This window comes from Tasmannia lanceolata, unplaced genomic scaffold, assembly GCF_043159265.1.
Source record: "Tasmannia lanceolata isolate RefF3 unplaced genomic scaffold, GAP_Taslan_0.1 ptg000003l, whole genome shotgun sequence".
In the NCBI taxonomy this organism is placed as follows: domain Eukaryota; kingdom Viridiplantae; phylum Streptophyta; class Magnoliopsida; order Canellales; family Winteraceae; genus Tasmannia; species Tasmannia lanceolata.
The window spans coordinates 42,967,619-43,039,707 of NW_027518680.1; the positions used below are offsets into that span (position 1 = coordinate 42,967,619).

At 41.3% G+C, this 72,089-nt stretch overlaps 4 protein-coding genes across 4 annotated transcripts; 3 read left to right on the forward strand and 1 right to left on the reverse strand.

Annotated features, from left to right (window-relative positions):
- Nucleotides 1-14,825: 14,825 nt before the first annotated feature.
- LOC143869792 (uncharacterized) lies at nucleotides 14,826-16,128 on the forward strand. The gene is made up of 2 exons (XM_077376348.1): nucleotides 14,826-15,333; nucleotides 15,488-16,128. The coding sequence occupies exons 1-2, from the start codon at nucleotides 14,826-14,828 to the stop codon at nucleotides 16,126-16,128; spliced, it is 1,149 nt and encodes a 382-aa protein (XP_077232463.1).
- A 21,214-nt stretch (nucleotides 16,129-37,342) lies between these two features.
- LOC143869793 (uncharacterized) lies at nucleotides 37,343-38,410 on the forward strand. The gene has a single exon (XM_077376350.1). It carries the CDS (start codon nucleotides 37,343-37,345, stop codon nucleotides 38,408-38,410), a length of 1,068 nt encoding a protein of 355 aa, XP_077232465.1.
- A 1,361-nt stretch (nucleotides 38,411-39,771) lies between these two features.
- Nucleotides 39,772-40,785, forward strand: LOC143869794 (uncharacterized). The gene has a single exon (XM_077376351.1). It carries the CDS (start codon nucleotides 39,772-39,774, stop codon nucleotides 40,783-40,785), a length of 1,014 nt encoding a protein of 337 aa, XP_077232466.1.
- Nucleotides 40,786-51,863: 11,078 nt separating this feature from the next.
- LOC143854762 (glucan endo-1,3-beta-glucosidase 12-like) lies at nucleotides 51,864-54,293 on the reverse strand. Its single transcript, XM_077364867.1, has 3 exons — nucleotides 54,137-54,293; nucleotides 52,730-54,031; nucleotides 51,864-51,958 (listed from the first exon to the last, which is right to left on the reverse strand). Exons 1-3 carry the CDS (start codon nucleotides 54,198-54,200, stop codon nucleotides 51,924-51,926), a joined length of 1,401 nt encoding a protein of 466 aa, XP_077220982.1. The 5' UTR covers nucleotides 54,201-54,293; the 3' UTR covers nucleotides 51,864-51,923.
- Nucleotides 54,294-72,089: the final 17,796 nt, after the last annotated feature.

The following is a 72,089-nucleotide window of genomic DNA, read 5'->3' on the forward strand; positions in this document are numbered from 1 at the left end:
AAATTTTAAAGACCCAATTCTCCCCCCTCTCTTGGGTTGCCATTCCCCACTTTGGGATTTCAGATCCGTTGGACTCCTTGTGGTGAGAGGGTTCCTTCAAATCCAATCTGGCTACCGAAAACCCTTCGAACGACGATTGGTAGGGAAATTAGGGTTTAGGGCGATACATCATTGTATCTCCTTCCTTGGGCATTACAAACGATCCAACTCAGATTCTATGGAGAGTCTTTGTAATAATATGACCTAAAAACGCGGTTTGTGGGATTAAGTACAACCCAGAAAAGAAGATACAATGAGTTTCAAACATTAAACGGAAGAAATTATCGGTTTTCATAGCTCCAAGAGCATATTCTCAAAGTCTATGAGAATTTCTTACCTTGATCATGATCTCCAGCTTCAAAATACGATTCTCCTAAGCCTGCACACGAATTTTCTCTAATCACCCAGCCTTCTCTCTTAGGTTTAGGGTTTTTTCTGCCCGATTTACCCAAAACTTAGTATTTATACATGTTTAAGCAAGCCCTAATCACATAATTAAGGTAGGAACAGAAATACCCTCCTCACTAGAGAGGGGGCGAATTTGCACCAAGGGGTAGTTTGGGATATTTCATTCTTCCCTCTCAAAGGAATTCCATCCTTGAAATTCAAACTCCTTATGCCTTCTCTCTCGGGAACACTACCCTGCTGAGTCTTGACACATGAACAATATAATTTCCGAGACTAGATCGTTAAGGCTCATGTATCTCTACTCTAGATATTAAAACCTTCTTCCCTTGTTCCTCAGTGGGTTAACTATTCTTAATGTGCTTAAGAAATTTTACTTTTTTATAAAAAATAAATTACATCCTCATAGAGACCCTTGCCACACTGTAGACACCCAATTTTGTCAAGGTGGTACTAATGATAGGTTGTCGTGAGGATGAGTCCCATGACGAGTGTCACGACCCACGCCACAGGACCTGAAAATCCCATGGCATGGTGCCATTCAAAATTCTTTCCATGCAATGGTTCCGAGTGCTATATTTTTTTTCTTTCATGAATTCCAATGAACATACGATCAAAGATTACTAGGATTACTTCCATTCATCTATTCAGCAGTTACATATATCTCAAAAAGGAAAATTACATATTTTTGTCTCTCTCCCAAACCAAAACAGGGCCACATATTCACATTACACATCTCTTCCTTCCAAACTAAAACTTTGATCACATATTTATATTATACACATATTATCTGCTAACACAGGTGCAACAAAAACAAATCTTCTACAAAGCTACTTCATGATCCTCACTGCTCCCTATTCGATCCTGGAGTCTCAACCTCTAAAAGGAGTTAAATAACTATAATGAGCAAAACAGCTCAGCAAGCAACTAAGTTATGCCCTATGTGAACATAAATGTCCAACTCATGATACAGAGGGACTTATAACATGTTAACATTCAACTATTCATATATCAAAGTAACAATATTTAACAAAGTATAATGCATTTCATTTCTAAACATTTCATATTCCAAATCATATAGGTTCATGGTCAAGAAATTCTCAGTAGAATTGATTATCATAAAAACAGTAATTCATAAGTGAATTCCCTCTCCGGGAAAACATATATAAAATAAAACTTCAAGAGTTATCAAATAACTTGTACAAATAACCATATTCGAAATAAGTTACGTATCATATATATTAGCTAGTTGACTTTAATCACATTATCATATGATTTTCCCCAAAGAAGTCATGTGTAGCACATGGAAAATCAGATGCATATATACAGAAAATCTCATCAAATTCATTCACATAAAGAATCAATCATTAATATTCAAAAATCATATCATACACATCACCACATCTGGATGTGTCCAAAAATAATAATGGAGGACTAGCGCAAGCCACGATCCCCAATGCCCTTATGGCGAGAATAATCAGATGACACCTTACTGGAGGACCCAGCCAAGGCGACCAATAATCCGATGACACCTTACTGGCGGACCCAGCGAAGGCGACCAATAATCAGATGACACCTTACCGGAGGACCCAGTCAAGGCGACCAACAATCAGATGACACCTTACTAGAGAATCTAGTCAAGGTGATCAATAATCAAATCCTTGACAATATTCCACATTGCATTACAAGAAATGGATTCTCAATATAATCAATAATAGAATTTCTAACTGTCATTGAATCATGTAATGTCTAAGTACTTGTAATATGCTATTTGCAACATGCATCACAGAAGAAAGCATCATAGAAGTCTATTTGGATTTACGAATGTAAATAGATATGCTTCACTATTTTAATTACATCTCTCAAATTACTACAAATTTATGAGTACTGTTAGTTTCATTCAATAGTAGACTTCAAGAGTTTTGAATAGTTGTAAATTTCACTAAATTCATACTTATACTGACAAAGTTATGGTCATTTGAAGTTAGACCAAATTTTAAGTAGACATGCTTCATTGTTTTTGCTATAACTCTCAAAATACTAGAAAATTTTCAATTCCATTTCTTCTGTTGGAAAATATACTTCAAATCCTTCGATTTGCATTTAAATTTCACTAATTTTGGTTTCAAAATGGATGGTCAAATTAGGTTCAAAGTCAAGTCAGAAATCTGCTCGGATTTCCCACCATAAACAGACATGTCTCACCGTTTTTGTCATAACCTTCAAAATGCTTGGAATTTTTCAATTCTGTTTCTTCAGTTGGAAAGTAGACTTCGAATCCTTCGATTTTCATATAAAATTCACTAATTTTGGTTTCAAAATGGCTGGTAAAATTAGGTTCAAAGTCAAGTCAGAAATCTGCTCGGATTTCCTGTCATAAACAGACATGTCTCATCGTTTTCCTCATAACTTTCAAAATACTTGGAATTTTTCAATTCTGTTGGAAAGTAGACTTCGAATCCTTCGATTTGAGTATAAATTTGATTAATTTTTATTTCATAATGGTTGATCAAATTAAGTTCAAAGTTAGGTCAGAAATCTGCTCAGATTTCAATAATTATAGTCATACAAAAACAAGTATAATTTTATGAATTCATAAAGTTATTGGGCAAGACTTGTTTCATAAGAGAGAGTACATATAATCCAAAGTAATAAGTGAAAATAGTTGATCTAAATTACTTACCTATAACATTTATGAACCGATAAAACATGATCAAGTCACTTACCTTCTTAACTTTTCTTCAATACAAGACACAATCTCCTTGGATTTTCTTCTCTTAGTTTTATCCTTTATTTTCTTTTGTTCTTCTTATCTCTACACAAGCAGCTCTCTGTCTTTCCAAAGTGTTCAAGATGTTTCTTATATTTGATAGATGGGACTCATTAAGCTAATTCTTTTAATTAGTAACACTAATAAAGTTGTAACTTTATCTTAATTAAGTTTCTACATAGTTCTAAGAATCTCTACAACCTTATGGTCTACACAAGTAAGACCAAGTGTACTTTAGACCTTTCCACACATATCAAGTTTCTACATAGTTCTAAGAATCTCTACAAGCTTATGGTCTACAAAAGTAACACCAAGTGTGCTCTAGATTTTTTCACACATATGGACCTTCCTACATTGGCCACCTTACATGGGCTTTTCTACATGGACTTCCTTATATGAGCTTAGAGTTCACGGGTCAACTTATTAGCTTAAGGTCAAATGCTAAAAGCAACCCATAGACTTTTCTAATAAATTTTTCGTTCTAGATTCAAATATCATGTTAATAATTCTACAAGATTACTTTAGCATTAAGTTTGACTCAATATTATCAGTTATAATTCTTTTACATTTAAAATTTCGATGAAAGCCCAATAATTAAAATTATTACTTAAACACACAATCAAACTATTAAAAATGCATAATAATAGACCTAATTATCCAAACTAGTTTCAAGTCGTTACTGTTTTCCGCTCCTTACAATAATTTTGTCCTCTAAATTCACTTACTGATTCTGTTAAAGAGTTGAGGGTACTTTTCTCGGATTGCATCTTCTCTTTCTCTCTCTCATGTTGCCTTCTCGATGTCATGATATTACCACAATACTTTTACCAAATGAATACTTTTTGTTCTAAGGAGTTGATCTTTCCTAGCCAAGATTCGAACCGGTTGCTCAATATAAGTGAGATCTTCCCTAATCGGTATCGGCTCATAATTAAGAACATGAGAAGAATCAGGTTCATATCTCTTTAGCAACGACACATAAAACACATTGTGAACTTCTGCTAATTCTGGAGGTAAAGCAACCCGATAAGCTATATTGCCATTCCCTTCTTAAACTTTGAATGGACCTATATATCGAGGCTCAATTTTCCTTTCATCCCAAATCGCATAACGACCTTTATTGGAGATATTTTCAAGAACACATGATCTCTTACTTGAAATTCCAATTCTTTTCTTCTATTATTAGCATAACTTTTCTGACGGCTCTGAGCAACTCTTAATCTTTCTCGAATTAACTTTATTTTATCAGTTGCTTCTTGCACTAATTCTGGTCCTAAGAGTTTTCTTTCTCCAATCTCTTCCCAGCAAATTAGTGATCTACATTTTCTTCCATATAATGCTTCATATGGAGTCATTTGGATACTTGACTGATAACTAGTATTATATGCAAATTCTATCAACGGTACATTGTCATCCCAATTTCCTTTCATGTCTGCAATACAAGCTCGCAACATGTCTTCTAGAATCTGAATTGCACTTTCTAACTGCCCATCAGTCTGTGGATGGAAGGATGTACTAAAATTCAACCTTGTACCCAATGTAGTATGCAAAATTCTCCAAAACTTTGATTTAAAGCGAGGGTCTCGACCAGAAAAAATACTAACCAGAATGCCATGCAATTTCACTATCTCATTGATATCTATATCCTTGCCAATTTGTCTAAGGAATATGTCATGAGAATAGGTAGGAAATGAGCTAACTTCGTCAATCTATCTACAACAACCCATACAGCATCATGTCCCATTCTTGTCTTCGGTAATCCTAAAACAAAATTTATGGTAATTCGCTCCCACTTCCATTCTGGTATTGGTAAAGGCTGTAGTAATCTAGTTGGTCGTTGGTGCTCTACCTTCACCTGCTGGCAAGTCAAACATTTTGAAACAAACTGAGCTATGTCTTTATTCATATTAGACCACCAATAGTTCTTCTTAAAATCTTGACGTGCCTCTTCTAAAATTAATTTCCTCAAGTTTGAATCATTAGGAACACAAGTCCGCCCCTTAAACTTTAAGAGTCCATCATCATTGACCACACAATCAAGCTTCTTCCCTTGTGAAACTTCCTTCATAATTGATACTAACTGAGAATCCTTGTGTTGAGCCTCTTAGAGTTGTTGATTTAATTGTAGTTGTAATTTCATATTTTCAAAACAAATTCTCACTTTTCTAGTATCAATTTTCAGATTCCACTCTCTGACATCTTCTAACATTTTCCGTTCTGTAGTCATCAAATAAGAGACAGTAACTGCTGATTTTCTGCTTAAAGCATATGCTACCACATTGGCTTTACCGGGATGATACTGAATCGTTTATAGTCATCTAATAAATCCATCCATCGGCGCTGCCTCATGTTCAACTCTTTATGAGAAAATAAGTACATCAAGCTTTTGTGATCTATGAATATTTCAAATTTAGCTCCATACAAATAATTCCTCCAAATCTTTAAGGCAAAAATTATCGCTGCTAGTTCCAAATCATGTAGTGGGTATTTAAGCTCATATGGCATCAATTGGCGTGATGCATAAGCTATAACCTTGCCCTGCTGAATAAGAACACATCCCAAGCCTTTGAAAGAAGCATCACTATATAAAACAAAATCTCCATTCCCATCTGATAAGGTTAACACTGGCGTTGATGTCAACTTTTTCTTCAAATCTTAGAAACTACGCTCGCAATCACTAGCCCAAATAAATTTCACATTCTTCTGTGTCAAATGTGTTAAAGGGATAGCTATCTTTGAGAATCCTTCCACAAATCTCCAATAGTATTCAGCAGGACCCAAGAAACTATGAACTTCTGTCACGTTAGTAGGCCTTTCCCAGGCAACTACAACTTCAATTTTGGTAGGATCTACTGAAATTCCATCCTTGGAAATTACATGACCCAAAAAGGTCACTCTCTCAAGCCAAAATTCACATTTACTCAATTTTTCAACAATTACTTCTCTCGCAATACTTGAAGCACCATATGTAAATGTTGACAATGCTCTTCATGACTTCGAGGGAGTCCTTGAAATTGGAACAATACCCGGAACTAAGTCAATAAAGAACTCCACTTCTCGCTAAGGTGGCATAGAGGAAAATTATTCGGGGAAAATATCTTGGTACTCTCGCACCACTAGTATTTCTTCTATTTTCAACTTCTCCTTTTTATTTTCCCTCTGCTCGGATTTCCCGTCATAAACAGACACGTCTCACCGTTTTCGTCATAATATTCAAAATTCTTCGAATTTTTCAATTCTGTTTCTTTCGTTGAAAAGTAGACTTCGAATCCTTCGATTTGGATATAAATTTCACTAATTTTGGTTTCAAAATGACTGGTAAAATTAGGTTCGAAGTCAAGTAAGAAATCTGCTCGGATTTCCCGTCATAAACAGACACATCTCACCGTTTCCATCATAACTTTCAAAATACTTGGAATTTTTCAATTCCGTTTCTTTCGTTGGAAAGTTGACATTGAATCCTTCAATTTGAGTATAATTTTCACTAATTTTGGTTTTAGAATGGCTAATCAAATCAAGTTCAAATTTAGGTCATTGTCCAGAATTAAATAATTATAGTCATACAAAAAACAAGCATAATTTTCTTAATTCACAGAAAGATTGGGCAAGACTTTTTTCATAAGAAAGAGTACATATAATCCAAGTCATTAAGTGAAAATACTTGATCTAAATTACTTACCTATAACATTTATGTACTGATAAAACATAACTAAGTCACTTGCCTTCTTAACTTTTCTTCAATCAAAGACACAATCTCCTTGGATTTTTTTCCCTTAGTTTTCTCCTTTATTTTCTTTGGTTCTTCTTATCTCTACACAAGCAGCTCTGTCTCTTTCTAAAGTGTTCAAGATGATTCTTATATCTGATAGATGGGACTCATTTAAGCTAATTCTTTTAATTAGTAACAATAATAAAGTTGTAACTTTATCTTAATCAAGTTTCTACATAGTTCTAAGAATCTCTACAAGCTTATGGTCTACACAAGTAACACCAAGTGTACTCTAGGCCTTTCCACACATATCAAGTTTCTAAACAGTTCTAAGAATCTCTACAAGCTTATGGTCTACACAAGTAACATCAAGTGTGCTCTAGACTTTTCCACAGATATGGACCTTCCTACATGGGCTTTTCTACATGGGCTTCTTTATATGGGCTTAGAGTTCATGGTTCAACTTATTAGCTTAAGGTCAAATGCTAAAAGCAACCCATAGACTTTTCTAATAAATTTTTCGTTCTAGATTCAAATATCATGTTAAAAATTCTACAAGATTACTTTAGCATTAAGTTTGACTCAATATTTTCACGAAACAGGAAACAGTCCTAAAAAATGAATTTGTTCCAAAGTTAAAACCCAAAAGCCCGGTTTCACATGTCACCCGCCTTTTACAGCACAACCAAAAAGCCCATTTTCATATGGCACTCCCCCAAATTTAACTTCAAAACGTACAAAAATTGTGTATACCATTTTAAGGCACGAAATTAGGTGCATTAGATTCTCCTTGCCGCCAAAAAACACACATATCAGTTTTGGACTCCTTCAAGGAGCTAGCGAATGCAATGAAAAGCTGAAAAATGCTACTAAATTGAAAGAAATATAAAAGGAAGAAGGCCCCATTTTGTGTCCCATCACATCCTTTCTTTAAGGCCCCATTTAGGTGTCATTTAATTAAGGCCCTTTTTATATCTTACTTAAGTTCTTTGTAGAAGGGCACCTAAAAAGCATTCTTTATCAAATTTCTGAGGTGTAGTTTCTATTATGTCTCATCATATAAGTTTTTTCACACTTTAACTTTAAAGGAGTAACTTGATTCTTTTATCCTGTTTTAGTTTCATTAGTTGTGGGGCCAATTTTCACCTCAAAACTTCTGTCTAACTGTTGAGCTTCTCCTTTTATTTCAACTTGGTTTTATTGGCATGAAATGAGCACTTGGAAAACACCTTTAGTGAAGGCTTTTTGGTGAAATTGTTGTGGTTTCTCTATTTTCGTGGCTCATTGCAGTCCTCTCCATACGAGAACATGGAACAAAATGTTTAATCAAGGTTTTTGAGCACCACTTTCATATTTCTAAATGTTTTAAGAGCTCACTGGATTCCTTTGCATATGGGCTAGTGGAAAGCATCTCTTATCAAGATTTTCAGCGTAAACTTTGGGTTTCTCTCCTTTTTATAGCTTACTTAAGTTCTTTGTATAAGAGTATCTAGAAAGCATTCTTAATCAAATTACTTGACTAAGCAGTTTTTTTTAATGCCTTTGTGGAAACTGTGTCCTAATAAGGCATAAATACGGCAGACCGATGGATCTCACCACGTGTCACCCATGCGGCAAAAGAATCTAATCACGATTAAAAGAGACATTAATACACGGTAAGGCCACGTGATCCTGCCACGTGTCACCTCCCCGCCTCCAAAAAACTTCATCATCGCGATTATGGGCAAGATTACACAACAAAGCCATGCGCGCCATCAAACTAGAGGGGCAACCCAATCCAGCAAAAGAAGGTTTTCTCTCAGAAATGATAAAAACGTCCACGTGGCGCCCCATGAAGAGGATTTGCATGCAAGATCAAAGTATAAATACACCATTAAGTCCCTAAAAAAAGAGGACCAGATCCAGCCGGGGAAAACCAACGACTCCGAAAAAAGTAAAGCCATTAGAGGAAGTTCTATATCTCCAGTAGGGCTTGTGAAACCCGATCCCGTGAGAGGGGAATGACGCGAGGCATCACGCTCTCTCTTGGTCTCTCGTACTCACGCGAATGGCGTGTGCTTTTTATTATTGATTTTAATTACCCAACTAAGCAGGCAGCAACCAAGCCATAGAGTGCAAACAAACGTGCAACCCAGTACCCATAAGGGCAGGGGTAAGCCGCTGAGCCTAGCAAGGTGTGATTTAATTCGTCTTTTCTGTGAACTTGGGATCACTAAGGCAATCTGAATTTCACACAAAAGAGAGTGACAGAGTCGCTACTTAGATGAGGGATCTAGGACCCATAATTGACCAGAAATCTAGACTTGTTACCTGGTTACGAGAATGGAAGGTATGGGGAGTTACCACCACATGCACCATTCTTGCCCTATAATCAGTCTTCAATTCCAAAAGTTAACTCTTTTGAATTTATTTTAAATGGCTCATTTAACTCTATATTAATGTGCGAATTACATGACATGCATTCTAAGATCTAATTTCAGTGTAATTCCTAAATGTGTATCTTGATTTTCTTAATTTGTTTGAATTCAATCTAAGTGAAAGTTCTCCTAAAATTCTAATTTCATGGAAAGTCCTAAGTGATTTAATTACTTTTAATTTAAGGATTAATGTACAAAACCCCACCACTTATATGTGGAGCCGACTCGGGCTTAGTATGCCACTCAAGTACCCAAGTTGCCTACGTATCCCAGCCTCACTGGAATCAGAGTCGATCGTAGTTCGGTGCACCTGAACTAAGCTACTTATGCCTAACTCATCTAGGACACCGATCTAGACTGGATTTAATGTTTTAACAGTTTAAGAGAAATTATTTAGTTCAAGTTGAAGATTTTATTATCCTAGGACTTCATCTAAGATGCTATATAGTCCTATCTAAGTGCAAGACGTCCCTTAGACTAATGCAGGTTAACCTACATCCTAGGTAACTAGGTTTGTCCTAGGAGAAAAGTGGGGTAACTAGATCTATGTCTCAATTGCTAATAATAGCAATTGGTCGTGATGAGGCTGAACTCCCTAACTCTAAGATACCCTAAAACCTAGAATACAACATGACACAAGTGTTCCTAAATGGGGCTCTAATGGTTCCTACGATGGGAAGCCGTAATCCAACGGTTCCAAAGACACGAAGTGAGTTAGTTCACTTTGTTGAACTTGATGATTTTCGATTTCAGGGATTTTTTATTCCTAAACATCTAAGGAATACCAAAGGCTCTATGGTTCGCAAGTTTCGGCCTTCAATCGCAACCATGGAAGGGAATCGTGCTCTCAACCCTCGTATAATTTAGCACGTAAGTTATAGTATATTATTGCCTGGCATATTTCTCAGGATTTTCGTGGACAGTGGACCTCGGAGCCAATAACATACTATAATTTACGCACTCCAATTATGCTAGATCAATCGCAATTAGTATACGATAATGCTTACGATCTCGGCATCTAAATTATCCTAACATATTATTTTACAAAGGAAATCTATTACTCCTAAGATTTCTGTTTCAGATAGCTTAGTGATTGAATACATTATGAAAAGTTAGAGTTCTCTAAAAATTTTCAAGGTGCTTTGAATTAATTTGGATTTTTAAATGAATTTATCACAATTGGATCAGATTAATGTTTTACAAAGAAGACTATAGCTAATTAAGTTATCTGTTCCAGAAATTTTAGGATATGATGTATTCTTAAAAAATATATTTTGTTTTAATTGTTCATGATTTTAAAGATTGAAATTCGATTTTTAATTGATTTTTCATTTTCAGGTCAGATTGATGACATTACACTAACAAATACAGCAAAATAATTCCAAATCCAACCAAACTTTTACTAGACTATTCTCGGAAAAATAGAAAATTATGAGAAAACATTCAGACATTATTTCGATAATTATCTATTTTTAACGGATATATTCAAATTCTGGTCAGAGCAATTCACAATATGATTATGAATGGTCAGTTAATCTTCTTACCAAATTTCAGCTTTTAAGGAGTTCGTTTGATGATATGTCCTTCACATACATGGAAATCAGTGATTTTATCAAAACAATTCCAGTAGAAATAATAAATCAACTCCAAATCTTTTGAAAATTTTTATATGATATTTAAACATCAAAACTCTACTGACGACCAAATTTCAATTAGTTTCGAATTATTTTTTTATACGAACGATTTTTAGAACCATCAAAATCCTATTTCCGGATATTTTTTAAACGAATTTTTTGAGCCATCAAAACAAATGAAATCTACCTGAATTTTTAAATCTTTGGTGTTCTTTTAACCTCATTAAGACCCAGAAAACATATCTTCGTGAAAAATCCTCGTTTTTAAAACACTCACTTTGTAAAACTATTCTAAAGTCACTAGATATCCCATTCGGTTAAACACCCAATTTTCTCATAAAACGATTCTTTTTGTTTACCAAAATTGATAATCAAATAAACTGACCTAACAAAATCATATTAGATCATGCATGATAACTTTTACGAAAATCATGAAGAAAACAAAGAAGAAACGGCCCTAAGCATGCTTTTCTACTTTCGATATTATAAAAATGGAGGAACCTACCGTTGATCGCGCTCCTTGTCTCTAGGGTGGGTAAATCCGAGGTATACGCTTTGTCGCACCCTTTTATACGCTATAGAAAATCCGAATCGCCGGAAGAGATAAACCGGTTTGGTGACGATCCGATCCGCGTCCAAGAGAATTTGCCAACACAAAGATAACCGCGAGAGAAGAGGATTAGAGCTCGAGTTCGTCAATGGAAGAGAGAGAGAGAGAGATGAAATTGTTAGTCACTAAGAGATTGGAAAAGAGGGCTGCCAAAAAAATGGGATGTTGGGAGTAGAGAAAGAGCGATGGAAGAGAGATGGAACCGGTCTCCTCTAATTCTCCAAGGATCCTCCCTCAAATGTCCATTCTCCTGTTCAACGTATATATTAGAGAGAGAGAGTAAGAGAATCTGTGATTTGGAGGAAGATCAAGAAAAAATGTAAGTTGATGCCCTGAGAAGAGCAAAAGAGCTTAAAAAAAATCCCAATCCCCCCTTCTCTGCTTGCAATCACTTTTTAAGAATTCTTTCTTGCTATTTTAATTTCCTCCTTGCCTCTTTTAGAAAGCAACACTTGGCTCATTTGGCAACCTCCATATTTTCTTTCTTATTGTCATTTTTATCTCTTTCCCTCCCAAACGTGAGCTGCTTGCCATCTGTTTTTTTTTCCAAAGAGAGTGCTGCACAGAACGGCAACATGCCATCATAAAGCTGAATAGAATAGAAATTGTCCACGTGAATATACTTCCATTATTTAATTATATGTTGTCCCAAATCAATGAAGAAATAGCAAAGGCATCCTGCTTGTATGGTGGCTCTCCAAAACTGAAATTAAACTCTCTGATACAAGATACATATCAGCCACTTGATTACTTTTCTTAAGAAAATATAGACTCCTAACGTCCAAACAGCCACCTCAGCACACTTAAGCACACGATAGGGTCATTCCAATATCCCAAGGAATTGCAAAATGTTAACAACTTTTAGAAACAATCCTTTGCTTTCTATTACAGCAACCCATGTTTCCATCTTTTACAACATATAAAAGAGATACTTGTACTCTTGTTAAAAAAAAAAAAAAACCTTGACATTATGGCAACTTCACACGTGCACATACTTCCTAAATGGTTTTATATGCCTATTTCTTTTACAACAATGGGACTTGCTAAACATGGGTCACATTGGCTTGGAAGAACCTAGACTTTCTTTTAATCATCAAATTTCGAAATTGAGCCACAGACACACTAAAATGACAACTCCTGGAAATTTTATCACTTGTAGGTCCCACCAAACGTGACCAAATGAGAATCCTCTTAAAATTGAATTTTTTTTGTTACTAGTGGGCGCACTTACTAACTTGACTGAGCATGCATTTTCCTTGTGACCGAGACATGTGGTTGGGCCCATGTTCACATTAAGTAGATGGTTCGAAATCATTTGGTGGGCCTCAATGTGAAATGGGTGTGTACTCAAATTATTTCCATAGGGTGATCAAGAATTGTCCATTTGATGTACCATAGTGTAAATTTGACATGCTTCCAAATTACTTCAATTGGATGTGCATCTCGGGCCATAAGATTATCCACACCGTCTATCTCATGAACTACTTTGCGGAATGTTGTGACCTAAAATAATTTTCATTTGATGATCCTGACCATCCCTTTGATGAGATACGAAAATATGAAGACAGCACCCAAAGATCATTTTCACTGAGTGATCGAACCCTTCTAGAATAATTTTCAGGATTTATTGTTGGTGGGCCCAAACAAGACCAAAACTCCATTGAAATTTGAGCTTTTTTCCAATCGAAAATTATATTGGCTCAGTTGTTCAACCCAAATCACAATTGTAGGACCACAAAATTCGCACAAACTCCTCTCACTAGGAACTTCATGAACACTCTTTCTCAATACTTGCTGGAAAAGATGGAAAACACGGTGGAAATGATCGAAAAGATCGAGATAATGTAAGAAACGGACATGGAAATAGAAAACACTAGAAAACCGATAGAGAAACATTAACTTCTTTGTTGATTAAAGCGGAGCAAAATGGGGGTGTCTACAGGGCTTCCCCAACTTTAATCAAGAAGGGGAGGAGGCGCTGGATGCCCTATCCCTCCCTCGACCCCCAACTCGCCCACCCAGATAACAGAGAAAGAGCCGGCACATCGGCCCTGGTAAACTTGATTGTACCTCCACCATTTCTTGTTGTTCTTTATATCGTTGGTCTAGAATTTGACTTGGGTGTCGAAGTGGTCGTCCGGGACCCACCCCGGACCTCCCTAACCCCTTTGTTTGTGATTGCAGACCCCCGCGGAGGCTCTTTACCCACGGCGCTATCGCGAACCCGGATTCTGGCGCCATCATATTTGCGCCATCCGTGGGACTCGTCTAAGCCTGAACACTTTGTGACGGTGAGAAACCACGCCCAACAGCAAGAAATATGAGTAATGACCAGAAGCCAAGCCCAACATGCACAAGCCCAAGTCTCCAATTCTTGGGACCAGAACTCGCAAGCCTCGAACCAGCATAGGCCCGCTTCCAGCACACCACAAATGGTCCCTACTATGCAAATGTTCAATGAGCTTTGCCAGGAGCTCTTCCTACGATTGCCTCCGCAATCGAAGCCTCCAGTTCCGAAAATGCCTCCGGTAACAGATGGTCGGACTGAAGCCTACGAAGAGGACGGCAGAGATTCTCCCGAGGAATGTCACCTTCGGCGGAGGCGCGCACCTGTCCGAGCTGCCTGCCTTTCGACAAATAGCCCTTTACCTCCCCTAGCTGGGGAGTATGAACCAGACGTCGGGAAACAAGCTACCCAAAGCCACGCCCTCCCTACCCGGATGACTCGGTTCCAAGAGTTACCTCCGGTACGGGTGGAGGAGGTGGCTACCTCGGCGCAACTGCTAGGGCTAGACCAGCTGGCTGATCTGCAGAGACAGATCCGAAAGTTAAGCGAGAGATGAAAAAACCCTATGCCCACGACATTCTGGACGAGTGGGAAAGAGAGACGGCGTCCCCATTCACCGCGGAGATCCTAAAAACTCCTGTGGAGATGGGGATAGATCTCTCCTTATTCGGTTGTTACGATGGAAGTACAGATCCCCTAGAGTTCCTCCAAACTTTCAGGAGGGTAATGGAGCTCTGGGGAGCGTCGGATGGATTTATGTGCAAGGCCTTTGCCTCCTTGTTGAGAAAAATCGCTAATGATTGGTACCTGCGTCTGGAGTCGGACTCCATCGCATCCTTCCATGAATTCGGAAGGAAGTTCAGCGCAAGGCTCGCCAAAAATTGCCTCTGCCACGACCTGGCGGACGTCCTCTTGGCCCTCTGACAGGGAAAGAACGAGACCCTGAGAGACTTCATGCTAAAATTCAATTTCGGGTTGGCTCAGCTTTTCAACATCGACGTCCAGATAGCGACTGCAGCTCTAAAGAACACCACCACCGACCAAAACCTCAAACTACACCTCACCCTCAAGCCACCGCGGGACCTACAAGAACTTGAATCCAAAACTAATAACTTCATACGAGCTGAAGAAGCTTGCGTACGGGAATGGAGACGGGGCCGGCCACGAGGAAAAAAGAAAGAAGATGGCAGGGGGGCTGAGAAACTGCAGGCCGAAGAAAGACCAGCGAATTGGAACCCCATTCCCGTCTTTGAAAGGTTAGGAAATGCTCCCCTAAAGGTTCCCCTCTCCCATGTTCTGTTCGCCATCAGGGATCAGGGTCTCCTAACCCCTCCCAAGAAATTGAGCACTGACCCAAGGAAGCGCTCCTCCGGAAGGTTTTCCGAGTTCCATAGGGACCACGGCCACGAAACCGACCATTGCTTCCATCTTAGGCTTCAGTTAGAAAAACTGGCCGAGGAAGGTAATTTAGATCAGCACCTTAGGAGCCCCATGCGAATAGAGCGCTCCCACTACCTGAGTGAAACGCACCGCTCTTTCCTTGCCAGCAGGTCGAGGGGCCGGCGCCGGTCCCCCAGTAGACACCGATCTCGCAGCATAAATCGCTCTCGAGGCAGTCGCCACCGCTCGCGGAACCATCGGTCCCCCAAAAGAGAAGAGCCTCCCCGCCAGGCGCCAGCCCCCGAGCAGTCGCCCACTGCTGTTGGAAAAATCAACATCATCGCGGGAGGGCCTCCAGCAGGGGGGAACAACAGCTGGTCGGCGAGCGTACGCAGAGCAAGTATACTCCCTGAAAATATCTTCTAAAAAGGCCTGGACGGATCCTCTCCAAGAAAGCCAGGTCATCTCCTTCTCCACCGAGAACTACAACGGACTACAAGTCCCGCACGATGACGCGCTAGTCATCAGATTGATCATCGCCAACTTCGATGTAGGAAAGATCTTGGTAGATATCGGGAGCTCCGTCAACGTGCTACACCTCGAAACCTTCGAAGAAATGAAATTGGGCAAGGGAAGGTTGGGGCCTGCGGAGTATTCCATATACGGGTTTTCCGGTGCGTCCGTACGGGTCAGCGGCAGAATTGACTTACTCGTCACCTTCAGGACGCACCCCCTCCAAAAAATTGGCATGACCACCTTTTTGGTCGTGGATATACCATTCACTTACAGCGCCATCATAGGACGCCCCGTCCAGAGGGACCTGAGAGCGGTAGTTTCCACCCCACCACAGTTGATAGCTGTAGACACCCCATTTTGACCGTACCCTAAACTTCCCGTATTTGTGCGAAACCCCATCAAATCAGCTAGGTAAGATCCCAAACTTCACCCTAAGCTGGTTTAGGGTCCTATCAAGGTCCTTGCAAAATTTCGTCGAAATCCGAGCACGTTTGCCTAGCAAACGAGCCAAATAGGAACCGTAGTATAAACCAGAAAGGGGAGTGAATTTATCTGGTTAGGGGGGCTAATTTATCCTCCAATGGACATGCATTGGCCGAATAGGACGCGATTTTGCGGCGCGTTTCATCAAATTTTTGCGCAACCGCGCGCCAATCAAAAATGGTAGTGCCAATATCGTCACTCCAAATTTTCTATAAATGCGAATTTAAGTCTTTTTCTAAAAAAAAATAAAAAATTTCGTTGGAGAGAGAGAGAGAGAGAGGGAGAGAGAAAGTAGATCTGGTTTTGTCAAACCCTAACTTCGGCCATTTTTCCGATCGTTCTCCGGCCGTTTTCGAGTCAACCTCCGGTCATTTCTTTTGCTTCTTCACTTTCATCTCATCCTTTTCCTCTCATTCTTTGTTGTTCTATTTTGAAATTTCAAAATCTAAACCCATTTTCTGATCCGAACTCTAGTCTCTCCTCTTTCTCCGGTCTTCTTCTTCAAGAGTTACATGTCGGAATCCGGCAATAAGGTTTAGCGTTCTTGTTCAGATCATTTTGCCTTTGTTTTCTTTTATGTCACTTTGTTAGAAACTTAACCTCAAGATCTGTTTTGGAAACCCTAACCTTGAGCTTCAAAATTCAGATATGATCTTTATATTCTAGATCTTTACTTCTAAATAGTTGATTCTAGCTTTAGATCTAGAGATTTGGAGTTTCGTTTGTGAGATCTGTTGGTTTGATTGAAAATTAATGAGTAAGAGGAATAAGTGTCAATTTCGAGTAGACTTTGGGCATATGTTCCTTCATTGAAAGAGATTTACATCAAAATCCCGAAGATCAGTCGCAAAATAAGAAGAAAACGCAAGAGGCAATCTTCCAGGTAGGCGAACTAATTATTGAAAATAATCTTATATGTTTTTTTTTATGTGATTATCATGACTTATTTTCATGAATTTCTGTTTTTTATTTGACTTTATTATGTCATTTCTGCATGATCTCTTATAATAAATTATTAGATTTTTTTATGAGAATCAGTTATTTTAGTGAGTTTCATGTCCTTAAGTTCCTTAAGTGATTCATCTAAGTCAGGTTCATAGAAAAATGGTTGGAGCTTTGGGATACTAGTTAGTATATTGTGTATATTTATTAAAAGGTATGCATTTCAGATACCTAGATCTTCTCTATCAGGTTGTTCATTCTATTCCTTTCGTTAAATTCAAAGATAATTTGTTGTTATCATAGATAATTTCTGTTTTAATCCATTTTTTGCTGAATTTTTATTTTATATTTGCCTTAGTTTTCCTAAAGATGATTTGATATTTTATTTTTTTACTTATACATATAATAAGCTTAAATATTAGTATACAGAAATCTATTATATATTTTATTTTTTTTAAGGATTGATCCTCTAATCTCAGCTCATTTTTGCCTGTTCTATTTCGTATGCCTTACTTCCAATAATGATTCCTTGCTTATGGTGCTGCTGTTTGCATGTTATATTAATGAGAAATGATTATAGTAGCCCTGTTCTTGTTGATGAGTTATGGTAATTTGGTTTTCAATTAATCTGAGATTATAAAATTAGAGCAGATTTAGGAGAGATGTGGTGTGAAAAGTTAGTGGCTTAACATGATCCTACCTCTATTTTTTTTAACACCTATAACTTGTAACTTCTTATCTCTTCGTGTCATTGGACCTTTGTTTTGATCACAAGATTAAGATGGTTCTATCTCATTTCAGTGAAGGTATTCCCATACAGTTTCTTACTTTCAAGCTCATATCAATTTTTTTTTAAGTTAGCTGCAATGGTCTGCTCATGGAACATGTCTACGCCATAAAATTTTCTGCTTGTATTGTTGCCTGCTGGTTTGATCTATTGACTCTTTATATATAAAAAAAAAGTGAAAGTCAAGATGAATGCTCTGTTTTGAGAATTTTTAGTTGTGAAAATCATTTTTTTTACTCAGTTTTATTTTTAATTAACTCTATCATATCATGTCTAGCTATATGATCTCATATTATCTTCCTTCTTTATCTGGTCTGCAATGGAATATGAAGGTTTTAGTTTCAAAGATCCAATTTTCTTTTAATAATAGATCATACGGTTTCTTATTCATTTTTTTAGTGGTTACAGAGCTTGATAGTTGTTCCAAGGAATGTCTAATTGAGGAAATTTGATACATTTGGACTGCTTAAAAAAAAATGTGTAAACTCAAGACCATTGTTATTAAGAAATCTATTTCAAGGAAAATTTGTTTTCATATTTAAATTCAATTTTTTTTAAGAGGTTTCATTTTAGTAACATGTGATCACGAATTGTTTTATAGAGATGCAGAGTTTTTGAGAGGTTAAAATTTCTAAAATCAAGGATTAAGTGTAAAGGTCTATTATATACTATATTTCAACTGGTTTGACTAGTTCATTTTGGAGTGAAACATGCATTGTCATGAATAGTCTTGGAGGTTCTCCTGTTTGATCAATTAATTGATGAGTTTCTTAAAGTCTTTATAGGTGTTAGTAGTACGTATTATAATGGATATAGGATGAATACCCAATGAAATGTAGATTACATTTGTAGCCTAATTATTCAATAATCTTACATATTTTCCTATCAAGGTCATTCAGTGATCTGTTTCTTTCCATTTTTCCATCCTTGTAATAGGTTAGTTCATTCACTCACATTTAAGTCCATGATTCACGAATTTTTGGTTTTGTACAAATGTCCTTAATAAAATCACTTGAGAAAATTGATTTCATTTGGTTTAAATCAAACATACAAACAATTATTATTATTATTTTTTTAATTGAAGAAATTTCCAGTGTATTGAAACAATTGATATTTGTGCTCTCTTGTTGAACATGTATATTTATTTTGTTAAGGATACGAATAAGGTAGAGTGAAGCAGTAGTCATCTGAATATAAATTTTCTTGAAAGGTTAAGGCTGAACTGGATATGATAGGATTGGATAATAATAGGGCTGGCATGGATCTTCAAACATAATATGATTTATAGTCACTTGTACAGATTATCAAGCTGAATTTGAGCATGAGAATTGGGAAATCTTGGCCTTTGAAATTGCACATATAGGATTCCTCTTTGAATGAATCGTTCCCTGTTTTGTATCAAATCATTTTCTATTTTGCATTAAATCAGCCCCTGCTTTGACAAAATTCAATTCATGTTCTAACTAATCCAGTCCATAGTTTGGTCCCTGTGTTGCATTATTAGTCCGTATTTTCTTCAATGCAGTTATCAAGGCCTTAGAAATTGGTTGAATGGATATTATAATTTAAGCTGGAATTTCCCTTTTAGCAGAGGAATTATCGTAAAAACAGAAAAGGTGATTTCCAGATGAAGTGCTGTTGCATTCATTATCTATCAAACACATTCATAGATATGAGTGTTGCCATGTTTAGTTATCACTTAAATTACTTGTAACTATATTAAATGTTGTGTTTATCTACTTGAGTAATTTGGATGTGCCTATTTAACTTCATAATCTTTGAACCCATACAGATATTTTGAGCCAAGTGGGACGATGAATGAAGTGGCATGATTAAATGTTGTCATGTAAAAAAAAAAAAAAATCAGTTAGAGTAATCTAGTGAACGTTGTCTTATAATCAGGTTCACTATGTAATTCCATTTTTTTTTTTTAGCTGTTGGGTTCACTTTGTGAAACAACTATCTTGAGCTGCATATCCACTTTGTTATGTCGTGGAATTTCATCCCATTCTAGCCCATTGATGTTGTTTCTTCCAATTTTTTTTTATAAAAAAAGGACCCTTTACCCCTACTAATTTTATAAATCTTATATGGAATGTAAAGGTTTTCTCATATTATCGATGGGGGCTTATAAGGCTGTCTAAGCTGGAGTAAGTTGGGAGTTAATTATAGAGCTTATTCAAACCTGCCTGCTTTAATAGTATAGTATAATTATTCTCTTCATATCATATACATTGTATTGGTTTGTCACTGTTCATTCATTTCAAAGTGATATTAATTCCAACGTGACTGGGTTTATGGAGATCATCTTTGACAAGCTGTGATATTATTTAGGAGATTTATTTCTCTGTAAATCATGGTTTGAATGAGAATTTGGCTTATTATGATAGTATTGAACCTATGATTAGTTGATTTGCTACAGCAGTTTGGAAAGAGAATTCATAACAGGACCTGTTTGTTCGAATTGTCCTTATTTTCGGATGGTTGTAAGTTAGTTAGTATTGAAAGTCATGGACATTAATAACCATAGTAAAAGAATATGGAAAATTTGTGGGAATTTTAATGAGCAACAGTGCTAAGAGGGTTGAGAATTAACACATTCATATGGGGGAAGATATAGTGTATATGTGTTATATTTTTTCAAGATGGTAAGTTGTTTAATTTTGACCACCTTATACTTTAATAAAACTTTTCCATAGATAAGATAAGCTAATTATTTCTGGATTCCAACAGCATATTCGGTTTTTTTTGTTTTTCTTGATAATAGTAGGCTGATTTATGTGTTGTTGCGTTTTATAAGGATGATTGAATATTCTTCTCCAGTGTATAGTCTTTTCATTATTCATATGATGATGTATTGTTCATAAGTGATTTCCTTTTCATTAGTCATGTTTTTACCTCATCAGTGAATAGATTTAAGGATGAACAGGTCATGTTATAAATGGTACTAAGCGATCTAGTTGGGCATATCTGCTTGAGTTCATTAAGCTATGCAAGTTCATTTACAGGATTTGTATATTCCTTTTAGCATTGTCTTTATATCCTTTTGGTCTTATGCTATGATAACAGTTAACACAATATTTGTATTACCATAAGTTTATGATATGCCTCTATTACTTTGCATTTTTCTAAATCAGTTTCACTTTCTTTTGACAATGGTTTCAAATGCAATATATTTCCGATTAAGTTGATATTTGAACTGATTAAGATGTAGCAAGACAAGTGTGATGTTGCTGTGAGAATACTATAGTGTAAGTATCTGTAACTCCTCTTGGTGATTCACATTATTTCTTTTATTTTGCAAGTATTCTTTACCTTTGAAATTGTAAATTTTGTTTGGGTGAGGGCGATGAAGGCGCTAGCCCAAGCCCATCCTTAGGGGACTTGCTCAGTCCAAATAGCATTCCCCTCTTTGTATATTAGACTTGCTTAGTCTTTTAGACGCCTCGTAGATATTTGTAAACCCTCTTTAGTGCCGTTAGGTTTAGAGGTTTATCCTTAAAGACTAGCTTAGTCTTATCTGAGTTTGATTTGTTAAAAATTTTATCCTTTCTCTTTTACTTTGGATTTTAGTCACTTGTTTGTGGTTTAGTTCAAGTGTCTTTGACACTAGTTTGCTTGTTCGGGGTTTCCCCGTAGCTTTAGGGTTTTTTCCCTAGTTTGTTGTTTTGTGTGTTCTCTTTGGGTCTTTGACCAAAAGGGTGAAAACGTTTTAAAAAAAAAAAACTTGAATACTTTGAAATTTAAAACAAAAACATTTGAAATATTTTAAAATTCAAAGACATTTGAAAATATCTTAAAATTAAAAAACATATGAAAACTTTAAAAAATATCAAAAGCTTTAAATCATTTGGAATGTTAAGCTTTTTTTAGTGGTAATTAGGAGAGTTCGTTTCGAACTACGTTGGCTTGATCCCTTCCACAGGGTACGTAGTGCAGCTTGGGATCCACATCCCAAGTCCAGCCAAACCTTTAAAAATAAACATTTCAAATCTTCCAAAATTACAAAAATTCTTCAAAACCTTTTAAAAAGATCTTCCCCTAGAGTTAGGAGACTGTCCTAATTATTTTGGGTGTTTTAGAGTTAGGGGGCTATCGTGATTTGTTTGATATGGTGTGTCCTGTCGTGTGAGTGTCCCTAGAGTTAGGAGGCCTCGAGTCGATCGGTTAGACATTTAGTCGAACCGGTGGCTAGACTAGGAAGCATATAGTCAGCCTATGATTTTTATTAGGTTGCACAGCCTAGATACACATAGGATGTAGGGCCCACCTGCATTAGCTTAAGGCTAACCAACTTGCATTAGTTAGGGCATATAGAGTCCTAAAAATTACAATTCACATGAACTTAAGCAATTGTGTAAAAAGCTTTAAAAATCAGTCGAGTCTAGTGGATTGAGTCTAGGATAGCGGTTCTAGATGGTTAGGCATCGTAGTTTAGAATAGGTCATCGAACTACGTTGACTCCGATTCTTCCCGAGGCCGGGATACGTAGAGTAGCTGAGATGGACGGCCATCTTGGTCCGAGTCAAGTCGCATTAGAGTTAGGATTTGTCTTGTCCTGTCATATATAGGATTGATTTGTGTTTTATGTTTTGATGTGTTTTCTTACTTTCTTGTACTGATACTATACCTTTAGCTGTAGCTTGCATGTGTATGTCCACCAGAACTTAGACACCCATTAGGCATGTCACTCATAACCTAGCTTTGCTTAGGTGACACATTTTTTTCATTTCATTTTGTGTATGCTTATTTCTTTATCTTCAGGAAATGCATGCTTAGGTAGACGATTCCTGAGAATTGTTCCTATTTCATATGATTTTCACCAAAAACTCTTCGAAGTTAATAATAAATGGCATAAGAGACCAAGTGCTTGCACTCGGACGAATTGGGGGTGCTCTCAGACCTTCTCCATTCGTAATCAGGCACGAACCCATATATATTTCTGGTTATCCATGGTATACGGAGCATATTATCTCTTTTATATCGCCACTCGTGCTATGCTATGAGGGTGGCAACCGTTTCGAAAGTTCCTTGGTAGAGCTCTCCTTTCACGTAGATGATCCAAGAGGCCGCTGGGGGCTCGTACCCCACCTCTCTCCCGGATCGGGGTCCACAATAGCACGCCAGTGCTATGCAGCAAGCTTGAAAGGAAGCAACGCCCCCGCCGAAAACTTCGCAATCAGAAGCGAAGACCCCCGAGAGCGAGCCCACACGATTAAAGGGGAGCCAATTGAGGAGCTAGACTCCATCCCTATATCCGAGGACAAGCCAGAGAGAGGTTCGGATTGGCTCCCTTTTAAGAGGCACCTTACGGGAGCAAATGATAAGTTTCCTTAGAGCCAACAAAGATAAGTATTCGCGCGGTCTGGTTCGAACATGCCCAGCATACCCGCGGAGATCGCGGTTTACCGGTTGAATGTAAATCTGACCCTCAAGCCCGTCTGACAAAAGAAGAGAAACTTCACGGCAGAATGACTAACTCACATCAAAGCTGAAATGGAAAAACTGCTACAAGCCGGATTCGTTAAGGAAATCCAGTAGCCCGAGTGGCTATTCAACATGGTCATGGTCAAGAAGGCACGGAGGTTGGCGGGCATGTAAAGACTTTACTGATCTGAACCGAGCCTGCCCGAAAGACCCCTATCCACTGCCACGCATAGACCAGCTCATCGATGCCACTTCCGGGCACGAGCTCCTCACCTTCCTAGACACCTTCTCCGGTTGCAACCAGATAAAGATGCACGAGCTGGATATTCCAAAAACAGCGTTCATCACCGACCGGGGCATCTACTGTTATACTGTCATGCCCTTCGGGTTGAAAAACACGGGGGACATATACCAACAGCTCGTCAATAAGCTGTTCCAGAAGCAGATAGGCAGAAACGTGAAAGTATATGTGGATGACATGTTGGTAAAAAGTCTGGAAGCCCATGAGCACATCTCCGACCTCAAAGAAACCTTCAACACTCTGCGGCGAGCCCGGATGAAACTCAACCTGGCAAAGTGTGCCTTTGGGGTGACCTCTGGAAAATTCTTAGGATTCATGGTTAGTCAAAGAGGCATCGAGGCCAACCCCGAAAAGATCCAAGCCATCCTAAGCATGGAACCTCTGGCAACGGAAGTAGAGGTGCAGCGGCTCGTAGGACGGGTCGCCGCCCTCGGTCGCCTCATGTCCAGATCTGCCAAAAAATGCCAGCCATTCTTTAAGCAGCTAAAGAACATACGGGAGTTCGAATGCACCCTGGCATGCTAAGAAGCTTTTGACGCCTTAAAGCAGTACCTCCAAACACCACCAGTACTGACCAAACCCGAGCCCCGGGAAGAGCTCTGCCTATATTTGGCTGTCAGTCCTACGGCGGTAAGCGCAGTACTGGTCCAGCAAAAGGACAAGCGGGAACATCCGGTGTACTATGTGAGCAGGATCCTCCATAGTGCGGAGGTCCGGTACCTGGACATAGAGAAGTTCGCCTTAGCCGTCGTCACCGCTCCCCGGAAGCTCTGCCCCTACTTCCAGGCCCACCCCATAATACTCTTGACAGACCAACCGTTGAGAAAAATCCTACAGAAGCCTGAGACCTTGGGAAGAATGGTAAGCTGGGCCGCCGAGTTGGGAGAATTTAACATACAAGTCTGATCAAGGCCGGCCATCAAATCCCAGGTCCTCGCTGATTTTATAGTGGAATTCACTGCCCCCGCCACGGAACCAGCGCTGGTAGATGCAACAAGTGCCCCTGCTGAAGAGCCGGCCCGTGGAAACGAGCTCGATGGCAAAAAATAGTTTCTCCGTTGTTTGAAAGATTGGGCGAAAAGTAGTTTCACCTTTGATTGGAAGATTGGACGAAAAGTAGTTTTTCCGTTGATTGAAAGATTGGGTGAAAAGTAGTTTCCCCTTTAATTGTAAGATTGGGTGAAAAGTAGTTTCCCCTTTGATTGTAAGATTGGGCGAAAAGTAGTTTCCCCTTTTAATTGGAAGTTCGGGTGAAAAGTAGTTTACCCATTGATTGGAAGATTGGGCGAAAAGTAGTTTCCCCTTGGATTGGAAGGAGTTTTTGGAGAAAAGTAGTTTCTCAATGTTATGAAGATTTTGAAAGAGAAAAGTAGTTTCTCAAGGATGGAGTTGTTAGAGAGAAAAGTAGTTTCTCAGAGATGGTTTTTAGAGAAAAGTAGTTTCTCATGATATGAAGATTTTGGAAGAGAAAAGTAGTTTCTCAATGTTATTAAGATTTTGAAAGAGAAAAGTAGTTTCTCATAGATAATTTTGGGAAGAGAAAAGTAGTTTCTCAGAGATAGAGTTTTTGGAAGAAAAGTAGTTTCTCAGATATAGAGTTTTTGGAAGAAAAGTAGTTTCTCATGGATAGAGATTTTGCAGAAAAAGTAGTTTTTATGAAATTTGTGAGAAAAGTAGTTTCTCATAATTATGATGTTTGTCGAAAAAGTAGTTTCCTTTTCGTTTTGATTGGTTGTGTGAAAAGTAGTTTCACCAATATAGTTTGTTTTGCCAAGTTCAGAGTTTAAAGAGAAGCCATCTCATTGATATGCCATGATATGTTTTCTTGAGTTAAGAGTTAGAGAGAGTCTATCTCACCCATGCTTGTAGATTTTAAGCTTTGTGGCAAGGTCATTTGTTGTTTTACCCTTGTGAATATCATTTTAGAGTCAAAACCCAAAAACTTGTTTTACTTTGTTTTCGGGCTGGCCAAAATGTGTTGTCTGTTTAGCTTTGCCATTTGTGTGACAAGCACACTCTGCCAAAGAGGGGCATCTGTAGACACCACATTTTGACCGTGCCCTGTACCTCCATGTTTTGTGCTTAACTTTTTCAAATCAATGTGTTAGGACCCTAAATTACACCTTAGGCTAGCTTAGGGTCCCAGCAAGGTCCCTGTAAAATTTCGTCAAGATCCGAGCACGTTTGCCTAGCGAACGAGCTAAGGCAGTGTCGTGGTGCAAGTTCAGAAGGGGGGGTGAAATATGTCATTTCCCATCTAAAAGAGGGCATTCTTGGCAATTTTATGTTGCTTCCTTCACAAGCAATCTTTGGTGGCCATTGGATCAGATCAGTGAGCTGAGATCATATATAGGAAAGAGAATCTTCACCCTACTTTTCACTTGGACAACCCCCTGTTGGTATAAAAAGAATAGTCAAATACACTAGAGTGGGCTGTCCATTAGAAAAGAGGGGGGGGGGGCGAATTTACCATTTTACCTTGGTTAAATGCCCATCGACTAGGGTTTTGGGGAGGAGGATTCTCGATCAAAATAGAGAACGAGAGAGGGATTGCAGAGAAGGGGGAGAAAAGGGAGCCGCGGCCATCGTCTCCTCCAACTGATCATCTTCCTTGGCCTCTCCCTTGCCGCCAATCATCTCCACCATCGAGCTCCACCTATCACCGCCACCTTCAACTTCAAGACCCACCTCCACCATCATCTTATTCTCTAAACCCCATTACCCGAACCCATCTCATCATCTCCCTATCTCCACCCAAATCGGCCATCCTTACTTCTACCTCCGACCACCATCCCCATCTCCGGCCAGCCGCCCCTATCAAAACCCTAATCCGACTCTCATCTCTTCTTACCACAACCATCTTCATATCCACCATCCTCCTCCCCCTCTGCAACCCACTTCCATCTACCCATCTTCTCCGGTGGGTTCTTCACCGGAATCCGGCCGATCTTCAACCACCTCCAACTCCTCCCTTCAATCTCCACCTCCATTAAAACCCTTGAATCACCCCCATTTTTACAAAACCCCATTTTCTTCCCCAATCACCATCACCTACCACCGAGCCACCAATCGACACAACCATCTTTTTCTCCTACTTCTTCATTTATTTTATTTTCTTCTCTAAGACCCATTCCGAAACCCACTTCGTTTTTACCTTTGCAAACCTACATCAAAACCCTCTTCCATCTCCAAGCCGATCATCTTCCCATTTTTCCCACCAAACCCCTTTTTTGACCAATCAACAAACCCATCTCCATGGATTCGATCAACCCCATTTAACCCAAACCCATCTCAGCCACTTCTCATTTCACTTCCCAAAACCCATTTCATCATCCACCACTGCCATAATCTCCACCCGGAATCCGGCCGGCCATCGACCCCATCTTATCTCCGAATCTACCCACCAATGCCTTTACTCTTATGCATAGGAGATGCAACCCATAAATATTTGAGGGGTGGCATGGAATTTTGAGGAGGGGATGGTAACACTTCGTTTTTGTCTAGAAAATTTGATGTAGGAGATCAATTAGATTTTATAGGTCTGGAATTGCTCTCCCATGAGTTCATTATTTTATTCTCTATTCATTTACTCATGTAACGTGCCATTATCTCCGGTCAGTTTTTGTCCTCTGGCAGTAGCAGATTGCTTTGTTTCATTCAACTCTGTTAGATGAGAAGGTAACGATTGTTAGACTTTTGCTTCCTTGATTTCCTATTTATGATTATTAATCTGGTTTTTAGGTGATTTTTAACATGAGTAGTGTAACCTGTTTTGTGTATCTGAAAATGAAATTAGTCTATCCCTGTTTTGAACAAGTATATTAATGTTGTTATATGAGGGGAAATAGGTTTTATTTAGACATTATTCCAGTAGAGTAATAATATAGAGCATAGCAGAATACCTTTTCAGTGCACAATAAAATTTGATTGTGAGTAATGATGGATGGGCATAACAATGTGTCTGCATATAATTTTTCTTAGAAATATGAGCAAAACAGATTCATCTATATTATCCTGTGTCCTATTGATTTTCCCTTGTCTGGGTGTGGTAATGGCCTTTCATGACTCCCTTAAGTTTGGCTGTTATAATGAGAAGACAAGTTAAACTTGATGCGCATTTTTTTTGTCGAACTGACATGGAATTTTTTGTCGAACTGACATGGAAGTAATTCCAATTTTGGATAACAGTAGATACTTGTTGGTTGGAGAATGTCTAATGGGGATTCTTTAAAAGCCATATGTAGTATTGAAGATGCATGTTGTGGTGTTAAATGTGTGGAATATGCAATCCTGACACAGAGATACAGAGCTGCCATGGTTATACAGAAGGAGATATAATGCAGGAACACTAGGAATCTTTTTTTTTTAATGTTCGCAATGTCTCAATATTGATACAATGTGTTATTCGGGGCTGGCTTGTCCGAAGGTGTTCAGGAGATGTAGGTTTGCTGAATGCAACAAGAGAGCTTGGTGGTGTAAAGGTGCTTGATTACGATCAGGTGTTTGTGAAGCCACCAGTCCGTGCAATTACAAAGGAGAGTTCTAAAAGCTGAGGCAGCATTAAGAGAGAAAGAGGAAGTAGAGTGACATACTCCACTGAAGACTCCAGCAATATGAAAGCAGATGGTCTGAATACGACCTGAAAATGAAATCCTTGGAAGAGATATGACAGAAACAGATGAGATCTCTACAATCGAGTCCTTCCATTTCCAAGAAAGAGTCTCTCTGAATCAGCTGGTTCTGCATAAAATATATCAAGGGGGAGGAATATTTGGACTGTTTCGATGCCGACGGGCCCTTCTTGGGGAGTTAGAAGCTTGATGAAGATCAGGGAGAGTGCTAGAGATTTTGGCTGTTATAATGTGGGTAGTGAAAAGGAGTTCCAACCTTGGCACCCTAATGGACAGTAATGTTCAGTTCTATCCAGAACCTGTACTGATGCATCCCTTGCCTCCATTTCCTCCTTAGATTGGATCCATGTTGACGAGGAGTGGAACCCATTCATTAACAAAGTGTCTCTGTCCCTTAAAAGGGCGATGATAGGGATACTTTGAGCCCTCCTTTGTATATAGGAGACTTGGCCAGTCTCATCAGAACCCTTATTTACGTCATTTGTGTCTCAGAGACAAGCCTTGTCTCATATAGAGAGTTTCCCCTTTAGGAGGCTTACCTAGCCTCATGTTAGAGTGGCCTCCTCTTTTAGAGCGAGTCTTTGACTTGGTAGTGTTATTAGAGAGTCTCTGACTCATTTGTACTCCCTCTCTAGTGTTATTAGTTAGGAGTTTTTCCATTAGAGACTAACTCAATCATATAGAGCCTTCCCTGCTTGGGATCTTAGATTGTTTTCTCTGTTCTTGGGACACTAACTTTCTTGTTGTGGATTGTCTCTTTGAGACATTAGTTGCTTGTTCGGGCTTTCCCCTTTAGCTTTAGGGCTTTGCCCTAGTTTGTGGTTGTACTTGCGTGTTCCCTTTAAGAGTGAAAACATTTAAAGGTCCGAAACATTGGAAAAGCTTTAAAATCCAAAAAACATTAGAAATTTGAAACTCAAAAACATTTGAAAACTTTAAAAAATATCAAAAACATTTGAAAAACGTCAAAGGCCTTAAATCATTTAAGATGTTAAGTTTTAGTAGTAATTACGAGAGTTCGTTTCGAACTACACTGGCTTGATCCTCTTCCACGAGGTACGTAGCGCAGCTCGGGATCCATGTCCCAAGTCCAGCCAAACTTTGTAAATAAATCATTTGAAAATCTTTCAAAAATCTTTAAAACCTTGTTTTTTCAAAAAGATCTTCCTCTACAGTTAGGAGTTTCTCTTAGATAGAGAGTTTTAGAGTTAGGTTTTTTCTCCTTGATTGGTTACTTGTTTGTGTTTGTTTTAGAGTTAGGGGTTTGTCCTAGAGTTATAGGGGCGCCTCCGTCCGGTTAGTTGGCGATCCACATCGCCGACTGATGACTAGAATAAGATGCGTTAGTGATCCCATTGTTTTCCTTAGGAAACACAGCCTAGTTACACATAGGTTGTAGGAACCACCTGCATTAGCTTAAGGCTAACTTGCATTTATTTAGGGCATATAAGGTGTCCTAAAATCTACAATTCACTGAAATCTAAATGATCGTTCAAGAAGCTTTAAGAACTAGTCCGGTCTTTTAGGTCGAGTATAGGATATAGGTTTAGGTGTCTTATGCATCCTAGTTTAGAATAGGTGCGAAGAACTACGTTGCCTTGATTCTCGTGGAGGCGGGGATACGTAGGCTTCTTTGGATGAACATCAGACCATCCAAGGACTTGGGCTAAATCGTTTAGAGTCTTAGGATTTGTTGTGTTGTTATATTGTATATTTTGTTGTGTTTTCTTACTTTCTTGTGTAAACCTATACCTTTAGCTGTAGCATGTATGTGTTTGTTCACCAGAACTTAGACACCAGTTAGGCATGTCACTAATAACCTAGTTGTCATTAGGTGACACATCTTTTATTTTATTTTGTGTGTGCTTATTATTTTATCCCCTGGTCATGCATGATTAGGTAGACGTCTTCCCGGGGATATTTTGTTCCCATTTCACATGATTTTGCCCAAAATTCTTTGGAGTTAATGAAAATGGCATAAGAGACCAAGTGCTTGCACTCGGACGAATTGGGGGTGCTCTTCGGACCTTCTCCATTTGTAATCAGGCACGAGCCCATATATATTTCTGGTTATCCATTGCACAGAGGATTTGATTTCGGGGTTCCATGGCCTATCCATGGATGGCGACTCTGAGTTATTTTCAGGTATATCTCGGTTTTGAGCCTTTGCTCCGGATCGAGATGTATCTCATTCATTTTGTATCGCTACTCATGCTATGCTGTGAGAATGACATCTGTTTCGAGAGTTCCTTGGTAGAGCTCTCCTTTCATGTGGAGATCCAGAGGGTGTTGGGGGCTCGTCCCTCACCTCTCTCTCAGGATCGGGGTCCACACAGACCCAGTGTGTCGACCTCAAATAAGGCCTTAAAGAAACAAAGTTCGACAAAAACTCAAAAGTGGTTGCGTTCACCCCCTCACTAGCCTCCTACGGGAGGCTCAGCATCGGCAAAAGCGCTCGGAGCAGCCGCCAAGTCCTTAACCGGCTCCCCGGCATCCACCGCCCCTTGAGGGGGATCCTCCGGGACGGTCTCCTCGGCATCATGCAACAGCTTCTCCAAAGGGAAAGAAGGATCGACATCACGAACACGCCGCCGGCACTCAACAAAGCCTTTTCAGACTTTTCACTAGGTGGGGCCAAGTTCAGGGAGGGTCCTTCAAATGGTGGTTCACCTTGTTTTGGACGGGAAAGTTGTAGAGATAACTTGTTCGGGAAGTTAGAGGCAGGGGTAGTAATGTCTTTTTCCGCAAGAACTGGCGCTTGGATTTTCGACGGTTTCCTCGAATTCCCAAATCGACGCCACATGTGCACGTCCCATCCAGTTGGAAACGGCGGGAGGCTGGCCGACACGTGCCGAATCCCTAACTTTTAAGGCTTTCTATGGACTATTTCGCCCTGTTTCTTCGTCTTCTTTGGGTGAAGTGGGTTTTTCTTTGAGGTGATCTTCTTCTCTTGCTGTCGATTCTTCTCTGGTCTTTGCTCCGGTGAGTTCCATTCCTCCTGTCTCAATTGATTTCTGATTCTTTTTCGTTTGTTCTTCGACGATATCTGATATAACCGATTCCCAAAAACCCTCATAGTGAGTCACTAGAAATAGTGGAGAGCGACCGGCCAAGAAAAAGGAGGCTGTTGGTAAAGGGTAGGGATGACCGTTCCCGAGGTAACCAGATGCCCAGAGACTTGGAGGATAGTTCCGAGGCTTCTGGCTCGTCCTTAGAGGTCGCTGCCTCCGAACCCTTTGCTCAGGCTCTTCCTACTCGCGAGGCGAAGATTAGGGATATAAGGGCTGGCGCCATGATCAGCCCAGGCCGGGTGGCGTTGTACACGAGTTTCATGGACAAGGGGACGGCGGAGAGGATTAGAAGGGAGTGCTATATCCCTGATGATTACGGGATTAGGATGCCTTCTTCCAGGGATGGGGTATGCGAGGCCGTCACGGAAGAGGAGGTGGCTTTTTATGTAGAGGCTTTTAGGGCAGGGGTTAGGTTTCTGCTCTTGGGCATTACAGTCGAGGCCCTCGAGTTTTACCAGGTGGCCCCCTCCCAACTGGCACCCAACAGTTGGCGCACTCTTTTGGCCTTTGTGGCCAAGGTTGACCTTCACGGGGTTCAGCCTACCCTTCCTTTGCTTAGGAGCAGGGGTGTTCATTATTCGGTTAAAACCGAATAACCGAATCGAACCGAATTGGTTCGGTCGGTTCGGTTCGGTTTTTTTCTATTTCGGTTCGGTTTCGGTTTTTTTTTTTGGCAATTTGGTTTTTCGGTTTCGGTTATCTCCAAAAAAAATTCGGTTAACCGAAATAACCGAATTAATGATAAAAACCATTATTTTTTCAAAAAAAGATGTGATATGGGCACTCCAAAGGATGATCGAAACCGTCCATTTGATTGATCACAACTTAATTAGGTTATGCTTAAAAAATCATTTCGATTGGATCATCCTAGCCCTCCGATCGAAACAAAGATTTTGCTTTTTCCCTCTTTTTCTCCCACTATTCGGTTATTCGGTTTATTCGGTTATAACCGAATTTTTAATCGGTTTGGTTTCGGTTCGGTTTTCTAAATTTTCGGTTCGGTTTCGGTTACCGAAATTATTTTGTTTATCAAATTTCGGTTCGGTTATAACCGAATAACCACCTCTACTTAGGAGTTACGTCGCCCTTAGTCCTTTGGTAAAGGGCGAGGACAGCGAAGGGTCGATCTGGTCGGCCAAAGATTCCTGCTGACTTTATGGCTACGGCCAGAAAAGACCGGTCTACTGCCAAGCCTCTTGAGCCCGCACCATCCAGTTCCTTCGGCCGTTCGGTGGGGGCAAAATATACGACAAGACTTCCTCCTAAGGAGTTGGAGCCTCTTGCCAAGAGGGTCATTCCCCCTCGTGCCCTTCAAGGGAAGGCTGGCCGGCAGGTCCACGCCTCGACCGCATTTGTTGAGGACATTCCCAATCGGCTTGACGGGTCGGGCATGACTAAGTTGCTCTTGGAAAGAATGGTGCTCCCCGCACAGTGTTACGAGATGCAAGGAGAAATGTTCAGGCCGGAATGGAAGATTGGTGTCGAGGACGGCGTCCTGTCGAACCCATGGGTTGGGGTAGAGTTGGGGTTGATGACGGCCCTCTCTGGTGATGAGGCCGAGTTGGAGAATTTTCCATGCAGGGTGCTGGGGGCTTGGTATCTTCATTCTATATCTTGCGTAAGCATTACTTTGTCGACTTTGTTTTCTTGGGTTGTCTTGAGATTGTACGTGGCGAGTTGCTAATGGTTCATTTGTGGTGAGACTTGGCAGGCTCAGAGTTATGCCAGGAAGATGCTGCAGTACATGATCGAAGACGAGTCCGAGATGGGTACTTTTGAAGAGCGTATCCGTTATTTGGGCGAGAAGCTCGAGAAGGTCCAAGCCGAGAGGGAGGTGCTTGATGACACCGTCAAGGACCTTCGGGGGCAGCTCCAGATGTTTGAGCAGCTGAGGGACAGGGTGGAGAATAATCTGTTGGTAGTCCGTCAGACGCATGCTGAGGAGCTGGCATAGGCGTGGGAGGAATGGCGAGATTCGGAGGAGTTCTTAAAGGTCGCGGCTGCGTTTAGCATCGATGTTGAGATAGAGCCGGGTTTTAGATCGCCCCGCCATACAAAGTACGGTGGAAAGAGGCTCGAAACCCAGCACAAGGGTCCGATAGGGCCACTACAATTCCACCAGATGAAAAATACCAAGTTCGGTGGGAAAAGGCTTGGAACCCAGCCCAAGGGTCCGGCAGGGCCACTACAATTCCACCAAATGGAAAATACCAAGTACGGTGGGAAAAGGCTCGGAACCCATCACAAGGGTCCGACAGGGCCACTACAATTCAACGAGATGAAAAATACTAAGTACGACGGGAAAAGGCTTGGAACCCAGCATAGGGGTCCGGTAGGACCACTACAATTCCACCAGATGAAAAATACCAAGTCCGGTGGGAAAAGGCTCGGAACCCAGCACAAGGGTCCGGCAGGGCCACTACAATTCCACCAGATGGAAAATACAAAGTCCGGTGGGAAAAGGCTCGGAACCCATCACAAGGGTCCGGCAGGGCCACTACAATTCCACCAGACGGAAAATACCAAGTACGGTGGGAAAAGGCTCGGAACCGAGCACAAGGGTCTGACAGGGCCACTACAATTCCACCAGATGGAAAATACCAAGTACGGTGGAAAAGGCTCGGAACCGAGCACAAGGGTCCGACAGGGCCACTACAATTCCACTAGATGGAAAATACCAAGTACGATGGAAAAAGGCTCGGAACCCATCACAAGGGTCCGGCACACAATTCCACCAGATGTAAAATACCAAGTACGACGAACAAATGCTCGGAACCCATCACAAGGGTCCAGCATACAATTCCACCAGATGAAAAATACTAAGTACTGCGGGAAAAGGCTTGGAACCCAGAACAGGGGGCTGGCAGGGCTACTACAATTCCAACAGATGGAAAATACCAAGTCAGGTGGGAGAAGGCTCGGAACCCAGCACAAGGGTCTAGCAGGGCCACTACAATTCCACCAGATGGAAAATACCAAGTCAGGTGGGAAAAGGCTCGGAACCCAGCACAAGAATCCGGCAGGGCCACTACAATTCCACCAGATGAAAAATACCAAATCTGGTGGGAAAAGGCTCGGAACCCAACACAAGGGTCCGGCAGGGCCACTACAATTCCACCAGATGGAAAATACCAAGTCTGGTGGGAAAAGGTTCGGAACCCAGCACAAGGGTCCGACAGGGCCACTACACTTCCACCAGATGAAAAATACCGAGCACAGTGGAAAGCACTTGGATCGCATAACAAAGGCCCGGCCTTACTACTACTCTACTCAAATAACTCGACTACTGCGTAGATGGGAAAGGAAGCATAAGATATATGTCAGAAGTACAAAAAGAAACTATTCATAACTATTTTCTTCTGGTCCAGTGGCCTACAAAAAAAGGGGGAGGAGAGAAAGACACAGAAGATAGGGCACGCAGGCCCGGGCCCCCAAGACCCCCAATATAAAAAAAACAAAAAAAACAAAAAACAAAAAAGAAGAAGAGGAAAAAGAGGGAGCCTGGCCCCTAAGAAACTGACCACCGGTCCCCCTCCCCCAAATAAGTCTGAACGACTAGGGGAAGTTCTCTCTTTCCAGAGAATCCTCCTCCTCCTCCCAGGAGCTCTCCAGCAGGGGGTCCACCTCATATTCGAGCAACTACTCGTTAAGAGCGTGGACCTTCCTTTGCAGCTCCTCGTTTCTCCGCTTCAAGTCTTCAATCTCCTTGTCCATCTTCAAGACTTGGTTGCACAGTTCCATCCCCTGCTGATAGGCCTTGGAGAAAAAAGACCATCTCTTAGCAACATACGAACGAGAAGGCTTGTCCTTTCGAGGCCAAGGAGAAACACGGAGAGGGGGAAAGCCCGGAGGAGGGCCCGGGTACCTCCTGGCCTTCTTTTGATGAGCTGTGAGATCTTTCTCCGAGTCAGAACACAAGTTGGGGTTACTCGAAGACTCCTGAGAAAGAGGGACCCTACCCTCGACCCACGAAGAAGAGACAGCGAAAGATTTGGACATATTGCCAAACAAGGGCGGGAAAACGGAAAAGTGATCTGTGCAAAAGGTGGAAAAAGCTGTCCTTTATAAACCCAAAGAGAAACCCTTGGATCAAGAAACGAAGAAACTTGTCGTACGCGTGTTCCCTTCCTATTGGATGACCGGCCAGCACCGCATAATGGCACTACAATTCCTCGGGAAGGAACGGCCAAACGAAACAGCACGTCCCCTCGTATTCCAAGGCTCCCATAAATGACCTCGTCACGATATTCTTTGACCGGATAAACGAACTTACTCCCTCGGTCCATTCAATGGACCAAAGGAGTAGGGGGGTATTATGACAGGACATAAATACGGTGGACCAATGGATCTCACCACGTGCCACCCATGCGGCCAAAGAATCTAATCATGATTAGAAGAGACATTAATACACAGTAAGGCCACGTGATCCTGCCACGTGTCACCTCCCCGCCTTCAAAAAACTTTATCATCACAATTATGGGCAAGATTACACAACAAAGCCACGTTCGCAGTCAAACCAAGGGGCAACCCAATCCAGCAAAATAAGGTTTTCTCTTGGAAATGATGAAAAGGTCCACGTGGCACCCCATGAAGAGGATTTGCATGCGAGATCAAAGTATAAATACGCCATTAAGTCCCCAAGAAAAGAGGACCAGATCCAGCAGGGAAAAAGCAACGACTCCAGAAAAAGTAAAGCCATTAGAGGAAACTCTATATCGCCGGTAGGGCTTCCCCAACTTTAATCAAGAAGGGGAGGAGGCGCTGGATGCCCTATCCCTCCCTTGGCCCCCAACTCGCCCACCCAGATATCGGAGAAAGAGCCCGCACATTGGCCCTGTTAAACCTGATTGTACCTCCGCCATTTCTTGTTGTTCTTTATATCATTGGTCCAGAATCTGACTTGGGTGTCAAAGTGGTCATCCGGGACCCACCCTGGACCTCCCTGACCCCTTTGTTTTTTATTGCAGACCCCCGGAGAGGCTCTCTACCCACCGCGCGATCGCGAACCCGGATTCTGGTGCCATCATGTCCAATCAAGCTTTTCGGTTTCAATTACTACGGTTTCTTTATGTTTAATAGTTCACTTAATTCCTTTGCGTATGACCGCATGGAGAAGAAAACTCAATTGTTTTCTTTTTCTTCATTAATTACTTTTGAGGATTGATCTCACTAGTGTGTTTTGGAAAGACCGTATTTCACTTCAGAACTTTCGTTTAAATGTTGAGCTTCTCCTTTTATTTCAACTTTGTTTTATTGGGATGAAATGAGCACTTGGAAAGCATATTCAATTAAGGTTGACCTGATTACAGGACTCAGCTATTCTTATTTATTCCATATGAGAGTTGACATGATTACTAGTTTCACTTCTCCACATATGTGAAACTTGCATCATTTGTTTTCTGAGCTTCCTAAGGAGTTAATCAAGTTATGTAAGGACAAACTTATGCTTTCTCATGAATATGAAGATATTCATTAAATGGCTGCCAAACTTTTATAGATCATACATGGTTTGTTAGCAAGGTTCTGCCTCAATCACCAGCCCGCCACCCGACCATCGCTGTGACGGTCGGCACCGAAGGGGTGACAACTCGATGATGGAGCCGGCAAATTTAGCCCATCGAAATGAGAATCAGATACCTCTGCAAATAAGAAGCCCGATGAAAAACACCCAAACAGAAGAAAACCCCGCCATCATGGCTGAACTCCAACGTCAGATAAGAGAACTTCAGCAGCAAATGAAGGCACCATGTGATCCGGACCTCCTGGCATAGTGGGATAGCGAAATTGCTTCCCCGTTCACCCCAAGAATCGCCAATGCCATCGTCGCTACGAATTCGAATATGCCTCGGTTGGACCTCTATGACGGGTCATCTGACCCTCTTGAGTTTCTCTGAACCTACCGCCGTGCGATGGTAATCAGGAACACTTCAGACATGACGATGTGCAAAGCCTTTTCCGCCTACCTGAAGAAAGATGCTAGCAATTGGTTCAACCGATTAAGGCCCAACTCCATCGAGTCATTCCACGAACTGGGAAAAGAGTTTGTCGCTCATTTCATCAACAGTCGGCCCCGAAAGAAACCGGCTGATGCTCTCCTGGCTTTGTGGCAAGGAAAGGATGAAACATTGCAGAAGTTTATCGGTCGGTTCCGGGTGGAACTCCACCAGATTAACGAACCAAATTTCGATATGGTTCGCACCGTACTCCGCCACGCTATCCGAGATAGAGACATGAAAGTCGCCCTGAATGTGAATCCTCCTCGCGATCTCCAAGAACTCATGGCCACCGCAGATCGATACATCAATAACGAGGAATCATTTGCCATAGAAAGGGAGTTGGAAACCACCCGGGGAACCGAAATGCGAAAAGACGACTCTAGGTCGCTACCGAGTCATAAGCATGCAAGACACAATGACCGACAGAATCGTCGCGCCCCAAATCCTCAGTTTGATAGGGTCAACTACACTCCATTGAACAACACCATCTCAAATATCCTGTACGAAATCCGTGATAGAGAACCCATAAACTGGCCCGAAAGAATGAGAAATTCGGGGAAAGGAAAAAGCTCTAACAAATATTGTCGTTTTCACCAAGGCCATGGGCACACCACCGACAATTGCTATCATCTGAAGAATAAAATTGAAAGGCTCGCGGGACTAGGAATGATTGATCGTTACCTTCAGAATCCTTCAAGGAACCAGCAACGACCCCGATCCGAAGTTCACCTACCGGACGAATGTCATTGCTCACCAAACCACCATGCAGAAAGCAGTCGGCAAAGAGCCTCAGATCAGGAGGAAGCACCAAAGATCACCAGAAATATTGACACCATTTATGGAGGCCTGGCGTTCGGAGGACCGGCTTATGAAGGGCGCGCTCTTTATGCAGAACAAGTCAACTCCATAGAGAACCCCTCCAAGAAGTCAAAAACTGACCCCAAGTATCAGTGTGCCTATCACCTTCACCGAAGCAGATTATGGAACCATAGATCGATAGCATGATGATGTTATAGTAGTTCGACTCACCATCTCCAATTGTAACATGGGGCGAATCTTGATAGACACTGGGAGCTCAGTCAATGTCCTCCATCAAGACGCCTTCTACAAAATGGACATCAGCAGTGATAGGATGGAACCTGTTGACTGGTCCATCTTCGGATTCTCCGGGGGAGAAGTCAAGGTACGAGGTAAAATCAAACTCATCCGAACCAACGTACCATCATGCAAACTTTTGTAATAGTTCGCGTCCCTTCCACTTATAATGGAATCATCGGAAGGCCGGCATTGAACGAATTGGGGGCAGTAGTTTCCATTGCCCACTGCCCACCTGAAAATAAAGTTTCCTACAAAACTTAGCATAGGAGAAGTTATCGGTGACCAAGAGAAAGCCCGCGAATGTTACGCCGCCTTGTTGAAAAAGAAAAAGGCCACCAAAGAAACCTTCTCCATAGGCGGTACCGATCCTCGAGTTGAGGTAAAGCAGGAAACCGGTCGAAGAACTCATGAAAATTCTCCTGTTCCCCGGTGTCGAAGAACAAACCGTCCAAATAGGCTCTCTCCTCTCAGGTAAGCTTAAAACTGACCTTGTCAATTTCTTAAAGACTAACTCGGATATCTTCGCCTGGTCCGCCTCCGATATGCAGGGAATCCCCTCCGATGTTGCGGTCCATAAACTGAACGTGGATCCAAACTCCAAGCCCGTGAAATAAAAGAAACGTAACTTCACCGCCGAAAGACAAAAGCACATCAAGGAAGAAGTAGATAAGCTCCTTGATGCCAAATTCATCAGAGAGATTCGCTACCCGGAGTGGCTCGCCAACGTTGTGATGGTCAAGAAATCCAACTGCAAATGGCGAATCTGCATTGATTTCACGGATCTCAACAAGGCATGCCCCAAGAATTGTTACCCGTTACCGAGGATCGATCTCCTCATTGATGCCACCGCTGGGGATGAGATGCTAAGCTTCATGGACGCCTTCTCCGGCTACAACCAAATTCAGATGTACGGTCCCGACATTCCAAAAACTTCCTTCGTCACCGACCAAGGGTTGTTTTGTTATGAAGTTATGCCTTTTGGCCTAAAAAATGCTGGCGCTACGTACCAACGTCTCGTCAATAAGATTTTTGCCGAACAAATTGGAAGGGACATGGAAGCCTAAGTCGACGACATGCTCGTTAAAAGCCTCAAAGCACAGAGCCACATCGCCGATCTTAAAGAAGCATTTGCCGTACTCCGGAGGAACCAAATGAAATTGAATCCCTCCAAGTGTGCTTTTGGGGTTACTTTCGGAAAATTCCTAGGATTCATGGTTAGCCAGTGAAGAATTGAAGCCAATCCCGAAAAAATAAAAGCACTTTTAGAAATGATAGCACCGAAGGAAATCAGAGATGTACAGAGACTCACCGGCAGAATTGCGACCCTCAGTAGGTCTATGTCTAAATCCGCTGAAAGGTGCCTGCCCTTCTTTAAAACTCTCCGAAGCGTGAAAGACTTTCTATGGACAGAGAAATGTCAAACGGCCTTCGACCAACTGAAGGCCTATTTCCAAACGCTTCTGTTACTCGCGAAACCAGTACCGGGGGAAGACTTGTACTTGTACGTAGCAGTTGGGCCTGCCATGGTAAGTTCTGTACTCGTTCGGCAGGAAGGAAAGATGGAGCAACCTATCTACCACGTTAGCAGAGTACTCCATGACGCCGAGACTCGATATCAGGACATTGAAAAATTCGCCTTCGTTGTCATCATATCTGCGAGAAAACTCCGTCCATATTTCCAAACTCATCCTGTCACCGTACTCACCGACCAACCTCTCCGGAAGATATTGCAGAAGCCCGACACCTCAGGACGTCTGATTAATTGGGCAGTTGAATTGGGTGAATTCGACATCCAAATAAAGCCCCGCCCAGCAATCAAGCCCCTGGTGCTGGCAAATTTTATTGTGGAACGTACGGGACCGATAGAGGAATCCGAAGGTCCAAGCCTCCCAGCCGAAGAATCGACTTTGAGCCAGCAGAGCCAAAATCCGCTATGGATGTTATATGTGGATGGCTCCTCCAATGCTAGGGGCAACGGTGGCGGACTGGTCATAACGGGGCCGGACAATTTTATTGCTGAGTACGCCCTATGCCTAGATTTCAAAGCACCTAATAACGAGGTGGAATACGAAGCTTTGATCGCGGGAATAGCTCTTGCCGCCGAATTAAAGGTCAGTCGGATCAGAGTCCACAGTGATTCACAATTGATGGTCAGCCAAGTAAATGGCTTCAACGAAGCTAAAGAGGAACGGATGATCAAATACCTGGAAAAGGTGAGAAAGGAAATCTCCATTTTTGAAGAGGATAGTGCAAATTCCCCGAACCTTGAATGCCCGCGCTGATGCTCTTTCCAAGATGGCCTCCTCCGGAATGTTCTAACAAGGAAACTTCTATACCGAGATCCTCCCTCAGCCTAGTGTTCAGAGAGAAGAAGTCCTACAACTCAGCGAGGAACCTAGCTGGATGGACCCTATAGTACGATACTTGAAATACGGTATCGTACCCTCAGATAGAAAGGAAGCTCGAAGCTTGGTTGCCAAGGTTGCCCATTACATCCTCGACGGACAGAAGTTGTATAAGCGCTCCTTTTCATGGCCCTTGTTGAAATGCCTCCGACCCTCCGCCGCGGAGCTCGCCATGAGAGAAGTCCATGAAGGAATCTGTTGCGATCAATCGGGCGGGAAGGTATTGGCTCACAAGATCCTCCGTCGAGGTTATTTATGGCCAACCCTCCAGCAAGACGCTTCTGATTTTGTCAGAAAATGCGAACAATGCCAGAAGTTCGCTACCGTGCCCCGTCTACCCGCAGTTCCCTACAAACCCATCTCCAATCCAGTCCTGTTTGCGATGTGGGGAATGGATTTGTTAGGACCTTTTCCTAACTCGACCAAGGGACATCGAATGATGTACGTCGCCATCGACTATTTCACCAAATGGGTCGAAGCCAAGGCAGTAAAGAAGATTACTTCCAAAGAAATGGAAAACTTCTTCTATGATGATATCATTTGCAGGTTCGGTATTCCACGGGTCCTTATGACCGACAACGGAACCCAATTTGCGAGCCGAAGGTTCAAAGATTTTTGCGGGAAACTTGGTATTGACCAACGGTTCACCTCAGTCGATCATCCACAAGCTAACGGACAAGTGGAAGTAACCAATCGAACTCTCTTACAGGGGTTGAAGAAACGTGCAGAGAATGCCCAAGGCTTATGGGCGGAAGAATTACCGAATCTCCTTTGGGCCTATCGAACCACTCCCAGAACCGCGATAGGAGAATCGCCGTTCAGCCTCGCCTTTGGGATGGACGCAGTGATACCCGTTGAGATTGGAGCCCATTCTCCGAGGCTCAAGGCATACAATGAAAGGACCAATCCCAACCACCTGAGGAGCAGCCTCGACCTCGTTGAAGAAACTAGGGAAAAGGCTCGAGTCAGGATGGCCGCGTATCAACACAGGGTTGCCCGACACTACAACTCTAGAATGAAAGAAAGAGCAGTAAGAATGGGTGACCTGGTCCTGCGACAGTCCGAAGTCTCCGACCCTCGCAACTCGGGAAAATTGGCTCCCACTTGGGAAGGACCCTACCGCGTCTCCCACACTCTCCAGCTTGGATCATACCAGCTAGAAGACTTAGAGGGCAACCCCATTCCTCGCACTTGGCATATTTTGAATCTGAAGAAATTCTATTAGTAGGCAAAAATGTAATTCATTTTCATTTCTTTATTTTCAATAAATCTATGTGTTTGTTCTTTGTTTTGTGACGGTGCAGACATGTAATCCTTCTCCTCAAGAAATAAAATCTCCTTCTCAATTCTCCATCCGCAAGAGCGATTACCTCCCAACATCGACAAATCTCCAAATTGAACAAGCTATGAAGATTAAAAGATACGACCCATAAACCGATGCCCCAAGAGGCTCTATAGAGCGTCTATCTACTTAAAAGATACGACCCATAAACCGATGCCCTAAGAGGCCCGGTAGAGCGTCTATCTACTTAAAAGATACGACATGTAAACCAATGCCCCAAGAGGCTCGGCAGAGTGTCTATCTACTAAATACTGCTTCAAAAAAAAAACAAATCAATATCTCACCAGAATCAAGATAAAATTTACCATCACCAGCAAAAGATAAAAGTGTTTCAAAAGCACTACCATGTGTAGGGATCGCCTCGAAGGACGAACCCTTCCACCACCACACACCAAAATAAAGTTAAGTTTTTTAGAGACTAGTTCATGAGAAAAAAAATAAAAGGAGAATTGCAAGGGCCCTGCCCCTAGACATCCTTCTCCATATCCTCTCCAATAGAAGGCACAATGACAAGCAGCGCAGAGGATTCCACTCCCGGAGAGGTAACCACAGGATCCGTCACGTTCGTTTCAGTCGTCTCGGAGTCCTCTCCCTCGGAAAGGTCGGTCCCTGGCGGACCTTCCTGCCTCTCAATCAGAAAATTGGAATCTATGGCCTTAATCTGATTTCGACAGTCAACAAACCCCTTTGCCTCGAATTCCAGAACATGGAGTGCCATATCTATTTGATACTCCTGAGACTGGCGAAACTCAGCGATCGCCCGGGACCGAACCTCCTCTCGTTGCGCGGCTTTATCCCACACATTCTCAAGGTCAACACAGATCTCCTTTTCATGGCCAAGTTCGTCCTTGACCTTCTGGAGTTCAGCCTCGGCATTCGCCTGGAGTTTTTGCGCATCTGCCAAGGACTCCTCGAACACCTTCTTATCGTTCGCCCAAGAATCCTTGTGTTTCTTCACCTCCTTGGTTGCGTGAGCATAGAGAGATTGGTACCTATCCATGCGCCGCGAGGCATGAGAGCAATTATCTGACAACTGTAGGCCAAAAGAGAGAAGGTCAGTATTTGCAGAGCCTAAAAGATATTTGGAAAATTAAGAATAGAAGCACGCACCTTCTTCGCCAAAGCGATCATGTCCCGGCCCAAGGCGGAGTGCGAACTTCTCTCCAAATCCGCCGAGTCTCTCGGTAAGACACTCGTCATCGCCATCTCTACAGCCACCCTCGGGTTGCGAAGGGCAAAATCGTCAATACCCACCTTCCAGTTAGGATCAAAATAAGACCCTTGTTGGGTCGCCTGATCTTTTGGGAGAGTCCCCGGCTTGAAATAAGCCTGGGTTCCCTCGTAACCCTCGACGGACAAAATCTCCTGGCTCACAACTTGGCCCTTACCCTTACCCTCCCCCTTTGCTGACTTACCTTTTTTATTTGGGCTCTTCTCCACCATTTCTGCCTGCCGCTTGCTATGCACGGACTTCTTCGGAGATGCAACATCCTTAGTCCCTACAGCCAGAGTCGACCCTTTGCCGGCGTTAGCTGCCTGGCGCTTCATGGCTCTGTCATGTTTTTGCCGAGCCACTTCCTCAGCCTTCAATCTCCTCGCTTCCTCCATGGCCAAGGCTGAAATATTGGCGCCCGACCCTTGTGCCGCCATTTCTACGATAAATCCAGGAAACAAATCACGACACAATAGAAGGGAAACGAACAAAAATACGAAAAAGAAGATCAGAAAAGAGAATCACCAGACTAACTCTCGTAAGCACTTGTTTCGTATTCCTCCCTCCCTTCCTCACCTTCACTCCAAGCCTCATCCTCCGAGTCTAGCACAACGTTGCTCAAACCGAATTTCACCAATACTCGTTCAGATTTAAAATCCCGAACATTGAACATCTCCTTTCCTACGTCCACACCCTTACCCACGACATCGTTGAAAACCAACTGACTCAAGGTCCCTAAGGAAAAATTTAACCCCATTTTCTCCTCGTTGGGCTCTCTCCAATCGAAGGGAAATCGCCACCCGGCTGTTTGAGGCGGTTTCACAAAGAAAAACTCATTCTTCCACCGTTTAATGGAAGAGGGAGCTCCGCCCATGATCATCAGTGTCCGCCGCTGGGCCATGTCTACCCAGTCCCCCTTCATCTTTATAAGGAAACATTTCCGAATAACATCCAATGATAGTGGGGCCCTCACCATTTTACTTTTCACTATGTACGTGAAAAGACCCCTCCACCCATTTCAAAAAATCTGGAACGGTGCCATTTGAAGAAATCAAAAAAGTCTATCAGGATCGGATGAAGAGGGAAGCGGACACCCGCCTCAATAACTTCTTTGTAGAAGGCTGTCTCTCCCTCCACGCTACTGCTGCATGCCCGTTCGTTGGAGGTTGGGAGCCGAACTTCATATTCATCCGGGATATGATATTTCTCCCGCAACCTTCTAAGATCTGAAGGTTGAAGAATGCCTGTTGAGCTCATGGCGACTTCAGGACGATATGCCCCACCAGGAGGCACGTATGGCTTCCGAAGCTCCGCCAACTCTCTCGCAACACACCTAATCTGGACATCCATCGGTGCCGAACGTGAATCGCTCATATCCTCAACTAACACAGCAATCACGGGAGCATCACTCGGCACCGACTCTGCCGCGCCCGGGGGTTCAAAGGGAAGAATTAGATCTACCTCCTTTCTTGGCCGTGGCGCTATCCTCTTCATGGACCCTCCGCTCCTTGCGCCCGTCGTGCCACCACCAACTTTCTAGGCCCTAATTCTAGGCCTTATCTCCGACGGTTGTTCTAGCACACTCTCTGCTTCCATTTCCGGCGAGACTTGGGGAGAAGGGGATGATTCCTCCATCCCCACTAGCTCCATCGACCGATTTTGTGAATCCTTATTCTCCGACATGACTACTTTAAAGAAATGAAATGAAAAGTTCGGGTTGAGAAACGCACCGGTGAAATTGGAGAAGAAGAACCGTGAAGCTCGCCGGAGAAGACGAACCGTCACCTTGGAAGAAAGGGAAAATCAATCCGAGAAAAAACTTGGAATCTTCCAAATCTCCGATTAACACAAAGGAACGAAGCGAAATGGGAGATTCTAGCAGAAAGAGGGAAATGATCCACCGGAAAACCCGTGAGTATCTAGTCGGAATGAGGGAAGAAAAGAAAGAAAGAAAAAATTGAAGAAAAAAGAAAAATGGGCGGGCTTTATAGGTCCACGCGGGGGAAAACTCAAAAGTCACGTCACTCTGACGTTATACGACATGTGGCGCCCTGTAACAAGCGCACAGTTACCAAAGTCATTAATACGCCGTTTCGCCATCATTGTTTAAAGCGCCAAACCGCCGTTTTCCAAGAGTCGCAACCGTTACACCTGTCTCCTCGAAGTACCCCTCAGGATGCGTCAACAAGCACTTACGAAGCAAAGCGTTCTCCGGTACCGAGTATCATTTGATGGAATCATGCAATACACTCAAGCTATCTTACATCCGCGACAGGGTCAGAATACATTCGGGACCGAATGTACTCACTTGTGCCGTAACTTTAACTCCACCTAAAACAACGATCCCTCGCATGTTGACGTACGAATCGTGATATTCGATTCCGATTTTTGTGCATCTACACGTTACTTGAGGTATTAAATAAAAAAGCACAACAAGGAAACATCGGAAATAGCAAAGATCTTTTTATTCACAAGTAAAAGAACCTTTTACAAAAGGTGGGCTTCTAGGCCGGATACGAAAAAAAGAAAAAATACATTCGGTACCGTACTAAACTACGACTAACTACAAAAGATAGAAGGAAACGATGGAAAGTCGACGCCTGGAGCTTCAATATCATATGTCTGGTGACCCACCAAGCGCTACCAGACATTGGACTTCACCATCGCCACGGCACCCACTTGGCACGATCTACTTTGCCCCGGAAGGAGGCTTCAAAACCGACTGTGCCAAGATCGTGGCCGAAGGTTCCATCATTCGTCTGGATCTTCCTCCGGATATTCTTCAGGATCCTCCTCCGGCGAATTCGCCTCCAGATGAGGCTCGAGACTGGGTGACGCGGAGCCGGCCCTTCTACCTTCGGTCACTTCTTGCAGCATCACCTTCAGGGCCTGGTTCTCCATCTCCAACTTCTTGACTTTGGTCCTCAGCCGGAGAACCTCCAAGCCTTGCTTGAGAAGTTGATCCGCCACCCCATATCCCCTATCCATGGTATGCTTCAGGGACCGCTTATAATTGGCGACGAAGCTGGGAACGTCGTCATGAGCAAGGCAATCCCTGGGAGCGGTGGAACCCGAATGTTCTTGGGTCTCCACCTTCCGTTTCTTTTTACCCTGGGAGCCGCGATCTGCCCCCTCAGCTCCAGCCGATGAAGAAATCACTGCCACCGGAGTTACCACTTCAGGCGAACCAGGGCCGGCGGCCGGCAGATTTCTTGCCCTCTACGATCCCCAGGTTCTCCGAGACACCGGCTCCCCGATGAAAATCTGGGGCTCCTCTTCTCTATCTGATGGCGAGTTTACTTCCACCACCGGATTTATTGCTCCTGGTTTATCGTCGCCGGCGTGCTCTTGAGACATTTTCGACAAGAAAAAACTGAGAGAAAAGGGTGGGAAAAAGGAAGAAGATATAACGGATAACCCTTCCCCTCACCCGCCCTTTTTATAAGGGTCACCAGGCGAAAAAATTGAGTGGGATTTAATATCCCGCCGATTTTTGAAATTTCCCATAAAGCGAGAAATAATAGCCTGACTTGTTTTTTGAAAAAGCCTGTGAAAAATAGGCGGGAATTAAATGTTTTCGCCGTTTCCCAAAAATCCTAAGGATAGAATAACTCGCCTATTAAACGGCGCGACATTGAATCCACCCGCTGATTCCCTAGAAAGGCACTTCGACTCCATCACCTCCAGAGGATCGACACCGGCCCACCGCTTGAAAATTTAGCTACTTCCTTGACCCTTACAAAGGGACAAGAAAGTAGGGGGCAGTATGTTAGGGGTAAAATCGGTATATCCGGCACCGAACCTCAAACCCCTTCTCCATTACTCAGCTGGATCAACACAGTCCCCGCAGCAACAGTCGGTAACGAACATTGATTGAACCTCCTTGATACTTCTCCCTTGAGCGGTACCGAGCTACCAAGGGAATCAAACACAATCGCGGAGGTTTCGCCCCCAAACAGAAAATCCGGAAGGCCAGTACACGTAAGGCGCGGCATTGGAATTCAAAACATCCCGCCTAAATCACCATCCACAATCTTCGCCCAGAATCATCGAAAATCGTATCTCCACGTGTTTATTTGCCAGCTATCAAGCTCCACGTGGTTTAAATCTAGGGTATGATTGATGTCTCCACGATCTTATTCTCCCGCCATCACGCTCCACGTGGGCGAAATCAAAGGCACGATTGATATCTCCAAGATCGTGGATCTCCACCCCTATAAAAAGGGGACTACGCACTCAAGGAAAGACATTCAACTCTCCCTCTCTTCTTTTTTGGTCTGGTAACTTGACTTAGCCATCTCCCATTCCCATCCATTGTCTGTGATTGCCCGTCTCTGACTTGAGTGTCGAAGTGGCCGTCCGGAGCCACAACTCCGGGCCCGCTGACGCTTTTTTTGTGAGCGCAGGATTACAGGTTCTGCGAAACTAGTTCGTGTAGTCAGATTTTGGGCGTCATCACATTGCATTTAGCCATTCTTTTAGGCCATCATCCTTTCTCTGTATCTCCTATTTTATTTTCCTTCTATTTGTTCTCCAAAAACTGTTTGAAGTTCTTTTCATTCTTTCAAATAAAGAAGAAATGAGTCATTTCATTACACCCTATAAATCATTTTATTTTTCTCAAAGCATGATGGTGGAAATCAATGAATTTATAATTTTTTTTTTATTGAAGTTCACTATTTAGGTTATGGGAATGGATGATATTTTCCATGTTTTGAAGCTAACTTGCCTGAGTGATTGTTTGTTACCTAATGGAAGATGGAAAAAATACAATTGCTAATAACTTATTTTTCTTTTTCACTGCCCCATCAATTTTTAGATTATCAAATTAATATCATTTTTAGGATTATAATTATTTGATGTAATTTTTTTTGTTTTCCCTCTGTAAGTGCATAATTCTTGGAACTACATTTTATCTTGGGCTTTTGTTGAAGATGTGATAAAGGATCAAGAAAAGACAGAAAATGAGGAGACTATTTCTTTCTCCCTCTATTTTGCTGTTGTTGAAGATGTGATTTGGGATTAAGAAAGTACAAAGAAGGTTAGAAGACTTTCTTTCTTCCCCTGTTAGTTTTTTTCTTAAAGTTTTTTTTGCAGATCTGAGAGTGTGAGGATATGAAAATCCGAAGAACACACGATCCTTTCTTATGCAAGGAAAACAGTTTGAAATAGGGAAACATTGTAGAAAATAAAAACGGAAGTGATATGACCTATGATTTGACCATTTTCAAGATTTATTTATTGCTTTATGGTCCCTTCCCTTGTGTTTTAGCGGACATGGCTCCAATGGTTGATGTCCATTATTTTTTTTCAAAAACACGGATTCCCGTTGTGCTAGCGGCGCTCCTTATGTAAATAGATCGATCCTTTCATAAGTAAATGGATCTAACGTGCATTTTTTTCTAGTACAGGTACGACGGGACTTCAAGCTGTGGGAAAATAATCAAGATTTTTTTTTACTGGACTATTAAAATTATTCTACAGGTACCTAAACGTCCAAGCTTTGAAAGAAATCAGTTTCACCAGGGAAAGAACAAATTATAATAATTTATGTAAGATTATTTGAAAGACACTAAAGTTTCTCTGTTTCTGGATTATTTTGAAAGTTTGAAAAATGCTTGTTTATTTTATATGTTTTATACTTGATTATCCCAAATGATTGCCAAGCAATCTTAGTCGTTAATTATGAGTTTTACCAGATTTGCAACAATGATTACAAAAGTGGAAGCTATCATGAGGCATTAACTCATTATGTTAATGCTTGACGAAACAAAAAAGCCCAAGATTCACCTTTTGTTAACTTTCTTTAGGGGTGCAACTCGGGCGGGTTCAACCTGAAAATAGGTCGGGTCGGGTTGAGTTCAGGTTAGGTTCAGGTTCGGATTGAGGTTTCCCAACCTGGGTTGAGTTCGGGTTGGGATAGGTTGAGGGATCGGGCAATCCGACCCGAGTAAAACCCGACATTTTTTATTATTTTTAATTTTAGTAAGGTCGGGTTGCGTGGGTTTGAACTCGGGTAGGGTTGGAAAAATGGGTTCCTCAGGTCTCGTCGGGGTGAACCTCATCGGATTGGAAGAATGGGTTGCTCAGGTCGGGTCGGGTTGGCCCGAGTTGCACCCCTACTTTTCTTCTCCCATTGGAAAATGTGAATTATTTCATCTTAGGAGAAGAAAGTTGGAAGAACGCCAAGTAATATATCCATAAATTTCGAAGAAAAGAGAAGAATAACTAAAACAAGTCTGGCCCGGATCATACATTTTTATAAGCCATGCTTGGGATCATCTATGAACAAAAAATCATGCTGATTGTTTAATTCTGACATGGAAAAATGGGAAAGGTCGCTCATCTATCTATAAGCATTTGAACGTCCATGTTCAACAACAAAAATGGATTGTTATATTGACTATTGTAGGATATGATGATTGAAGCGATTTCTGAGCCACAGATGATCCAGATAAGGCCCATCATGTGGAGGTTTCAGTTCAATCAAAGGGGGGACCCATCATATACTAAATAATTTTGCACCGGACTAAAAGCATGGCCTGACCGTGATAAGATGATTGTACGCCTTTCAGATGAGGCTCCTTAGGGTCCCAAAATACCATTCGAATGTAGATAAACTTAACGGTCAAATCCTTTTTGAAGTGCTTTTTGAATCTTACATTCCTGGGTCAGGTTTCGAAACAAATATATTAGTCTAGGGGTGTGAACGTATCCACGGATCTTAGATTGGATTCAACTATGTTTGGGTCACGATCTGTTCAAATCCCTTTATCGATCTGTGAACGTATCCACGGATCTTAGATTGGATTCAACTATGTTTGGGTCACGATCTGTTCAAATCCCTTTATCGGTCTGTTCAAAGGTAATGTTGATTTCACTTTCTAAATCTTTTGTAGATTCTACTTTCTAAATCTTGACATTATCAATTTTGAATTTGACGGTTTTATCAAAGTTAAATCGTCTTCAAAACAAAGACGTGGGAAAATGAAATAGTGTTTATAGATTTGAGTAAGGATTTAAAAGCCCGCAGGGGGCGGGTTCACCTACCGAAAAAAGGTTTTTTAAATATAAAAATACCCCTGTGAATGAAATAGATATAACAAGTTTATTTTTGTACCCTGAGGCTCTCAAATCAGATCTAGGACACTTCATTGTATTTTGTGCCTACATTTCAATTAGGATCACTAATAATTTTGAACATTCGGATTTAAATCCAAGGGGCAGAGTTCAGATCCAAGTATTGTGCTCAAATCATATCCATTAAAGTTCAGATCTTTTGGAGCCATGGACACCCAATCCTAACGGGTACATTTTTGGCAAAATAGGGGCTTCTTTGTCATTTAATGAAAGAATTGACCATCATAGCCCTGAACATGTGATCATTAATGTAGTCTGCAACACAAAGGCTGTCGTAACGGGCATGTATTCCCTCCTAACAATGTCCGTTAACCTTTTTTTTTTGTTTTACCTAGCGCAAAAGGCCTTCCAAGAGAGACATGGATCTGCCTACTAAATAACTTCTCTTGGGACCACCCAACTCTCCAAATTAAGCAAACAGGCCTCATGTGGAACAATTCAAAAGGAGTGTCTCCACTCTTGAAGTAAAAGCCCAAAGTGGAGTCTGCCTGGAATTGTTTTTAGGGCACGTTTGGCTGCCAGGAATTGATTTTCATGATTAATTGGAGTCTTCAAAGTGAAGTGGAGCTAAAAATCTGGAAAGAACATCCCAAAATTAGTGTCTCTACTCCGGCTAGAAGTTGCTAAAAAGCAAGAAAAGGTAGATCTGGTTTAGCTTAGGGGTTTTTGGATTCCAGAATTTTAGCAACTTCTGGTTCGACGAGACACAATTTCTGGATTTTCTTTTCAGATATTTAGCGACTTCACCCTCATCTCCACTTTGAAGATCCTTAACGAAAAACAATTACCTGCAGCCAAAGGTGCTCTTAATTTTGCTCACCAAACATAGGTAACAAGAAAAACGCAAACAATCCTAACCAGAAACATATATAACAAAGACTAATTAGGTAAATACAAGAAAAAATAAGTAAATACAAAGACTAATTAGGTGCCCTTACTTTCTCTCAGCAAACATGGCAAACCTAACCAGAAAAACGACAACAATCCTAACCAGAAACATATATAACAAAGACTAATTAGGTAAATGAGCTGCAACATAGAATAAAACTTCTATGGGGATGTCTTTACTTACACGACAACAGCATCACCAACTCTCTCAGTAACAACAACTAAAACACCAACAACTACAACAACAACAATAATTATAATAATAATAATAAATACAAAAACCTACATAACGCCTTTCAACATCTACAGTAACCCAATAGAAAACATCTACAGTAACCCAATAGAAACCCTCTCCCCCCTCCCCCCTCCCCCCTCCCCCCTCCTCTCTCTCCATTGAGAAGTCTTTGAAACCCTAGGCCTGCCACTTTGAAACTAGTATCCTGTTGGTAGTGAACACTTTCCAAACTCTGCAAGAATAAAGGGGGAAAAGAAATGCTTGTCATCAGATGTACCACAAGAGAAAAAAAAAAAAACCCATAAAAAAAAGGAAAGGGAGATGATATTTTCACCCCCCACAAGTAATGCGGGAGGGTGAAAATATCATCACCCAAAAAGGAATGACGGGATGCAAGAGCGTGCGCCATGTGAGCAAAGGAAAGATGTCACATCGATTGGAGGGCTTTTCCCTTTGTTAAAAGGGACATCCGTGCGCATTCTAGCAGCGCTAGATTACGTAAACTAATATGCCCGTTGAGTGCTAACCGACGCCGACTGAACATGACCTTTTCTAGCATGGTATGATATCCCGGAGCTATTCATGCGTACGTTAGCAGATCCACATAGAACATCTAGCATGCGCCAATATGGATCCGAAAGCAAGAACGGACCCGTACGGATCAGATATTCACGGATGAGGATGGTCACTTTGGTCATGGAGGCACTGATGGTAGAGACTCAACCCAAGTCTACTAGCATGCGCCAATATGGATCCGAAAGCAAGAACGGACCCGTACGGATCAGATATTCACGGATGAGGATGGTCACTTTGGTCATGGAGGCACTGATGGTAGAGACTCAACCCAAGTCTATTCAAATCGATCCAGTCGAGATCCAAAGACTAGACCGGATGGGACTTTTTAAATCTCGATTTGGATCCATTGTTAACATTAGGGTTTTTTTTTTGGGAGCCTCCAAAATTAGCACATTATAAATTTATAGTAGGGTAAATTAATACTCACTGGGAGTGTGCGAAACGACGTAAGCCGCCCCTTCAAAATCACAGGTCCCGATCCGTCTCCCCTTCTTCTGATAGTAACTGTTGAAGGCAAACGAGGCATGGGCCTCCAATGTATTAGGATCGTAACACGTGGCACCAGGTTGGATCTGACGGCAATCCGCCCCTCCCTCTCCACAAGCATAGTCCAGAGCCGCCTGCAATTTCCCCTCATTCGCCCTCCCGTTCGCCACGCACCACGTCTGCCCTGACGCGCTCGTGGACACACTCCCACCTCCGGTCGCCGGAGCATCCCTCTCTTCCGGCTTCGGCTGCCGTTTTAACCCCTCCGGCGTCAACGGAATGTCGTAAACCTTCTCCTCGTTCGGGTAGAACAGCCCGTAATTCCTCTCTGATGAGGGTCCCGGCTTCTTGTTTTCGTTGAAGAGAGCAAATAAGTAAACATCTATGTCCGCATTTGGTCTTAGCGGCGTCCCGGTGCCGGATAGAATATGGCGGACAAGATTTCCATTGTAAGCGGCGGCATTGCTGCTGCTGGCTCCCGTCTCGTTCTCATCCCCCTTAGAAGGCCATCCAGTCTCCGATACCACCATCTTTATGTCGTTGTATTTGAGGGCTGACATGGCCGCAAACACAGCGTCGATCTGAGCATCGAAGAGGTTGAAGTAACGAACGTTGTTGCCGGCGTCAACCACACCAGGGTTTGTGCGGAAAAGAGCATAGTCAAGAGAGATAACATCAGCATTGCCTTCGTAAGCAAAGAAAGGGTAGGCATTCACCATGAGAAAAGAGCCGGTTTGTCGGAGGAACTGGAGCATGGGTTTAATGACTGGCTCGATTAGATCGGACTTGAAAGCTCCGGCGGAGGATGGGTAGGAGGATTGAAGGCAGCTAAGGGCAATGGGGGTTGAGACTTTAATGGCGGAGTCGAGTTTGTAGTTGACGAGTGCGGCTTGGATGTTAATCATAGCGGGGATGAGGAAGGATGTGGTGTTGTTAGGGTCTACAAATACTTCGTTCCCGACTGCAATTGCGTAGATTTGGGTGGAGGGATAGTAGGCAACAATGTTCTTCTGAACCCATGTGTATGCTTGAGATGGGCGTTTGGCAACCGCCGCGAGTTGTTCGTTGGGCAAGGCCACGACGACCTTGATGTTGGTACCGGACAAGGCGTGGAGTACGGCAGGATCAGAGTCATAGAGCTTAACCCTGTCGACGCCTTGGGACTTTAGAAGCTGAACCACCTTCACCGCCGAAGGGAGGTTATCGGCTACTCGTCCGTAGTTCACACCAATAGAGCCTGCTTCTGTAAAGACCGTACAGAGAAAGAGAAAACAAAACATAAGACATTTAGGAATCAGAAATTTTGAAACCCCACATTTTTTATGTAAAAAATAACCTAAGTAGTTACCTGCGGATGCGAGGAAGAAGAGTGCTAGGAAGAAGAAAGAGGGGATAACAGTAAGAGGCGCCATGTTCTGAGAAGAACAGAGCGCTGCTAAAAAGTGAAATAGGTAAAAAAGGAAAGAACGTGGGGAGTGGTGATTGTGGAGAGGGATGTCCTTTAAATTGATGGAGTGAGACGATCGAGGGAGAGGTTGTGGGACCCACGTTTTGTCGCTCTGACAAATTAAAAGGATGACAGCTGCATTTCCGGTCTCACTACCACCTTCTCCACTGCGCGCCACCCACGCACTCCAACAACTCGACCGTTTTCTTTTTCTTACCGTTCCCGCGCGGTTATAGTCAAACGGTTTTAACTAGAGTAAAAGGAAAAAGATAATTACTAAAATCTCCTTAGATTCTAAATCAGTATCCCCACTAAACGGATAAAATCCCCACCTTTAAAACTTAACGAACAACGTAAGGATCGGAGGGGGGATAGAATGGGTCACAGAGGGGAAAAATGGTTTCCCTTTTCTTAATTTTGAATACTTTATAAATTCACTCCTGAAAGAATATAAGAAAGATAAAATATATCTCTTACCTTCCAAAGAGTTTCTCAATCAATATTTTTCCTAAGTTTCATTACTTTCAAAATTCACTCCTAAAAGAAAATTAGAAAAATAAGAATAGATCTCTCCAAGGTTTTAAATTTCGACTGGAATTTCGGGTTTCTGTCAAACCTAAAACTGAAATTAGGTAAACTTGAAACGTTACAAAATTTAGACTGAAATTTCATTGTCCCTGAAATTTTGGTCTGAAACCTTGATTTTATTCTTTCTTTAATATTTTCCCAAAATTTCAGCCGAAATCACTGAAGTTTTGTTCGAAATTTTGTACGAGATATTATTTTATTTGATTTCGTTAAATTTCTTTCCAAATTTTGAAATTTCGGCGTGGTGAGGATCGAAACGCATTCCAAAACTGAAATTTAAAACCACGAATCTATCACCTTCCTCGCCCGGATGATAACAACTTCCTTTCTAGTTTTCCTTGGGGGGGTAATTAAGATAATTTGTGTGGTTATTTTTATATTTTTGTAAATAAAAAGTGGGTCAGTCCCACATGATTGATTGGAATTGCTCGCTTGACATGTCTTGCTGTGATCTCCTACGGCCTCAAATCTATACTAGTCCCACAATCCTAACGTGTAAAATAGTGTGTGCGCGCGACTGTGCTTTGAACATGAACCACAAAACAACTATATATAGGCAACCGTTCACATTCAACTGAATGGAATACAGATAATTTAGAGTTACATTTGCATGATTACTGGGGGTCAACTAAAACGAACGGTTTGGATCAATCAAAGATGGGGTTCACTATCATGTAGGGCAGATCAGATCGTATCACAATAAGGTCGCACCTTACTGTCTGAAGCATTTCTGGTCCTCAATCTCCACCATAACGTGTAATGTGATGAGATCTCGTCATCTAGTGGGACCCATCATGATAATGAGTCTTCTACTCAAAATGGGGCCATTTATGAGAGTCAAACTTGGGTTTTTGCCTTTGCTAGTCGGAAACGGACCGTGTTGATCCAAAGGCTGGAATCAATTTGAGACGTCGGATTACGAAAGTGTAGCTGGCGAATAGAGTGAACTAACAACTTGGGGGTACTCATAATTTGACCGGACTAATAACTGAGGCTGAAATGAGAATGAAAATTTTACTGATATTGGCCCCGTTTTGGAACCGTTGTCAACGTCTGTAGTGATGTTCAGCGATTGATTGCGAAATAGAATGAAATCATATTACCTCAACGTAGATCCTTAACGTTGTTAACCTACTAATGTGAGTGGGCCCTCCTACTTACTTGTCATTTAGTCTAATTACATCATTATAAATAACATTTAGGGAGACATTACCGTTGGAGACAGTGCCGTTGTGAGCAATGCTATCGATCCAATTCTACTGCGACCTGCTGAGTGACATATGCAATCAATACCCTTATGCGGCCACCCACATTGTCCTGGGTCTGTTGTGAATGTCCCTCGCACAAGTTAAACAAATACAAAAATTAAGGGCTGATCTTTACTTAAACAGAAGCGGTTATAAATTCACGCCTTCAAGACCTCATTCAGACATTCACCCCATTTCATCGAATAATCAGTTGTGAGCTCACAACTGGTATTTACCCTATTTACTGAAACTACGCTTCCAACTGAAAAATATGTGCGCCTAACACCACAAAAAGGAAATGAAATATTGACCTCATTTTTTACTTGGGGCAGTCCATCTAGTGTAAAAGAGTTTATAAATACACTAAAGTAGCTGTCCAAAGTAAAAATTGGGGTGAATATATCACTTCTCCATTTAAAATGTATTTTTAAAATAATCACTTGGGTTTGCCTTGTTGGAACTAGGAAGATCCAAACAGTCCATTTGTTGGCCCCAACGTAAATGAGCTTCGCCGATGAAATAATCTCCGTAGGATGATCCTAACCCTCCGATCTGCATATATAGACGTCTATAGATAAGAGAGTTAAGATCATCCAATAGATACTATTGTGGGGGCTCACCCTGTTTATATTGAGGCCAAACAACTGTGCTATATTGTATTTTTAAAAACGTAAGTGTAGCCACTTATGGACATGGGCGGATCGAGGTGGGGGTGAGGGGACAATTGCCCCCTCCCCCCCCTCAAACACCAAAATTCGAGAATTTTCCAAATTGATTGTGAAATGTAAGTGTGACAACCCAAGGGAGGGGAGGGGGGGGGGGGGGGGAGGGGGATTGAATTGGTCGATTAAAAAATCTTGGCTTAAATAGGTGGATCATTAAAATGATTTTACTAATTAAGAACTTAATTAATCTAACTCTTGTTTAAATAAGCATGAAGATAAAAGCTAGGGTTTAGATATTACTTTAATCTTTATATGCCCTAACCCTTATTCAATAAAACATAAATATAAGTGAGGTTAGAGATTACCAATTACCAATGTGCAAAAAGAGAAGAAGAAGCAACCACAAAGCACAAGATTTACAGTGGTTCGGTCAATCACAAGACCTACTCCACTTTTTCAAGTTTACCTCATTGGGAACTCCACTAAAAGATGAGATTCTTCAATGGCGAATCTCCAAGCCGTATAAGCACCTTCTCCAATTTTCAAAGGGGACAAACCCTTTCTGCACGAAACCTTGCGAGGTGACACTCCCTCTTACAATAGATTCTCCTTTCTTACCGGGCCGAATCGGAGACTATCAAATACAAATAAAGAACAAATGAAACGAACTCTCTCTTAGACTCTTGATAGGCGGATTACAAACTCTTAAGCTCATAAAACTCTCCAACAATGATAAAATGTAAAAGCCTAAAGGAGATCCTCTTGATAGACTGTCAAATTACAAGTTCAAAGAGGTTTAACTTTTGATATGAAAGTTTTAGCTCAAAATGATGGGATTTGATCTTTCAAAAGGTTCAAAAGCATGGTTAGAAAGGTTTGGATAGTGTACATATAGCCCTTGAAGAAATATGACCGTTTGGAGGTAAAACTGTAAAAAACTGGGTTGAAAAAGTCAAACCTCAAAAGCCCCAACGGCTAGTTTTCCAGGTTGCGGCGGTCAACCGAGATACGACGGTCGCACGCTGTAGACACCCCATTTTGATCGTGCCCTAAACCATCCAATTTATTGTAAACCCCCATCAAGTGAGTGAGTTAGGGTCTCAAACTTCACCCTACGCTAGCTTAAGGTCCCAGCTAGGCCCCTGCAAAATTTCGTCAAAATCCGAGCCCGTTTGCCTAGCGAACGAGCTGAGCAAGGTCGTAGTGCAAGTTCAAAAAAGGGGGGTGAATGCATCCTGAGAGGGGGGCGAAACTATCTTGGAAGAGGCCGATCAGGTGTCGAATAAGACACGATTGATCCGCACGCTCATCAAATTTCGCGCAACCGCGCGCCAATCACAAATGGTAGTGCCAATATCCTCACCTGAAAATGCTTATAAATCTAGTTTTATCTCATTTTCTGGAAAAAAAATCCGAAAGGAAGAAAGGAGAGAAAAATTCGCAGAGAGAGAGAAACCCATTTTCTCCGATCTTCTTCTCCGATCGATCCTCCCGGAGATCCGATTTAATCCCAGTTAATTCGTTTCTCTCCGAATCATCCAGTGTTCCTTTTTCTTTCATTCTATTCTTTTCAAGCTTTTAAACCCTAGATCTGTCCTAAAAACCCTAGAAGAAAAAAAAAATTTCATTTCAGAAAGAGAGAAAGTAGATCTCGTTTTTTTTTAAACCCTAACTTCGTTCATCCTTTCCGATCATCTTCTCTGGTGGACATCTGGCGAGATTCCGATCATCGTACCGGCCTAATTCTTCTTCTTCAACTAGATTTTCTAGTTTTCCTTAGTTTTCTTCTTCTTTTTTCCTCTTATTTTGATTCCTAGCACTATAGAAATCCTAAATCTCAGTTGAAATTTCTATTCTTAAGTTTTTAAAACCCTAACTCTATTAAAATCCTTAGATCTGTGCTGTGTTAGTTCATATATTCATTCAAATCATAGATCTTTGACATTTTACCTTATTAAACCCTAGATCCAATCGTTCATACTTAAATTCTGTAAATTTCAAGTTCTGTCTGTAAGATTTTCTTTTCATACGAAATTCTTTGAATCTCTGGTCATGATCTATTCGTTTGGAGCCTACGATGATGTGTGAGATCAGATAAAGCACTTTTATAGAAGAGCTTGAAAAAAAAAAAAAAAAAGAGAGAAGGAGAAGGTGTTTATTAATCTCAGCAATTTTCTCGGAGAGGTGATTCCCGACAGGTACATCAACATAGATAAAAGGTATTTTCCTGTAGTTCTGTTATTTCTTTTGTTTTACTCTTGTTTAATTTCTGAGATGTAGATTTTTATGTTGCTCATATTGTTGTCTCATATGAATTTCTATTTGCTATGGTTGAATTTTCTTTAGTTTATCGTTGGCTTGTACATTTATAAGATAAAATAAATAAATGTATAAGAACTCTGTACATCTCTTTCTGCTATATAATTTTGGATTTCTGTTATGGGAGTACGTAATTTGGTTGATTCTAGGAAGGGTTTATGAAATTCGTTTTCTTGTCGTTTCGGAAATAAGCTGGTTAGTTATACAATGTATTAAGAACTATTATCCTTGACTAAAATGAATATTCATCGTGCAAGCTTGCTATTAGTTGCCAAATAGTTTTTTTTTTTTTTTTTAAAAAGTTTTCTCAAGAAGTTTTATTTTTTTGTTAGTCTGCTGATGTTCAGATTTATGTCTGTTGTTATGATTTTAGTACAAAAATTGATTCAAATTCCTATTGTCTATAACACTTTCTGAGTAGAAATTCATTCTAAAGTTTTTTTTTTTTTTTTGTGTGTTAATGTTATTGAATAATTCAATAGAAACAGGGTATAGTGATGTAATAGTGAGAATAAGATGTTATAAAGGTCATTTCTTTATAGGTTTACCTCATCATATGCTGGTCATTATACAACTATTATTTATCATTTTCTCTTAATTCTCAATGCTTACTTGAATATCATGAAAGAACCTGAATATATGAGAATCTTTTGATAGATCTTTACCCTTATGTATAGTTGCAGATGGATGTAATATTTTTTTATTATCATAGTATAGTTTCCTTATAGATGATTCCAGAGCAGTGTCAATGTGAATAAATTCAGAATCAGATTTCTAAGTTATACATGTAATCATATGTATATTGATTTTTATGAAAAAAAAAGAAAAGAAAAGAAAAGAGAAAGAGTACAGGTTCTTTCAATTTTTCTTAAGAGAGTTTATAGTAAATTCCATTCTTTAGTTGCTATTCTAATTGGAATTCCCTTTTGAATTTTGGCGTGCATGCCCTGATGACATGAATATGCCATCATTTTTTTGAATGGAACCTTGTTTGGAAAATAGTTAGGGGTTTTCTCTTTCATGCTTTTAGAGTAAATATATTTAACAGTTGCTCCTAATTCATGGGGTTTGTCAGAAAAAAGATATGGGTATGGGCATAGTCTTGATTCACTAATTGTATTGAATTGGATTTATTCTTATGTTGTTGTTTTCAAATTAATTACATTGAGTGTAAAGGAATTGAAATTATCCTCAGCTGGCTAATTGCAAAATAAGAAATAAGATGGTTTTTTATATTCAGGATAATGTTGGTTTCTTTAAGCTCCAATACCTGACACTGTTTGGTTGTGCTAAACTAGTCGGTTCTGTTAGTTGTTTTGTTTTGGATCATTTGGGAATTTGAGGTAGCTATAGAACTATGAATGTCCAACTCTGTATGTTCACATCACTAAATGATAGTAAGGCTATTCATTTTATCAGTTTCTCCCATTAAATTGACTATTCTGGTTCATTTATTTTTATTCTTTGTGAAATCATGGCAAGTTATTAATGGATATCTCTATAGGGAGGTATAGTGCAAGGCAATATAATTTCTTAATGATAGTGATGTTCATATCAGTGTTCTATTTTTTGTTCCAATTTTGTAAATTAATCGATTTCAATGGTGTCATAAGATAGAATAATTGCTTTGTTTTAACCAATATTCGGTCACCCATTTTTAGATACTCATAGCAATTTCGATTGGTTGTTTTAAAATACCCATAACCAATGCATAACCAGTGCCTAACCTGTCCAGTACCTATCCAGCCCATATATCAATGTGATTTGGATCCGGATCCAATTTTCTTTTGACCCAGATTTCTCGTATTGGCAGTCCATGTAACATTGGGATTTAGATCCATTTCAAAACCCCGTAAATTTCTTCTTTTCTACCTCATAGATGTGATCAGAGAGAAATTGGTTAGTGCAAATTTGAAGAAGAGGGGGTATTCATAAGATTGCTCTATTGTGTGGACTGACCTTTAGTGGCTTATAATAGTAACCCTCCCTCTCTTGATAATGTCAATCCTTTCATCTACGTAGCAGCCTTATTCCAACTGTTATGTCATAGAGATGTCCATAGCACCTCCTTCGTATTGGCAGCCACCTCACTATTTTAATATGCACGGTCCCCTTATAATTGTGATTGTGGCAACCATCTTTTTACTTTACTAATGGACATGATGACATCTCTTATTTATGCCCTGTATTGACACTGGTTTGGTTCAGTTTCTGCACATTTCTGCTCTATTGTGACATTGGTTTAGCTCATTTTATGTATATTTCTACCCTGTTGTGGCATTGGTTTGATACATAATACAAGTTCATAATTCAGCCCATATTTTAGCCCTGTTTTGCACAGCCCCATGCCCCATTTAATATATATAGCCCACTTATCACTTGGGTGCTTATATTCCTCACCTTATTTTGATATGTGTAGCCCACTCACCTTCTTATTTTGACAGCCACTACTTTGAGCGAAACATATGTAATGCATTTCTTTGACATATGTAATGCATTGTATGATGGGTTTAAATTAAGTGGTTATTTGTATATAGGGCATTACAATGCTATTATGTGTTAGCCTCGAATAGAATTTTTGTTTCATTTCTTTTAGGGAAGAATACATCATAGTCTGTTTTGCCTCATTAATTGATAGGAACTAATCTCAGCCCAAATTTTAATATTCTTAGCTGGGAAACATACATTTCTTTTTTATATTTTGCCATAACCCAGTCTAATTACATATCTATCAATGAGTGCAATCATTTTTAGTCCATTCCTCAAATTCTGAAAATACATGAGATCATATTGCCTACTAATGTGAACCTATACAAATTGATGACATAATAAAACCAGCAGTTTAATGATGTGACATCATCATATTTGAATTGGATGTTGGTTACCATTGATTTCTCTATGTTTGAGTCTCGAAAATTTTGTTCATTGCTTACTGAGTATTATTGTAAAACTGCTGCCCATAGGTTTGGTCTGCAAGCACATAGATGTTGTCCATTTTTGCTCACTGCTTGCTGTCCATTTTTTGTGTATAACTGCTGCCCATAGATTTGGTTCACACGCACATAGATGTTGTCCATTTTTTGCTCACTGCTTGCTGTCCATTATTGTGTATAATTGCTGCATGTTGGTTCATTCACAAGCACATGGCTGTTGTCCATTTTTGTTCACTGCTTGCTGTCCATTATTGTGTATAATTGCTGCATGTTGGTTCATTTCACAAGCACATAATTGATGTCCACTTTTGTTCACTGCTTGCTTTCCATTATTGTGTATAATTGCTGCCTGTTGGTTCATTTCACAAGCACATAATTAATGACCACTGTTGTTCATTGTTTGCCATTCTAATGTATGTTTCAAATGGAGGAAGTGTCACTGGAGGACTTTTGGGTGCTGCACTAACTCGGGTTTTGGGCGCCGCAAAGGACTGTTTCAATAACTTAACTTTGTTGATAGTTCTGTGTAATTTCAACTCCTTGCTACCTTTGCCATTCCTCGGTCTCCTTCCTAAAGACAACCTAGATGCCGCATCAGGAGGGAGTGTAGATACAGAGACAAGGTTGAATTGAGGTAGGGCGATGAAGGCACTAGCCCAAGCCCATCATTAGGGGACTTGCTCAGTCCAAGTAGCACTCCCCTCTTTACTTAAAAGACTTGCCCAGTCTTTTAGGTTTGTATCCCTTGTACATTAGGAGCCTTATCATTGCAAGGGCAATGATCATTTAGAGCCCAACCATTTTAGGGAGACAAGCTATGTCTCACGAAAACATAATCAAATCCTTTGGAGACAAGCTTTGTCTCATTAGCGAGTCATACATAGGAGACTATCCAAGTCTCAAATAGAACACCTCCTTTAGGTTAAGGACCGACTTGGTTTGTTAAGAACCATTTTCTTTTTATCATTGCAAGGGTAATGGAGCCCATCTCTGTGATTAGGAGATTGGCTTAGTCTCACTAGCGTCATTTCTTTATCCCTTCTTCTTTTAGGAGAGTAACCTAGTCTCATTAGTACTCCTCTCTTAGAGCTGTGCACTAGGAGTCAATCCTTTTCTAATTTCAGAGTCAGTCTTTAGCATAGGAGTCTATCCTTAGCTAGAGAGTCAGTCTTTCAGTTGTAGGAGTTAGTCTTATCATCATAGGGGTTAGGATTCTATCCAACCTCTCGTCAAATCATGGGATTTTTATCCGCTCCTGCAAGGTATAGGATGCTGTCCAACCCTTGCAGAGTTGTTATTTTGTCATTTTCCCCCGCAAAGCATAGGATGCTGTCCAACCTTTGCGGGATATCAGGAGTCTGTCCTGCCTTTATGATGATAGGATTATGTCATCTTGTGTAAAAAAACAACAAAAACATTTCAAAAACACTTGAAAATTCAAAAAACATCCGAAAAAACAAAAAAAAAATAAAAAATCTTGAGTCATTTAGGAGTAGCTAGGAAAATCTGTTTCCGAACTACGTTGGCTTGATCCTCTTCCACGAGGTACGTAGTGCAGCTTGGGATCCACATCCCAAGTCCAGCCAAACTTTTAAAAATAAACATTTCAAACTTTCCAAAAATACAAAAATTCTTCAAAACCTTTTTCAAAAGGATCTTCCCCTAGAGTTAGGATTTTGTCCTAGACATTTAGGGTGTTTTAGAGTTAGGAGTCTGTCCTGATTTGTTGATATGGTGTGTCCTGTCGTGTGAGTGTCCCTAGAGTTAGGAGGCCTCAAGTCGATCGGTTAGACATTCAGTCGAACCGATGGCTAGACTAGGAAGCATATAGTCAGCCCATGGTTTTCCTTAGGTTGCACAGCCTAGATACACGTAGGATGTAGGGCCTACCTGCATTAGCTTAAGACTAATCAACCTGCATTAGTTAGGGCATATAGAGTCCTAAAAATTACAATTCACCTGAACTTAAGCAATCGTACAAAAAAGCTTTAAAAATCAGTCGAGTCTAGTGGATCGAGTCTAGGATAGCAGTTCTAGATGGTTAGGCATCGTAGTTTAGCATAGGGCATCGAACTACGTTGACTCCGATTCTTCCCGAGGCTGGGATACGTAGAGCAGCTGGGATGGACGGCCATCTTGGTCCGAGTAAGGTCGCATTAGAGTTAGGACTCATTTTTGTCCAGTCAGGTATAGAGTTGATTTGTGTTGTATGTTTTTGCTGTGTTTTCTTACTTTCATGTACAGATCCTATACATTTAGCTGTAACATGCATGTGTTTGCACACCAGAACTTAGACACCCATTAGGCATGTCACTTATAACCTAGTTTTGCTTAGGTGACACATCTTTCATTTATTTTGTGTATGTGTTTAATTTTCATCTCTGAGAAATGCATGATTAGGTAGACGTCTTCTCAGAGATATATGTTCCCATTTCATATGACTTTCGCTTAAAACTCTTCAAAATCAATAACAAATGGCATAAGAGACCATATGCTTGCACTTGGACGGATGAGGTGCTCTTCAGACCTTCCGAATTCGTAACCAGGCACGAACCCTCTTTTTATAATCTCTGGTTATCCGTTGCAACAGAGCATAGTATGTGATCCTTGGCCCACTTCCTTTGATGGCGACTCTTCTTTGTTTAAGGTACGCCTCGAATCTGGGCTAGTCCCCGAATCGAGAGGTTCTCACCTTTTATATCGCCACTCATGCTGTGAGAGGCACTTCTTTCGAGAGTTCCTTGGTAGAGCTCTCCATTCACGTGGATGATCCTGAGACTGTTAGCGCGTGGGGGCACGTCACCTGCCGCGTCGCTCTCGGATCGGGGTCCACAGGCTGGCGACTCTGCTGGGGATTTCTTTCAAGATATTGCCTAACTCTGTTAAAATGCCATTTGTTATTAATTTTGAAGAATTTTGAGCTAAAATCATTATAAATGGGAATTTAATCGCTTAGAATCCAGGGGCACCAGATAGGTGTTTAAAACAAGGGATTCACACACTGCACAGCATACATCATTTTGTTCTTTATTTTCTTTTATTGATTTTCTTATTATTGGCTCCACGGGATAGATATAATGCGTGCCTCATGGGATATCACTATCCAGATGGTGCTGTTGTATCTATTTCCAAGCTATGCGCCAGTGCTGCAGTCGTAAACACTCGGTGTACTTGTGTTTACAGCAGCCGGTGTGCAATGAAGCATACTGTATATAACACTCGGCGTACTTGTGTTATATACTTAAAGTATGGATCATATGCATAGTACCCGATATATTGAGTCCGGAGCTCTACTTTCATTTTACATATATTATGTACTTGGATATATTTGTTGATTTAGTAAAACCCAATTAGGATCTGCATGTGCTTATATATATATATATATTGCATTCATATAAGGACGAACATGTGTTGCTTACACATGTTGGAGTCTAGATTTAGGAGCCATGTCCTATCCATAGATTATTGTAGCTCACCTTATGTGACTACATCGCAGTCCTAGTACACTCACATGTCTGTCTTGAGTCAAGTGTCTTGACTCTGCGGGATTATATTTAGGGCTGGTGCCCCTGGTTAGGATATATATGTATATATCTATATTTTGATTATTAGATTAGAGCCTACTCATTAGTGAGGCTTCCTTATCTAATCAAATTAGTCATATCAGTCCGTTCTTCGGATCTAGACCCGACCAGTGGCTTTTACTTGCCTTCTCATGGTCGTGGCCTATCTTTTGCTCTATTCATTGAGATTTTGTCCATATATCTTTTGATTATAAGATCAGGACCTACTTTCTAGTAGAGATTCCTGGCTTGAATCAATCAGTCGTGTATATTCATCTCTCAGATCTAAACCTAGCTAGTGGCTTCTACTTGTCACACTCATAGCTATGGTTTATTCCGTGACCCAATGATGATAAATATTACCTGTTTTCATCCTTCAAATTCAAACCTCATTTATCCATTCTTTTGTTGTATTACTCAAATTATTGTTCGTCCTGTCTTAGATATGGTCGATAGCTTGTCTGCTGTCTCTATGACCATAGTCTATCATTATTGATCTTCTTGATCGTACATTTTTGTCGTCCACCTTTCAGATTTAGATCCAGTCTATGATCTACTTTTGTCATTTTATAACCGTGGTCTCTTCCCTGAGTTTCTGATCATCTTTGATCATCAATGGAACATTTGATGTCACCAATTATATCCTTCTTGTGATTAATGGTTAAGTCCATCTTTATTCTTTGTTTATTCCAAGTTATTCTCCATTCCCTAATTATCCCATCCTATTCTTTGTGTTTAGGTTAAATTATGGCAAATAATGTGTTGAAAAGCTGGATAAGCGAGACAATTAAGGCTCTTCCGCGAGAATCTTTGGAAAGGAGTATGACTGATCGGTTCATCTGTACTTTCAATCATTTGAGTGTGTTTGATATAAATTGGAAGTTTCTCCAAGCAGCCGCTGGATTCTGGGATCCTAATCTTCATGTTTTTCGATTTGGATCTTTCGAGCTTTGTCCTATATTCGAGGATTGGTGTTCTTTATTAGAGCTCCCAACAGAGGGACTTTGGATACGATCTTCGAATATAGATTCCTCTCATTCCATTTTTTGCAAGCTATTCAAAAATCAAATCGTTGATGCTCTTCCATGCTTAACGGATACGTGTGTGCAAGTTCAAAACCTCATTACCCTTTTTTCCAAAAACGTCGATCCTACTAACTCTCGTTTTCAAAGTTGTCGACGCAATGCTTTGATTTTTAGTGTCTTTGCGCGATATTTCATTCGGAAAAACCCTCGTATTGCTCCGTTAACCTTGTTAACTGTGGTAGACCAAATTAACGAAGGGAGAAATCCCATCCCTACCATGTTAGCAGAGACCTTCTTGGGATTAGATCTTATTGCTTCCCGAGAAATTAAGGACAATTTCTGTGGGTGTGTGAAGCTGTTGTATGTCTGGCTTGGTGAAAAACTTCAAATTCTTCAGCGACAAAACCAAAATCCGTATATCCTGAAGAATTTCCGTACATGGAAACCAATAGCCAATCAACCTCAGTCCATCGATGAATGGCACAATTGGTTGCAACATGTAGAGGAGAGCCAGTTTCGCTGGGTAAGTCATTCATGCTTCCATGTTTTTACTAGTACTTACCCGCATCCGTTTATTTACCTCATGGGTATCGAGAAATCTTCTTTTTATGCACCCATGCGATTTCTCTATCAGATTACGGGAATTCCATGTCCTCCCGGAATCGTAGTCCCTCCTCTTTGTGAGGATCTCACTCCTGATCTTATCAGATCCATTGTGGCTGCTTGGGGAAACAAAAATATGGAAAGGAGGTTTGGTTTAATATCCAAAGTCCGACATGAGGAAATAGCGGAAGAGCCTGCAAGTAGGAGAGCCCGGATTGAAGAGCCTTAAAGATCCATATAATGTTTTGTTATCTTGATTTCTGCAGTTCCCATTATTGTCAGTCTGCTTATTCAGTTGTGATCAGAGATTAATATTTCCATCTATTGTAATCACAATTTGAATTTTATTAATGAAAGTGTGTTTCTGTTTCTCTTATCACTGTTTGATCAAAATCGTTTATCTCGATTATCAAAATTTTAATCTAGTGTTTATATTTCCATAACAGGATTCTTGATTGAGCAGCCATTGCTCCTAAGAAAATCCTCGTTTCAAAATCAACCTGGTCCCGTCAGTCCGCTGATTCCAGGTTGAGTCAATTTTCTGCCTCACCAATTTCTTTTACCTCCCCTGCATTACCTTTCTCTAATTTCCAGGAAATCCCTTCACCCGTCCAATTTGCACCTGAACCCATGGCGGAAACTGGAAATAATGCCCTTGACACCAATGAAATGATGAAAGTTATCCTGGCGCAATTGGGCACCATCAATGAAGAGATTGCTCGAATGAAAGCTGATAGAAGTTCTACTTGTAGAGAGAATGCCCCCCAGCATCCTTCAGTTATACCTCCTCCGCCTCCTATGATGAGCCGACCAGCAGTGTTCGCTGTTGAGGATGACCTTGAGGATGAGCAGTATGCGGAAGAGAATTGTCTCCCTCATCTGGAGAGAGCCGATAAAGGCAGGGTGTTTGCAGACAGACTGGACAAGCTGGCCCAGGAGATGGAGAATATCAAATTCCAAGGCCCGAAAAAGCTGAATATGGCCGATTTCATGATATATCCAGGAGTCACACTGCCTCCTAGATTCAAAGTGCCGGATATGGATAAATATGATGGGACAGGATGTCCTAGGAGCCATCTGATGTCCGTGCTTCCACTTCTGCAGTAGCATGGTCTATCTCCAGAGCAGGTTGCTCTTTTATTTCCCCGATCTTTGATCGGAGTGGCTAAGAAATGGTTCTTAAGCCTAAAGTCTGAAGAGATTCGAACCTTGGAAGATATCGCCAATAGGTTCGTCGAACAATTCTCCATGGAAGAGGGGATCGACGTAACCAAAAGAGATTTGAAGGCTTTAAAGCAAGGCCATAATGAAACCTTTACTTCCTTCATCCGCAGATGGAGAAGGAAAGCCGCGCAGATGACTCATCGTCTGCCAGATGAGGAGCAAATCAAAATCGTGGTGAAGAACCTATCGCCGCAATACTACCATCACATGGCCATCCAGTACTTTCTTGATTTCAATCACCTCATCAAGACGGGAACCCAAACAGAAGATGCATTGTCTAAGGGTTTGAGATCGAGAGTTCCGTCTGATTCAAGAGAAGGGAAAAGATCTATTGTTACACCTAAGGAGGTTCACAATATGAATACTGCCCCGCCAGCACGGAGAGTAAATTTTGGCGAAGGTCGCCCAGAGAGGAAAGAGCCAAGACGATTCGATCCTTTGCCGTATTCCTTGTCAGTAGCATTGAAGAAGCTGTTGAGAGACAAGAAGATTGAGCTATTAGAGCCTAGGGAGGCTCCGAATCCTCTCCCGAGGTATTGGAGGAAGGATTACTATTGCGAATATCATCAGGGTGTCGGACATCTGACTGATAGATGTATGGCGTTAAAGCATAAGATCCAGGACATGATCGAGGCAAAGAAAATTTCTGTTGAAGCTCCTAACGTCACTCGCAATCCTTTGCCGACGCATGCAACTCCCCCACCAAATGTTTATGCAATCCTTACAGAGGAAGTTGTTTTGGACCATTCCCGTATTTGCGCAGTAATCTCTGAGGAGCCGTATGTTCTGAGATGGGAAGAGGGAGACAGTGATACAGAAAATGAGAAGCCTTATGTACTGTCTGCTCGGGCTGAGGGATCTACAGAACCTGCTGAATGTTCATATGTCCTCAGATATGAAGAAGAGAACAGCGAAAGAGTCCCCTATGTTTTAAGGCTAGAAGATGATGACTTATCACTTCTGCATGATCAATGTGATGAGCTCCGTCACGTCACACGTGGTGGGCGAGTCTTCAAGCCAGCTGAGCTCAGAGTCGAAAATCCCGCTGAGGTTGCAAGAGGGATTGATCATCAGAAGCAAAGGCAGAAACTTATTGAAGAGGAAGATAACTTGCTGAATCAGCTTAAGAAAACCCAAGCTAATGTTTCAATTTGGGGTTTACTGATGGCGTCACCAAAGCACAGACAAGTTGTGCTTCGTGAGCTGAATTCGTCCCAAGTATCAATTGAGATTACTCCTGATGAACTGGTCAGTTTAGTGGTCGTGACAAGAGCTTCCCGGGATCTGTCTTTTACTGACGAAGACCTCCCTCCAGAAGGAAGAGATCATGTTCGCCCTCTTCGAATCACCATAATTTGCAACAAAAAGAGAGTGCCGGAAGTTTTGACTGATAATGGGTCAGCTTTGAATGTTTGCCCATTAAGTACTGCCACTACCCTAGGGTTTGAACCAACAGATTTCATACCATCTGAGCAAGGTATATTGGCGTACGACGGCACTAGAAGGGATGTGATCGGGATATTGGCCACTGAGATCGAAATTGGAGGGGAGACTTTTGAAGTCGAATTCCAAGTGCTCGATATCAAAACCTCTTTCTTTCTTCTCCTGGGCCGACCTTGGCTGCATAAGGTCGGAGTTATTCCTTCAACGTTACATCAGAAACTGAAGTTCATCCGGAATAGCAGAGTGATTACAGTACGAGGAGATCCAGAGCCTGAAATTGGGCAGATAACTGCCGAATCAGTTGATGAAAGTGCCAAGGATGTTAGCTTGACAGGATTCTCACTAGAAGTCTCTACTATAACTATAAAGGAAGCCATGAATGAGGAAATCATGTTTCTATCAAGCACCAATGTCAGTGTCGCCAGGATGATGCGACGATTTGGTTCTATCCCGGGAGCTGGCCTGGGAAGAAACTTGCAGGGCCTGACTGAGTGGCCATTAATGAAGGCAATAAATGGATTATTCGGATTAGGGTATCAGCCTACTCGAAAAGAAGTCCAAGAGATGAAAGCATACATGTTGAAATGGGCTAATTGTCGCCGCCAGGGTTTGGAATTTCCTATGGGTCCGTTCAACATGATCATGAATGGCAGGTTCAGAAAGGAAGGGGCTGATTGTCCATTTTATGGTTTTTCTGAGCCTTGGTATGATGAGACTGGGAAGAAGCTGCCAGGTCTAGAGATTTTCTTTACCGATGAACTGTCGAAGAATTTTTTTCTTTGAGCAGATTGCAGAGGCAGTTGAATCAGAGAAACAAGACTCAGATTGGGTTGAGACATTTGAATCAGAGCTCCTAGAATCCTTGTTCCAAGTTGAGGCACCAGTCATTGCGATGATTGGAGGAGACACACCATTCATAAACCCAAAAAGCTCCATTACCCCAGCTGAGGGACCTCTGGATAACTGGACCTCACAGGTTATACCCCAAGTATTCTTTCAATATAGTCCAGTCTCTTCAAAAGAGTCAGTCATTTCAAAATTGGTGTCAGTTTCCGAGTCCGTCCCAGAGTCTGTCATTTCTAACTTTTCTTTTGATGCAGGTACTGTAGAGGTTGGGTCTACTTCTGGAGTGGGTGATGAGCCTATTCTTGGTGGTGTTGAGTCCGAGTTTGAGGACGTTTTCACTGATTCTTTGTCTGTACATGTTTCCCATCGCGTCGATACTGATGTCGACTTATTTTTTCATTCTGTTTCAAAGTCTTTAACGCCTGATGTGGGCGAGTCATCTGATGTAATCATTCATTCTGATGAAATAAAAGATTCTTTTGCTTACATTCCTGTACTTGTCTCTTCTACTGATTCTGCTTCTAAACCTGATCAAATAACTAATAATAAGAATCAAGATTCCCCTTCCAATGAGGTAGCCGACGAAACTCCCCTTGAAATTAAACATATGATTCAACAAGAGGAGAGTCGCCGAGCTAAACCACTTGAAGAGGAAATTGAAACCGTAAATATAGGTGATGAAACCTTAATCTGGGAAATACGAATTGGCAAAATTTTATCTCCTGAGGAACGCAAAGAATTAATCACCTTGCTAAAAGAGTTTAAGGAGGTTTTTGCTTGGTCTTACGACGACATGCCTGGATTGAGTGAGGACATTGTCCAACACAAATTACCTCTAATCCCGGGCATCAAGCCGAAGAAGCAAAAACTCCGAAAACTTAAAACAGAATGGGAGTTGAAAGTTCATGATGAGGTTAAGAAGCTGCTCGAAGTGAAATTCATCGAGGTAGTTGAGTACCCTGAATGGCTTGCAAATATTGTACCGGTGCCCAAGAAAGACGGAAAAGTCAGGATGTGTGTCGATTTCAGAGATTTGAACAAGGCAAGTCCGAAAGATGATTTTCCGCTTCCGAACATTGATCTCCTAGTTGACAATACCGCTGGACATGCACTCTTATCCTTTATGGATGGATTCTCAGGGTACAACCAAATTAAAATGGCGCTTGAGGATATGATGAAGACGACGTTTATTACTCAGTGGGGGACGTATTGCTACAGAGTGATGCCGTTTGGTCTCAAGAATGCTGGTGCCACCTATCAGAGGGCTGCAACTACTCTTCTTCATGATATGATTCATAAGGAGGTCGAGGTATATGTAGATGACATGATTGTCAAAGGCAAGACTCGGCCGGAGCATACAGTCGCTTTGAGAAAGTTCTTCGAGAAAATCCGAAAGTT

Bases quoted from the DNA above. Each gene is read 5' to 3' on its own strand.
- LOC143869794 (XM_077376351.1), top strand. From the start codon at position 39,772: ATGATAGCACCGAAGGAAATCAGAGATGTACAGAGACTCACCGGCAGA.
- LOC143869792 (XM_077376348.1), top strand. From the start codon at position 14,826: ATGCTAAAATTCAATTTCGGGTTGGCTCAGCTTTTCAACATCGACGTC. The intron at 15,334-15,487 runs GTAATTTAGATC...CTCTCGAGGCAG, and splicing joins AGAAAAACTGGCCGAGGAAG to TCGCCACCGCTCGCGGAACC.
- LOC143869793 (XM_077376350.1), top strand. From the start codon at position 37,343: ATGACGATGTGCAAAGCCTTTTCCGCCTACCTGAAGAAAGATGCTAGC.
- LOC143854762 (XM_077364867.1), bottom strand. From the start codon at position 54,200: ATGGCGCCTCTTACTGTTATCCCCTCTTTCTTCTTCCTAGCACTCTTC. The intron at 54,032-54,136 runs GTAACTACTTAG...CGGTCTTTACAG, and splicing joins CTTCTTCCTCGCATCCGCAG to AAGCAGGCTCTATTGGTGTG. The intron at 51,959-52,729 runs GTGAGTATTAAT...TTATTCTTGCAG, and splicing joins CGTCGTTTCGCACACTCCCA to AGTTTGGAAAGTGTTCACTA.